The 72,089-nt window shown below is 48.2% G+C and overlaps 2 protein-coding genes across 2 annotated transcripts in view; both read right to left on the bottom strand.

Annotated features, from left to right (window-relative positions):
* The window catches only part of ppil2 (peptidylprolyl isomerase (cyclophilin)-like 2), a 38,428-nt gene extending 17,696 nt beyond the window's left edge, over nucleotides 1-20,732 (bottom strand). Inside the window, exons 1-12 of the mRNA XM_046351529.1 lie at nucleotides 20,592-20,732; nucleotides 14,322-14,371; nucleotides 14,128-14,173; nucleotides 13,916-13,978; nucleotides 13,535-13,586; nucleotides 9,322-9,373; nucleotides 8,817-8,908; nucleotides 7,663-7,752; nucleotides 7,442-7,517; nucleotides 5,193-5,353; nucleotides 532-607; nucleotides 1-63 (exon numbers count right to left, since the gene is read on the bottom strand). The exon at nucleotides 1-63 is cut by the window's left edge and continues 44 nt beyond it. Of these exons, the coding sequence (XP_046207485.1) occupies nucleotides 1-63; nucleotides 532-607; nucleotides 5,193-5,353; nucleotides 7,442-7,517; nucleotides 7,663-7,752; nucleotides 8,817-8,908; nucleotides 9,322-9,373; nucleotides 13,535-13,586; nucleotides 13,916-13,978; nucleotides 14,128-14,173; nucleotides 14,322-14,371; nucleotides 20,592-20,623 (853 nt within the window). The 5' untranslated portion in view covers nucleotides 20,624-20,732. The remainder of the gene's footprint in view (nucleotides 64-531; nucleotides 608-5,192; nucleotides 5,354-7,441; nucleotides 7,518-7,662; nucleotides 7,753-8,816; nucleotides 8,909-9,321; nucleotides 9,374-13,534; nucleotides 13,587-13,915; nucleotides 13,979-14,127; nucleotides 14,174-14,321; nucleotides 14,372-20,591) is intronic.
* Nucleotides 20,733-26,764: 6,032 nt separating this feature from the next.
* psat1 (phosphoserine aminotransferase 1) lies at nucleotides 26,765-68,850 on the bottom strand. Its single transcript, XM_046351528.1, has 9 exons — nucleotides 68,675-68,850; nucleotides 67,971-68,031; nucleotides 67,474-67,543; nucleotides 63,242-63,447; nucleotides 55,583-55,755; nucleotides 54,790-54,959; nucleotides 30,916-31,044; nucleotides 29,759-29,896; nucleotides 26,765-27,126 (listed from the first exon to the last, which is right to left on the bottom strand). The coding sequence occupies exons 1-9, from the start codon at nucleotides 68,729-68,731 to the stop codon at nucleotides 27,024-27,026; spliced, it is 1,107 nt and encodes a 368-aa protein (XP_046207484.1). The 5' UTR covers nucleotides 68,732-68,850; the 3' UTR covers nucleotides 26,765-27,023.
* Nucleotides 68,851-72,089: the final 3,239 nt, after the last annotated feature.

Raw genomic sequence — 72,089 nt, 5'->3', positions numbered from 1 at the left:
GGAGGCGAACATAGCCTTTCTTCTTCACATAGGAATAACGCACCGTGTCGTCTGAGATGGCATCTACAACAACCAGAGAAAACATCATGTTTTCAAACACAGACATGTTGCTGAGCTGTTCTCTGTGTGGAGAGACTACTAACCCGCAGTGTGTTGTCACCAGAGACTACTAACCCTCAGTGTGTTGTCACCAGAGACTACTAACCCGCAGTGTGTTGTCACCAGAGACTACTAACCCGCAGTGTGTTGTCACCAGAGACTACTAACCCGCAGTGTGTTGTCACCAGAGACTACTAACCCGCAGTGTGTTGTCACCAGAGACTACTAACCCGCAGTGTGTTGTCACCAGAGACTACTAACCCAGTGTGTTGTCACCAGAGACTACTAACCCGCAGTGTGTTGTCACCAGAGACTACTAACCCAGTGTGTTGTCACCAGAGACTACTAACCCAGTGTGTTGTCACCAGAGACTACTAACCCAGTGTGTTGTTACCAGAGACTACTAACCCAGTGTGTTACCAGACTACTAACCCGCAGTGTGTTCGGTAGCAGGGGTCATGGCTGTGGAGGTGAAGGAAGCAGACACTCTGCCAGTAGAGTAATGAGCCTAGGGGAGAGAGAGAAAACAGTTAGTATCCTACACACTAAACCCTTAGCCCCTAGATACTCTGCCTGTAAACCCAAGGGAGGGAGGTGAGTCATTGGTCCTGTCAATAACACCTTGCCTTCGACACTGAACAGCTAGGCTCTCCATCCCTACAGCTCTCCATCCCTACAGCTCTCCATCCCTACAGCTCTCCATCCCTACAGCTCTCCATCCCTACAGCTCTCCATCCCTACAGCTCTCCATCCCTACAGCTCTCCATCCCTACAGCTCTCCATCCCTACAGCTCTCCATCCCTACAGCTCTCCATCCCTACAGCTCTCCATCCCTACAGCTCTCCATCCCTACAGCTCTCCATCCCTACAGCTCTACAGCTCTCCATCCCTACAGCTCTACAGCTCTCCATCCCTACAGCTCTACAGCTCTCCATCCCTACAGCTCTACATCCCTACAGCTTTACAGCTCTCCATCCCTACAGCTTTACATCTCTACATCCCTACAGCTTTACATCTCTACATCCCTACAGCTTTACAGCTTTACAGCTCTACATCCCTACAGACATTTACATTTACATTTAAGTCATTTAGCAGACGCTCTTATCCAGAGCGACTTACAAATTGGTGCATTCACCTTATGACATCCAGTGGAACAGCCACTTTACAATAGTGCATCTAAATCTTTTAAGGGGGGGGGGTGAGAAGGATTACTTATCCTATCCTAGGTATTCCTTAAAGAGGTGGGGTTTCAGGTGTCTCCGGAAGGTGGTGATTGACTCCGCTGTCCTGGCGTCGTGAGGGAGTTTGTTCCACCATTGGGGGGCCATCCCTACAGCTCTACATCCCTACAGCTCTGCATCCCTACAGCTCTGCATCCCTACAGCTCTGCATCCCTACAGCTCTGCATCCCTACAGCTCTGCATCCCTACAGCTCTACAGCTCTGCATCCCTACAGCTCTACAGCTCTGCATCCCTACAGCTCTACAGCTCTGCATCCCTACAGCTCTACAGCTCTGCATCCCTACAGCTCTGCATCCCGACAGCTCTACAGCTCTGCATCCCGACAGCTCTACAGCTCTCCATCCCGACAGCTCTCCATCCCGACAGCTCTCCATCCCGACAGCTCTCCATCCCGACAGCTCGACATCCCTACAGCTCGACATCCCTACAGCTCGACATCCCTACAGCTCGACATCCCTACAGCTCGACATCCCTACAGCTCGACATCCCTACAGCTCGACATCCCTACAGCTCGACATCCCTACAGCTCTCCATCCCTACAGCTCTCCATCCCTATAGCTCTCCATCCCTACAGCTCTCCATCCCTACAGCTCTCCATCCCTACAGCTCTACAGCTCTCCATCCCTACAGCTCTCCATCCCTACAGCTCTCCATCCCTACAGCTCTCCATCCCTACAGCTCTACAGCTCTCCATCCCTACAGCTCTACAGCTCTCCATCCCTACAGCTCTCCAGCTCTCCATCCCTACAGCTCTCCATCCCTCCATCCCTACAGCTCTACATCCCTACAGCTTTACAGCTCTCCATCCCTACAGCTTTACATCTCTACATCCCTACAGCTTTACATCTCTACATCCCTACAGCTTTACATCTCTACATCCCTACAGCTTTACAGCTTTACAGCTCTACATCCCTACAGACATTTACATTTACATTTAAGTCATTTAGCAGACGCTCTTATCCAGAGCGACTTACAAATTGGTGCATTCACCTTATGACATCCAGTGGAACAGCCACTTTACAATAGTGCATCTAAATCTTTTAAGGGGGGGTGAGAAGGATTACTTATCCTATCCTAGGTATTCCTTAAAGAGGTGGGGTTTCAGGTGTCTCCGGAAGGTGGTGATTGACTCCGCTGTCCTGGCGTCGTGAGGGAGTTTGTTCCACCATTGGGGGGCCATCCCTACAGCTCTACATCCCTACAGCTCTGCATCCCTACAGCTCTACAGCTCTGCATCCCTACAGCTCTACAGCTCTGCATCCCTACAGCTCTACATCCCTACAGCTCTACAGCTCTGCATCCCTACAGCTCTGCATCCCTACAGCTCTGCATCCCTACAGCTCTACAGCTCTGCATCCCTACAGCTCTGCATCCCGACAGCTCGACATCCCGACAGCTCGACATCCCGACAGCTCGACATCCCTACAGCTCGACATCCCTACAGCTCGACATCCCTACAGCTCGACATCCCTACAGCTCGACATCCCTACAGCTCGACATCCCTACAGCTCGACATCCCTACAGCTCGACATCCCTACAGCTCGACATCCCTACAGCTCGACATCCCTACAGCTCGACATCCCTACAGCTCGACATCCCTACAGCTCGACATCCCTACAGCTCGACATCCCTACAGCTCGACATCCCTACAGCTCGACATCCCTACAGCTCGACATCCCTACAGCTCGACATCCCTACAGCTCGACATCCCTACAGCTCGACATCCCGACAGCTCGACATCCCGACAGCTCGACATCCCGACAGCTCGACATCCCTACAGCTCGACATCCCTACAGCTCGACATCCCTACAGCTCGACATCCCTACAGCTCGACATCCCTACAGCTCGACATCCCTACAGCTCGACATCCCTACAGCTCGACATCCCTACAGCTCGACAGCTCTCCATCCCTACAGCTCATGGCCAACAGTAGTGCACTGCTCCCACTACCCAACATTCCTGTTTCCCAGAAGTAGGAAACGTCAGAACAGTGGGAATGTGGGAACGTCGCCTGGGCCGAGCAGTGACCTCTTAGAACGTTAACAACACCCAGACAGACTGACGTTACCATGGTGACTCCCCTCACACCAACATCTTTCAGCCCAGCCACCAATGAGGAAAACACTGACTAGGTACAGACTAGTCACTGGGTTCAGACTAGTCACTGGGTACAGACTAGTCACTGGGTACAGACTAGTCACTAGTCTGTAGCTAGTCAGTACCTAGTGACTAGTCTGTAGCTAGTCAGTACCTAGTGACAGACTAGTCACTAGCTACAGACTAGTCACTAGGTCCCAACATTCCTGTTGGGCCACTAGGTACTGAATAGCTACAGACTAGTCACTCGCTACAGACTAGTCACTAGGTACAGACTCGCTACAGACTAGTCACTGGGTACTGACTCGCTACAGACTAGTCACTGGGTACTGACTCGCTACAGACTAGTCACTGGGTACTGACTCGCTACAGACTAGTCACTGGGTACTGACTCGCTACAGACTAGTCACTGGGTACTGACTCGCTACAGACTAGTCACTGGGTACTGACACGCTACAGACTAGTCACTAGGTACTGACTCGCTACAGACTAGTCACTAGGTACTGACTCGCTACAGACTAGTCACTGGCTCGCTACAGACTAGTCACTGGGTACTGACTCGCTACAGACTAGTCACTGGGTACTGACTCGCTACAGACTAGTCACTGGGTACTGACTAGGTACAGACTCAGAGAGGACAGTCTGGCTATAGAGACCGGTCGTCACAGACCAACCTGGCTGCCCAGAGAGGACAGTCTGGCTATAGAGACCGGTCATCACAGACAAACCTGGCTGCCCAGAGAGGAAAGTCTGGCTATAGAGACCGGTCGTCACAGAGCACAGTCTGGCTGCCCTCAGAGCACAGTCTGTTTCCACTACTACTATCATTGATACCTTATTAATGACAGATAGACAGACTAGAGAGGGTTCAACACCAACAGACAGGACACAGAGACAGACAGACAGACAGGACACAGAGACAGGACACACAGAGACAGACAGACAGGACACACAGAGACAGACAGACAGGACACACAGAGACAGACAGACAGGACACACAGAGACAGACAGACAGACAGACAGGACACAGAGACAGACAGACAGACAGACAGACAGACAGACAGGACACAGAGACAGACAGACAGACAGGACACAGAGACAGGACACAGAGACAGACAGACAGACAGGACACACAGAGACAGACAGACAGGACACACAGAGACAGACAGACAGGACACACAGAGACAGACAGACAGACAGACAGGACACAGAGACAGACAGACAGACAGACAGACAGGACACAGAGACAGACAGACAGACAGACAGACAGGACACAGAGACAGACAGACAGACAGGACACAGAGACAGACAGACAGACAGGACACAGAGACAGACAGACAGACAGGACACAGAGACAGACAGACAGACAGGACACAGAGACAGACAGACAGACAGGACACAGAGACAGACAGGACACAGAGACAGACAGACAGACAGGACACAGAGACAGACAGACAGACAGGACACAGAGACAGACAGACAGACAGGACACAGAGACAGACAGGACACAGAGACAGACAGACAGACAGGACACAGAGACAGACAGACAGACAGGACACAGAGACAGACAGACAGACAGGACACAGAGACAGACAGACAGACAGGACACAGAGACAGACAGACAGACAGACAGGACACAGAGACAGACAGACAGGACACAGAGACAGACAGACAGGACACAGAGACAGACAGACAGGACACAGAGACAGACAGACAGGACACAGAGACAGACAGACAGGGGTCTGTGTCATCACCGCATTAAGTTTGTCTGTCTTCTTGGCCTGTGGTTCCTTCATGGTGGAGGCCAGTAGAGCGTCTCCTTTATAATCCTTATAGAGCTCAGCCAGGGTCTCTCTGGTCTCCATGTTCGTACTGTTCAGGTGGTAACCAGGGTCCAGCTTAGCCTTCTCCTCATCTACACACAGCAAAAACATTGGAGTTTAGAAAAACAACTTCCTCCTCAACACCATCTCAAACAGGAACATCCAGAGAGGTCCTTCCATCAAACATCCCCTACCCCCTACATAGTGCACTACTTTAGACCAGAGCCCTATGGCCCCCTAGATAGTGCACTACTGTAGACCAGAGCCCTATGGCCCCCTACATAGTGCACTACTGTAGACCAGAGCCCTATGACCCCCTACATAGTGCACTACTGTAGACCAGAGCCCTATGGCCCCTTACATAGTGCACTACTGTAGACCAGAGCCCTATGGCCCCCTACATAGGGCACTACTTTAGACCAGAGCCCTATGGCCCCCTACCCCCTACATAGTGCACTACTTTAGACCAGAGCCCTATGGCCCCCTACATAGTGCACTACTTTAGACCAGAGCCCTATGGCCCCCTACATAGTGCAATACTTTAGACCGGAGCCCTATGGCCCCCCTACCCCCTATATAGTGCACTACTTTAGACCAGAGTCCTATGGCCCCCTTACCCCCTATATAGTGCACTACTTTAGACCAGAGCCCTGTTGCCCCCTACCCCCTATATAGTGCACTACTTTAGACCAGAGCCCTATGGCCCCCCTACCCCCTATATAGTGCACTACTTTAGACCAGAGCCCTATGGCCCCCTACTACCTATATAGTGCACTACTTTAGACCAGAGCCCTATGGCCCCCTACCCCCTACATAGTGCACTACTTTAGACCAGAGCCCTATGGCTCCCTACCCCCTACATAGTGCACTACTGTAGACCAGAGCCCTATGACCCCCTACATAGTGCACTACTTTAGACCAGAGCCCTATGGCCCCCTACCCCCTACATAGGGCACTACTGTAGACCAGAGCACTATGGCCCCTACATAGTGCACTACTTTAGACCAGAGCCCTATGACCCCCTACATAGTGCACTACTTTAGACCAGAGCCCTATGGCCCCCTACCCCCTACATAGTGCACTACTTTAGACCAGAGCCCTATGGCCCCCTACCCCGTATATAGTGCACTACTTTAGACCAGAGCCCTATGGCCCCCTACATAGTGCACTACTTTAGACCAGAGCCCTATGGCCCCCTACCCCCTACATAGTGCACTACTTTAGACCAGAGCCCTATGGCCCCCTACCCCTATATAGTGCACTACTTTAGACCAGAGTCCTATGGCCCCCTACCCCCTATATAGTGCACTACTTTAGACCAGAGCCCTGTGGCCCCCTACATAGTGCACTACTTTAGACCAGAGCCCTATGGCCCCCTACCCCCTACATAGTGCACTACTTTAGACCAGATTCCTATGGCCCCCTATATAGTGCACTACTTTAGACCAGAGCCCTATGGCCCCCCTACCCCCTATATAGTGCACTACTTTAGACCAGAGCCCTATGGACCCCTACATAGTGCACTACTTTAGACCAGAGCCCTATGGCCCCCTACATAGTGCACTACTTTAGACCAGAGCCCTATGGCCCCTATATAGTGCACTACTTTAGACCAGAGCCCCCTACCCCTACATAGTGCACTACTTTAGACCAGAGCCCTATGGCCCCCCACCCTCTATATAGTGCACTACTTTAGACCAGAGCCCTATGGCCCCCTACATAGTGCACTACTTTAGACCAGAGCCCTATGGCCCCCTACATAGTGCACTACTTTAGACCAGAGCCCTATGGCCCCCTACCCTCTATATAGTGCACTACTTTAGACCAGAGCCCTATGGCACCCTATATAGTGCACTACTTTAGACCAGAGTCCTATGGCACCCTATATAGTGCACTACTGTAGACCAGAGCCCTATGGCCCCCTACATAGTGCACTACTGTAGAACAGAGCCCTATGGCCCCCTACATAGTGCACTACTGTAGACCAGAGCCCTATGGCCCCCTACATAGTGCACTACTGTAGACCATAGCCCTATGGCCCCCTACCCTCTATATAGTGCACTACTTTAGACCAGAGCACTATGGCCCCCTACATAGTGCACTACTTTAGACCAGAACCATATGGTGCGATAGATAGGGAATAGTTGACCATTTGGGACTCAGCCCCAACAGTTACCCACCAGGGTCCAGTACTTTGAGGTTGTTCTTGACGTGGAAGAAGTCCGAGACGTTGAACTTATCCAGGTTGGTTGGATCCTGCCGTGTAGAAACAAACACCAGAAAAAGTTAAGGACTCAGGACTACATTTACAACCGGAATCCTACATTTCCCATGATGCTTATAGCAGGCTTCAGGCTCAGAACAGACACGATGTAGATCAGTAAACATCCATATTGAATACCTGCAGGGTGATGATGTCCTGTCTGGTGAAAGGTTCATCAGAGAGCAGGTCTCTGTAACTCTTCGTCTTGACGTTGAGCTGTTCCACAGCCTGAGGTAAAGACACTTCTTAGAAACGACGTGTGGGATCATCATCATAATCATCAGGTGTGTGCTAATTTAACCTTTAACTAGGCAAGTCAGTTAAGAACAAATTCTTATTTTCAATGACGGCCTAGGAACAGTGGGTTAACTGCCCTGTTCAGGGACAGAATGACAGATTCTAACCACTAGGCTACCTGCTGGTTATTAGTCCAACGCTCTAACCACTAGGCTACCTGCTGGTTACTGGTCTATCACTCTAACCACTAGGCTACCTGCTGGTTACTGGTCCAACGCTCTAACCACTAGGCTACCTGCTGGTTATTAGTCCAACGCTCTAACCACTAGGCTACCTGCTGGTTACTAGTCCAATGCTCTAACCACTAGGCTACCTTCTGGTTACTAGTCCAACTCTCTAACCACTAGGCTACCTGCTGGTTACTAGTCCAACGCTCTAACCACTAGGCTACCTGCTGGTTACTAGTCCAACACTAACCACTAGGCTACCTGCTGGTCACTAGTCCAACACTCTAACCACTAGGCTACCTGCTGGTAACTAGTCCAACACTCTAACCACTAGGCTACCTGCTGGTTACTGGTCCAACACTCTAACCACTAGGCTACCTGCTGGTTACTAGTCCAACACTCTAACCACTAGGCTACCTGCTGGTTACTAGTCCAACACTAACCACTAGGCTACCTGCTGGTTACTAGTCCAACACTCTAACCACTAGGCTACCTGCTGGTTACTAGTCCAACGCTCTAACCACTAGGCTACCTGCTGGTTACTAGTCCAACGCTCTAACCACTAGGCTACCTGCTGGTTACTGGTCCAACACTCTAACCACTAGGCTACCTGCTGGTTACTGGTCCAACGCTCTAACCACTAGGCTACCTGCTGGTTACTGGTCCAACGCTCTAACCACTAGGCTACCTGCTGGTTACTAGTCCAACGCTCTAACCACTAGGCTACCTGCTGGTTACTAGTCCAACACTAACCACTAGGCTACCTGCCGCCCTCATGTGTGTGTGTGTGTGTGTGTGTGTGTGTTAAAACCCCCCAGAATATCTTACCTCGTGAGAGAACACATTGCCAGTGAGCTTGTTGGTGACGATATGGGAGTTGTTTGTGAAGACTGTGTACAGGACGGGACAGTGGTATTTACCTGGCCAAATGAAAAAGCAGGGTAGTTACCATGACAGCCCCGTGGTCAGTTATCAGTCTGTCCTACCATGACAGCCCCGCGGTCAGTTATCAGTCTGTCCTACCATGACAGCCCCGCGGTCAGTTAGCAGTCTGTCCTACCATGACAGCCCCGCGGTCAGTTAGCAGTCTGTCCTACCATGACAGCCCCGCGGTCAGTTAGCAGTCTGTCCTACCATGACAGCCCCGCGGTCAGTTAGCAGTCTGTCCTACCATGACAGCCCCACGGTCAGTTATCAGTCTGTCCTACCATGACAGCCCCGCGGTCAGTTAGCAGTCTGTCCTACGATGACGATCCTGCAGTCAGTTAGACTTGAGACTAAAGTTGGGAACGAAGGTCGTTCGGAACGCTTTGAATATCACTGAAAAACCTACCATCGTTGTTCTTGGCGAAGTTCAGCTTGATGAGGGACTTCGCTTCCAATTTCTGAGGGAGAATAGAAGGAATGAGAACGTGCCTTTGAATGAAGAGATAAAAACGTCCAGTTTGAGTATTTGTTGCAGCTCGTTCCAGTCGCTAGCTGCAGTGAACTGAAAAGTGGAGCGACCCAGGGATGTGTTTGCTTTGGGGACCTTTAACAGAATATGACTGGGAGAATGGGTGTTGTATGTGGAGGATGAGGGCTGAAGTAGGTATCTCAGATAGAGGGGAGTGAGGCCTAAGAGGGTTTTATAAATAAGCATCAACCAGTGGGTCTTGCGACGGGTAAACAGAGATGACCAGTTCACAGGGGAGTATAGAATGCAGTGATGTGTCCTATTTTATTTATCCGTTATTTTACCAGGTAAGTTGACTGAGAACACATTCTCATTTGCAGCAACGACCAGGGGAATAGTTACAGGGGAGAGGAGGGGGATGAATGAGCCAATTGTAAACTATAAGGAGAATTGGTGGCAAATCTGATGGCCGGTTGGTAAAGAACATCTAATAATGTACTGGCTCAAATTGATGATTAATTATTTATAAAGGAGCCAATTGGTTTTCTGCCCTGAGTTGAAGAGGAAATGTTCTAATACATTTTAAAACACACAAGAGACCAGCAAAATGGACAGTGTGGAGCTGTACCAGGAACAGCGACCTCTAATGGTCAAATATGGGTACTTTATGGTAAATAATGCTGGCGACTAAAATTACTCATTTACTTTGAGTGGTTTTATATATATATATATATATATATATATATATATATATTTTAATTTTACCTTTATTTAACCAGGCAAGTCAGTTAAGAACATATTCTTATTTTCAATGACGGCCTGGGAACAGTGGGTTAACTGCCTTTTCAGGGGCAGAACGACAGATTTGTACCTTGTCAGCTCGGGGGTTTGAACTCGCAACCTTCCGGTTACTAGTCCAACCCTCTAGCCACTAGGCTACGCTGCCGCCCAATAGACGCAGGAGTGGCTTCGGGACAAGTTTCTGAACGTCCGTGTGTGGCCCAGCCAGAGCCCGGTCTTGAACCCGAGCGATCATATGTGGAGACCTGAGAATAGCTGTGCAGCGACACTCCCCATTCAACCTGACAGCTTGAGAGTATCAGCCGAGAAGAATGGGAGGAGCTTCCCAAATACAGATGTGCCAAGCTTGTAGCGTCAAACCCAAGAAGACTAGATGCTGTAATCACTGCCAATGGTGCTTCAACAAAGTACTGAGTCAAGGGTCTGAATACTTACAGTTGAAGTAGGAAGTTTACGTACACTTGTGTTCGAGTCATTAAAACTAGTTTTTCAACCACTCAATACATTTCTTGTTAACAAACTAGTTTTGGCAAGTTGGTTAGGACATCTACTTTGTGCACGACACAATTAATTTTTTCCCAACAATTGTTTACAGATAGATTATTTCCCTTATAATTCACTGTATCATAATCCCAGTGGGTCAGAAGTTCACATACACTAAGTTGACTGTGCCTTTAAACAGCTTGGAAAATTCCAGAAAATTATGTCTTTGCTTTAGAAGCTTCTGATAGGCTAATTGACATCATTTGAGTCAATTGGAGGTGTACCTGTGGATGTATTTCAAGGCCTACCTTCAAACTCAGTGCCTCTTTGCTTGACATTATGGGAAAATCAACAGAAATCAGCCAAGACCTCTCTGGTTCATCCTTGGGAATAAGTTGGAGACCTCCACAAGTCTGGTTCATCCTTGGGAGCAATTTCCAAACGCCTGAAGGTACCACGTTCATCTGTACAAACAATAGTACTCAAGTATAAACACCATGGGACCACACAGCCGTCACACCGCTCAGGAAGGAGACGCGTTCTGTCGCCTAGAGATGAATGTGCTTTGGTGCAAATCAATCCCAGGACAACAAAGGACCTTGTGACGATGCTGCGGGAAACAGGTACAAAAGTATCTATAGCCACAGTTAAACGAGTCCTATATCGACATAACCTGAAAGGCCGCTCAGCAAGGAAGAAGCCACTGCTCCAAAACCACCATAAAAAAGCCAGACTACGGTTTGCAACTGCACATGGGGACAAAGATCGTACTTTTTGGTCTGATGACCATCGTTATGTTTGGAGGAAAAAGAGGGAGGCTTGCAAGCCGAAGACCACCATCCAAACCGTGAAGTATGGGGGTGGCAGCATCATGTTGTGGGGGTGCTTTGCTTCAGGAGGGACTGGTGCACTTCTCAAAGTAGATGGCATCATGAGGTTGGAAAATGATGAGATGTTGCTTCAATATATCCACAAGACATCAGTCAGGAAGTTAAAGCTTGGTCGCAAATGGGTCTTCCAATGACCCCAAGCATACTTTCAGAGTTGTGGCAAAGTGGCTAAGGGACAACAAAGTCAAGGTATTGGAGTGGCCATCACAAAGCCCTGACCTCAATCCTATAGAAAATTTGTGGGCAGAACTGAAAAAGCATGCGCGAGAAAGGAGGCCTACAAACCTGACTCAGTTACACCAGCTCTGTCAGGAGGAAATGGGCCAAAATTCATCCAACTTACTGTGGAAGGCTAACCGAAACATCTGACCCAAGTTAAACAATTTAAAGGCAATGCTACCAAATACTAATTTAGTGTTTGTAAACTTCTGACCCACTGGGAATGTGATGAAAGAAAATATTATCTACTACTATTATGACATTTCACATTCTTAAAATAAAGTGGTGATCCTAAATGACCTAAGACAAGGAATTTTTACATTTCAGGAATTGTGAAAAATGTAGTTTAAATGTATTTGGCTAAGGTGTATGTAAACTTACATACAGTTGGGTCCATTTGATACAACTTACGCATTACAAGGAAGAAGTTTGGTCCAAATTGGATGTTGGATATAATATTGAATACTATCCAAATACTATAATTATTTTTTAAATGCCAATTTGGGTGCAAAACCTTAATTTATCAGAGATCACATGAAGATGTTTACAAAATAATGCTTCAGAAATGATAATCATCTGTTACTAACTACAGAAATGATTTCAGAACGGGCTCAGATGGTGGAAGCTGAAATCCTCTTTCTTGTGCTTTGAGGTGGAACGAAACCGGAGTTATTCCTTCACAAGTGGAGAGAGAGCAAGAGTCTAAGCAGGACTAGTCCAGACGTATCTAGAACAGGGATAGACAACCACAGCCTCAGCAGGACTAGTCCAGATATATCTAGAACAGGGATAGACAACCACAGGTACAGTAGGATTTGGTTCCAACTAGGCACCACACCTGACCAACTGAGCTAATTGATCAGTTCAATGATTGTCTTAATGAATTCAATACACCTGGTTTTCCAGGTCGGGTTTCAACCAAACATTTTCTGTACCTTCAGCACTCCAGGACCAGGGTCATTTACCTCCCTGGTCTAGAAACATCTCTCTGCAGCCAGACTAATCAACCCTGACAGCAGGATCCAGCTGGACGGACACACATTAAGTGTTGCTCTCTCTCACCCACACACTGACACATGTGCTCATATAATATATAACAATATATGCCATTTAGCAGACGCTTTTATCCAAAGCGACTTACAGTCATGTGTGCATACATTCTATGTATGGGTGGTCCCGGGGATTGAACCCACTACCCTGGCGTTACAAGCGCCATGCTCTACCAACTGAGCTACAGAGGACCACATATCAATCAGTGTGCACGTCTCATCTATCAGTTGGTGCACATGTAATTATTATTATTAGAAACCCGTCATGACGTGACCTGGACATGTGTTTTATCCACCAAGTTGAAACTCAGTTACTTTAATTGAGGAAAGAATGGTAGCTGGTGTGCTAGGGGGGGCTTCCCTGTAAAGTCCACATGGGAAGACATGCACTCAGCCAGAGAAGAAGAGGCCAAGCCAGAGGTTTCACTCTATAACCTAAATCTGTCCAAAATGAGCCCAATGCGCTACTATGGGATTATTTTGGACCGAAGCTTGTCGCCTTCCCGCCTTTGGGATAACGACTCCGATCGTTGGGACGGAGTCATGAGCATCTTGTCATTATATACAGATCTCTGACTCAGACGACCGTCTCAACATGCTGTGGAGGTTGACTCCCTCCAGTGGCTGGGAGAGGTACTGTCATGCTTAAAATATTCTATTTCTTAGACCTGCCAGGAACAATCCTGTTGTGGTTGGTTGACTACTTACCTCTCCAGAGATGGGATTGGTGCCAAACTTCTTTATCCAAGGAACGATGCTCCTAAAAGCACAGGACACAGAGGGGGTTGGTCAACACTACAGGCTGGTTTATACTTACTCTACGTATACAAAGCAAGAATGCTTAGCAAAATGGTGATCCTGCGTCGTGATAAATCGAGGGGCTGTTCACGCCTGCGTGGGTTTTGCTACTCAACGGCATTTATGCGTAGCTTCTTGTACTTCTGTCATACGTACATACGTTGGTTATAGACCAGGCTTCAAAATGACAGTACTATTACAGATTTCAGCTTCCCTTTTCCATCAGTAAACAACCTTCCAGACTAAAACAGCCAGGGTATATCATAGAACTACATATAGATCTCTACTCACAGCAGGTCAAAGACGATTCCCTCGGGAGTGCACATGGGATATTCAAACGGCTGCAGAGACAAGCTGAAATGGGACAGGGGTAAGATTATTGAGTACACACAATTAAAATGTAGCGTCACTGCAAAGACCTTACATTCAACACTAAGGTCGCTAAGCTCTTTTTGCCTCTTAAAACTGTACTTTAGCTCAGGACTGGTGAAATGATGTCTTACCTGCAATGGTCAAATGGAAGACGTCGAAAATTTGACTTTGGAATTTCTTAAAGATATATATTTTAAAAAAAGACAGAATGCATCAACATTGTTAGTGAAGAACTGTTCCTAATCATGAACATGATTCAGTATGTTTAGTAGTGAACAACTGGGTTCTACTCCGCCTCTTAAGGAACAATAGCAAAGAATCCTACCTGATCTTTTCCCTCCATAGAAATGGGTGTACTCAGCACATGTGATGTACCTGGAGACAAAACGAAAAGAAACAAACTGTGACACAGTCCTTGAACTTTAGAAGCAGGATAAAAAAGATGTTACTATCAAACTCAATTGGAAGACTTGGTTAGATGGCAACATGTTCAGAAAACAACATTAAGTCAATGATCCAGCATGGCTAGCATACACACAGGCTAAAGTTTCAAAACGCTGACGAAGTTCTCCCTATCACAAATTAAACCCTACCTAAAAGTTGATGACAGTCTGTCAACCGGATTTAAATTGAATAAAATTTGGGCAAATAACAAATAGTTAGCTAAAGTTAAGTTTAGCAAAAGCTAGGTAGTTACTAGCTAGCACCAATTATTATATTGCTAGCACCAATTATTATCTTGACATGTCCTCAACGATTGAAGGCAGGCGACATCGGGTGGGAACCATTCCAGCCAATTAATCCTTATTTTAATTAGCACTTAAAATTAGGGTGAAATTGGAATTAGGGTTCGAATGGAGTGGAAACCTGGAAATCTGGGGCCAACGTCACAACTGGTGCCAGCTCGACCAGAATTCAGTCTGGTGACAACATGAAGTTAAGGCCACCAAAAGTAGCCAAGCTCGACCAGAATTCAGTCTGGTGACAACATGAAGTTAAGGCCACCAAAAGTAGAGAAGACACGATGAGGAATAAAATTACAGATAGAAGTGAGTCTTGCAATTATAATATTGACAAAGTTCCAGTGAAACTTTCTGCTTTTCATCGGCAGGTTCTCTTGTCATGGTCCTTAATTTATAAACACAATTCTTCTCCGTACAGATATTATATATGGAATAATCGGGATATATTGTATAAAAATACCTCTGTTTTTAGAATATTGGTTCTGAAATAATATCCTATTGCCAACTGGTAAATGCAGAGGGTCTTTTACTCAGTTATAAAGAATTCTTATCACTTTACAAGGTCCCTGTAACACCTAAAGATTTTGCCATTGTTTTAGATGCCATTCCCTCAGGTGTTGCTATGTTATTCAGGAACGTGTCAAGACCTGACCCTCAGAGCCTACCTTCTATTGACCCTGTTGACTCATCAGTAGGAAAGACCTGACCCCCAGAGCCTACCTTCTACTGACCCTGTTGACTCATCAGTAGGAAAGACCTGACCCTCAGAGCCTACCTTCTATTGACCCTGTTGACTCATCAGTAGGAAAGACCTGACCCTCAGAGCCTACCTTCTATTGACCCTGTTGACTCATCAGTAGGAAAGACCTGACCCTCAGAGCCTACCTTCTATTGACCCTGTTGACTCATCAGTAGGAAAGACCTGACCCTCAGAGCCTACCTTCTATTGACCCTGTTGACTCATCAGTAGGAAAGACCTGACCCTCTAACTTGACCCTGTTGACTCATCAGTAGGAAAGACCTGACCCTCAGAGCCTACCTTCTATTAACCCTGTTGACTCATCAGTAGGAAAGACCTGACCCTCAGAGCCTAACTTCTATTGACCCTGTTGACTCATCAGTAGGAAAGACCTGACCCTCAGAGCCTACCTTCTATTGACCCTGTTGACTCATCAGTAGGAAAGACCTGACCCTCAGAGCCTAACTTCTATTGACCCTGTTGACTCATCAGTAGGAAAGACCTGACCCTCAGAGCCTACCTTCTATTGACCCTGTTGACTCATCAGTAGGAAAGACCTGACCCTCAGAGCCTAACTTCTATTGACCCTGTTGACTCATCAGTAGGAAAGACCTGACCCTCAGAGCCTAACTTCTATTGACCCTGTTGACTCATCAGTAGGAAAGACCTGACCCTCAGAGCCTACCTTCTATTGACCCTGTTGACTCATCAGTAGGAAAGACCTGACCCTCAGAGCCTACCTTCTATTGACCCTGTTGACTCATCAGTAGGAAAGACCTGACCCTCAGAGCCTAACTTCTATTGACCCTGTTGACTCATCAGTAGGAAAGACCTGACCCTCAGAGCCTACCTTCTATTAACCCTGTTGACTCATCAGTAGGAAAGACCTGACCCTCAGAGCCTAACTTCTATTGACCCTGTTGACTCATCAGTAGGAAAGATTTGTTTATCTTTTCATTCAACAACAGAGCGATACGATCCTTGTTTCAGCAGGATGTTGTATCTATACCTTATGTCCTGCCTTATTGGAATGGATTTATTGATAATATCTGTTGGGAAAAAGTTTGGATGTTGCCCCACACATACCTACTTGTTAACAAAATTAAGGAAGTTTCCTTTAAAATGATTCATAAATATTATCCTGCCAACCACTATATGAAGAAGTTTAAGGAAAACATCAACTCAAATTGCTCCTTTTGTAATGACCACCCAGAAACATTTGTGCATCTTTTTTGGCATTGTATGCATGTAAGAAAACTGTGGCAAGACACCAGTAGGTTTATAATTGAACACATTTATGAAGATTTTACACTATTGTGGAGAGATGTACTGTTTGGATTCTTTACATACAATAGAAATAAGCGTAATCATTTTTACGTAATTAATTTCATTATTCTTTTTGGCCAAATTTCATATACACAAATGTAAATTTACAAACAGAAAAACACATTTTCGTACCCTCCAAAAAGAAATGGAACTGTATTTTAACACGGTTAAATGCTCTACTAACAAAAAAAGCTGTTAGAACTGTAAGTATATGCATGTCCCTTAAGGTCCTTGTGTAATTAATTTACCGAGGTTAGCTAGCCAGCTGTCGTCCTTAACGTAGGAGACACTGCTAGCTAGCCAACAGCTAGCCAACGTCTACTGAATAGAACTTCCGCACTCAACAACCCGGTCGCATTCCGCTTCGCTCCACAGGTAGTATCACATTTTTCATTTCATTTCATTACAGCACAACGGTTTGATTTGTTTGTTCGTAGCTAGCTACATAGCTAGCTACATAGCAGTCTGTGTATCAAAGATAATTGTGTAGTCTAGAGCGATTTTCTAGGTTAGCTAGCCAGCTATTGTCGTTCTTTTAACGCAACGTAACGTAATCAACACTGCTAGCTAGCCCCCGAATAGCAGCACTGTAGAAACTATTACACTCAACGGAACGACTTGATTAGTGTAGTGTCAACAACTGCCAGCGCCTACAAAGTCCACTGCCAGCTAGCCTACTTCAGCAGTACTGTATCATTTTAATCATTTTAGTCAATAAGATTCTTGCTACGTAAGCTTAACTTTCTGAACATTCGAGACGTGTAGTCCACTTGTCATTCCAATCTCCTTGCATTAGCGTAGCCTCTTCTGTAGCCTGTCAACTATGTGTCTGTCTATCCCTGTTCTCTCCTCTCTGCACAGACCATACAAACGCTCCACACCGCGTGGCCGCTGCCACCCTAATCTGGTGGTCCCAGCGCGCACGACCCACGTGGGAGTTCCAGGTCTCCGGTAGCCTCTGGAACTGCCGATCTGCAGCCAACAAGGCAGAGTTCATCTCAGCCTATGCCTCCCTCCAGTCCCTCGACTTCTTGGCACTGACAGAAACATGGATCACCACAGATAACACTGCTACTCCTACTGCTCTCTCTTCGTCCGCCCACGTGTTCTCGCACACCCCGAGAGCTTCTGGTCAGCGGGGTGGTGGCATCGGGATCCTTATCTCTCCCAAATGGTCATTCTCTCTTTCTCCCCTTACCCATCTGTCTATCGCTTGGATTGCGTCCTACCTGACAGGTCGCTCCTACCAGGTGGCGTGGCGAGAATCTGTCTCCTCACCACTGGTGTCCCCCAGGGCTCTGTTCTAGGCCCTCTCCTATTCTCGCTATACACCAAGTCACTTGGCTCTGTCATAACCTCACATGGTCTCTCCTATCATTGCTATGCAGACGACACACAATTAATCTTCTCCTTTCCCCCTTCTGATGAGCAGGTGGCGAATCGCATCTCTGCATGTCTGGCAGACATATCAGTGTGGATGACGGATCACCACCTCAAGCTGAACTTCGGCAAGACGGAGCTGCTCTTCCTCCCGGGGAAGGACTGCCCGTTCCATGATCTCGCCATCACGGTTGACAACTCCATTGTGTCCTCCTCCCAGAGCGCTAAGAACCTTGGCGTGATCCTGGACAACATCCTGTCGTTCTCAACTAACATCAAGGCGTTGGCCCGTTCCTGTAGGTTCATGCTCTACAACATCCGCAGAGTACGACCATGTCTCACACAGGAAGCGGCGCAGGTCCTAATCCAGGCACTTGTCATCTCCCGTCTGGATTACTGCAACTCGCTGTTGGCTGGGCTCCCTGCCTGTGCCATTAAACCCCTACAACTCATCCAGAACGCCGCAGCCCGTCTAGTGTTCAACTTTCCCAAGTTCTCTCACGTCACCCCGCTCCTCCGCTCTCTCCACTGGCTTCCAGTTGAAGCTCGCATCCGCTACAAGACCATGGTGCTTGCCTACGGAGCTGTGAGGGGAACGGCACCTCAGTACCTCCAGGCTCTGATCAGGCCCTACACCCAAATAAGGGCACTGCATTCATCCACCTCTGGCCTGCTCGCCTCCCTACCACTGAGGAAGTACAGTTCCCGCTCAGCCCAGTCAAAACTGTTCGCTGCTCTGGCTCCCCAATGGTGGAACAAACTCCCTCACGACGCCAGGACAGCGGAGTCAATCACCACCTTCCGGAGACACCTGAAACCCCACCTCTTTAAGGAATATCTAGGATAGGATAAAGTAATCCTTCTCACCCCCCCCCCCCCTTAAACTATTTAGATGCACTATTGTAAAGTGGTTGTTCCACTGAATGTCATAAGGTGAATGCACCAATTTGTAAGTCGCTCTGGATAAGAGCGTCTGCTAAATGACTTAAATGTAAAATGTAAATGTAATGTGATATTGTACCCCCTAGCCCCGCCCCTAGCCCCGCCCCTAGCTCGGTTGTCTATTGTTTGTCATTTATGTATGCTTGTGTTCCCTCCTATGCTTTGTGTATTGATTCGTTATTATTCAAATTTTAAAAATACATCGGTCTGGTGACTCCGTTGCTATGCAACCACCAGCTAGCTGACGGCACCGTGTTTAGCTAGCTAGCTCGTCCGGACTGGTTGCCGTTAGCTAGCATATGGGGCGGCAGGGTAGCCTAGTGCGTTGGACTAGTAATCGGAAGGTTGCGAGTTCAAATCCCCGAGCTGACAAGGTACAAATCTGTCGTTCTGCCCCTGAACAGGCAGTTAACCCACTGTTCCTAGGCTGTCATTGAAAATAATAATATGTTCTTAACCGACTTGCCTGGTTAAATAAAGGTAAAATTAAAAATATGGACAAACAGTGCTACAGGAGTAAGACATGACACGAATTACCACCGAAAACTACATTAAACTTTTATGAGAACAGGTTGCCCTCGAATGTTATAGAGACCTACTAACGTCAGATAGCAAATCAGAGTTGAAACAAGCCAACTGGAATTTTAGCTGGCCGGCTCGTATTGAAAGCAACGTCATATCAAACCGTATCAAACATTAAACAGCCAATACATTGACGACGATGATAACCGTTCAGCAAGCTAAATACAAGGGTCTGAGTCTGTCTGGCACGACTACGGGGAAAACGTTGGATACAACTCGGCGAGAGGGTGAACATAATTCTTCAACATCTTACCAAGTGAGTTAGCGAAGCCAGCTGTAGTCACATATTGGCTACCTAGCCCCCGAAACCGGGTTGACTTCAAAGTGTCAAATACATCGTTTTTTTTTTTTCCCCCTCAGTTACCGGAATACCACGTGCGTCCACCTACATTTGTACATTTATAAAACAGCCTAAACATTAACTACGAAACGTATCACCGATCAAATAACCCTCACATAATAAAAAAATGGCAAAAAGGACACATATCTCGCTTCGTATCTTCCTCTCTGCTAGAGCAGATAGATAGCTAGTATATATATATATATATATATATATATAATATGACATTTGTAATGTCTTTACTGTTTTTAAACTTCTGTATGTGTAATGTTTACTGTTAATTTTTGTTTTTCACCTTATATATATATATATATATATATATATATATATATATATATATATATATTCACTTTGTATGTTGTCTACCTCACTTGCTTTGGCAATGTTAACACATGTTTCCCATGCCAATAAAGCCATTGAATTGAATAGCTAGCGGCTAAATCTGTTTCTTTGCCCTCTGTTAGTGTACTAACGTTATTTGGCTGGCTACTTTATCAAGCTTTTTGACGTTACATAATTGAAAATATTATATTCAGAACTTACATTTTATCCTTCTGATGTTGACGCTTCCCCATTTTGATTGAGGTGTTAATAAACTACTATTAAACTTATTTCATAAACTATGTCGCTAGCTAGACAAAATATCAAAATAGATTTCGTCGTTTGACTAAACCGGAAGTTTTGAATTGTATTCGAGTTAGCGGAAGTACCATAGATATAGAGAGGGAGAATCTATCACAGATAGAACAATGAGCCAGATATTTTACCGGATGTATAAATATGAAGCATCCACTTGGCGTTTCCACTCATTACCAAATATGGTAGTGAGAGGAAGCCCAATACCCGGCAGTTTGAGAGGATTATTTTGTTTATTTTTTGTTACAAACTGGCTTTTGGAAGAAATTATTCGATGAAGCATTAGACCTCAAAACAGTTTTCTGTTCCCAAAACTACAATATGTTATGAACAGAGTGTAGGTTTTGTAGAATTTTCCCTTTGCAAAAGTTTTTTATTTATTTAATTGCTTTGTTTTGGAGTGCAATGTCGAATATAAGTGTTCCCTAAAGGGAATAATATGCAGATGCTTGCTAGAACGCGCCAATAGGATCTCGCAAGCTCGTGCTTGGATCGACCCACCTCTTTGCTTTTTCTGTCCACAATGACTAATTTATTCCCATTAGAAATGACAGGCTGTGCTCTATCCTGGTTTAGTTATGAAAATATTTGACTCTAGTGCCCAAAAGCAAAGGGAAAGAGATGTCGAACTATATTGCCCAATTGCAGAAAGGAAAAGGCGAAGCAAGAGATTTTACACAGCCCAAAATCTTTCCAATAATTTTTGTATAGAGGCCAATGAGAGAGTGAGTTGCTAATTAGCTACATTAGGCTTATTTGATAGAATATAATTTTCGTAATGGCTAGGTTGATAAGAATGCACTGGTATAGAGCCCCACAATGGAGGTGTCATAATATCCATAAAACCTAGCAGTCAAACAGGAAAACGGTTCCAATCATTTTTCCCATAGAGGATTTGAAAAACACTTAAAATAAGGTCTGTGTTACATGTGTACATACCCTGGCGTGACATTTTGATAACCAATGCTCCTTATAAGACACATCGCTGCACTCTATACTCCTCTGTAAACTGGTCATCTCTGTTTACCCGTCGCAAGACCCACTGGTTGATGCTTATTTATAAAACCCTCTTAGGCCTCACTCCCCCCTATCTGAGATATCTACTGCAGCCCTCATCCTCCACATACAACACCCCTTCACTCCCCCCCTATCTGAGATATCTACTGCAGCCCTCATCCTCCACATACAACACCTGTTCACTCCCCCCTATCTGAAATACCTACTGCAGCCCTCATCCTCCACATACAACACCTGTTCACTCCCCCCTATCTGAGATATCTACTTCAGCCCTCATCCTCCACATACAACACCTGTTCACTCCCCCTATCTGAGATATCTACTGCAGCCCTCATCCTCCACATACAACACCTGTTCACTCCCCCCTATCTGAGATATCTACTGCAGCCCTCATCCTCCACATACAACACCTGTTCACTCCCCCCTATCTGAGATATCTACTGCAGCCCTCATCCTCCACATACAACACCTGTTCACTCACCCCTATCTGAGATATCTACTGCAGCCCTCATCCTCCACATACAACACCTGTTCACTCCCCCCTATCTGAGATATCTACTGCAGCCCTCATCCTCCACATACAACACCTGTTCACTCCCCCTATCTGAGATATCTACTGCAGCCCTCATCCTCCACATACAACACCTGTTCACTCCCCCCTATCTGAGATATCTACTGCATCCCTCATCCAACACCTGTCCTGCCAGTCACATTCTGTTGAAGGTCCCCAATGCAAACACATCCCTGGGTTGCTCGTCTTTTCAGTGAGCTGCAACTAGCGACTGGAACGAGCTGCAACAAACACTCAAACTGGACAGTTGTATCTCTTAATTCAAAGACTCAATCATGGACACTCTTACTGACAGTTGTGGCTGCTTTGTGTGATGTAGTGTTGGCTCTACCTTCTTGCCCTTTGTGCTGTTGTCTGTGGCCAATAATGTTTGCACCATGTTGTGTTGCTACCATGTTGTTGTCATGTTGTGTTTCTACCATGTTGTTGTCATGTTGGGTTGCTACCATGTTGTTGTCATGTGTTGCTGCCATGCTATGTTGTTGTTTTAGGTCTCTCTTTATGTAGTGTTGTGGTGTTTCTTTTGTCGTGATGTGTGTTTTGGCCTATATTTTATATATATATAATATATATATATATACAGTGGGGAGAACAAGTATTTGATACACTGCCGATTTTGCAGGTTTTCCTACTTACAAAGCATGTAGAGGTCTGTCATTTTTATCATAGGTACACTTCAACTGTGAGAGACGGAATCTAAAACAAAAATCCAGAAAATCACATTGTATGATATTTAAGTCATTCATTTGCATTTTATTGCTCACTAACTTGAGCACTTAGTATATCAGGACATTTGCATGTATAGGACTATAGGCTTAGGAGTCCAGTGAATGATATGAATATTTACAAAATAAATATACGAGGAAGAGAGAACCTGAGAGAGAGGCTGCATTCCAAACATGTTATTTTTACTCCCTCAGCGCTAGGCACTTTCCCCCGGGGGAATCCCGGTCGAAAACCGGATGCAGTTTGATTGCCATATTAAGTAGAGTTCCAATTGTCCCTCAATTTAGCTTGAGGGAGCAAGTGAACAACTTTGGTTGTGGGGTTGATATGCCCCACAATTCAATGCAAACTGTAGTCACATGTCAAACTCTGGTGGCTCGCAAAGTGTCGAATTGAATCAACAAGGCTGCATTTTCGGCATGTCAGAAAAAAGTATGAAGCTAGCTTGCAAAAAAAATCTATATATAGAAATTGATTGTAGTGTTGGCAAATTGGCTTAGTCTCATAGTGAGGAGCCTGTAAAATGTAGCTAGATTCATAAACAGATTTTGGGGAATTCTGAAACGTATTGTTATAAATGACCAAACTATAAAACTAGCTACTCAGCTATGGGTAACTGTAGCTAGCTACCTGACAGGAGTGCTAGCTAGATACGTTAGCTTACTAGATACATTAATAGCTTACGGTTGGTTGTTTTTAAGCTCAACTTCCAGATTTCCACCAAAGACGTTGCCTCTCCGATCATGGGCATACTTGCTTGGGCAAGGGACATTTAACTTATTATGGCTGCAGGGGCAGTATTGAGTAGCTTGGATGAAAGGTGCCCAGAGGTGACCAGAGTAAACGGCCTGCTCCTTAGTCCCAGATGCTAATATATGCATATTATTATTAGTATTGGATAGAAAACACTCTGTGACAATGTAAAATGTCATTCAAGGACTGAGTGTTTATGGCCGGGGGCTGTCTACTTTGAGATTGAAACACAGCCCCTCCCTCCTCAGCAGCAGTCACACTTGAGGGGAACAGCCGGAACCAGTTTCCCACTGAACAGAAGCTATACGTTTTATTGAGTTGTAACTGGCAGAAACAAATAACAAGCTTGCTCAGTTCTCATCACACTCACACATATTAACAGAGGTCATGTCCAATCGGGTCCAGTTGGAGTGGCCTGTTCAGTAACGTGTATTCATCCCTGTGTCAGTGTCTCCACCTAGTGGCCTGTTCAGTATCGTGGATTCATCCCTGTGTCAGTAACTCCACCTAGTGGCCTGTTCAGTATCGTGGATTCATCCCTGTGTCAGTGTCTCCACCTAGTGGCCTGTTCAGTATCGTGGATTCATCCCTGTGTCAGTAACTCCACCTAGTGGCCTGTTCAGTATCGTGGATTCATCCCCGTGTCAGTGTCTCCACCTAGTGGCCTGTTCAGTAACGTGGATTCATCCCTGTGTCAGTGTCTCCACCTAGTGGCCTGTTCAGTAACGTGTATTCATCCCTGTGTCAGTAACTCCACCTAGTGGCCTGTTCAGTATCGTGGATTCATCCCCGTGTCAGTAACTCCACCTAGTGGCCTGTTCAGTAACGTGGATTCATCCCTGTGTCAGTGTCTCCACCTAGTGGCCTGTTCAGTATCGTGGATTCATCCCCGTGTCAGTAACTCCACCTAGTGGCCTGTTCAGTATCGTGGATTCATCCCTGTGTCAGTAACTCCACCTAGTGGCCTGTTCAGTATCGTGGATTCATCCCCGTGTCAGTGTCTCCACCTAGTGGCCTGTTCAGTATCGTGGATTCATCCCTGTGTCAGTGTCTCCACCTAGTGGCCTGTACAGTATCGTGGATTCATCCCTGTGTCAGTAACTCCACCTAGTGGCCTGTTCAGTATCGTGGATTCATCCCTGTGTCAGTGTCTCCACCTAGTGGCCTGTTCAGTATCGTGGATTCATCCCTGTGTCAGTGTCTCGTACAATACAAGAAGACAGGAATAACGTTACAAGTTACAGAGTTAGTCTTTAATGGAATGGCAATAACACTTCAGACAGTAAAACAGATTCAACATGTATCTATGTAAATCAATGCCCTGATCGTCTGCAGTAAATCCACTGACGTGACACAGCTGGAGCTAACGAGCGACAGAGAGACAATATCAAAGTGGTTAATTAAGGAGATGTGACATTGCCTTTCCAACACTCTGGTAAAAAGTGCACCCTACCAGAGCTATATATATATATATATATCCACTATGGTGTCTGACCCACATGGCACCCCGAACTCATGGGTTCTACTACTAGTAAGTAACACAGAGAGTTAAACCGTCTGGAGAGATTGGAGATATCTACGACTGACTGGCCAGTAGTTCAAATGAAGTGAGTTGAGCTGGTCTGGGGTCAGTGTGTTGAGTTGGTCTGGGTTGAGTTGGTCTGGGGTCAGTGAGTTGAGCTGGTCTGGGGTCAGTGTGTTGAGCTGGTCTGGGTTGAGCTGGTCTGGGGTCAGTGAGTTGAGCTGGTCTGGGGTCAGTGTGTGGAGCTGGTCTGGGTTGAGCTGGTCTGGGGTCAGTGAGTTGAGCTGGTCTGGGTTGAGCTGGTCTGGGGTCAGTGTGTTAAGCTGGTCTGGGTTGAGTTGGTCTGGGGTCAGTGAGTTGATACAACATGTGGTCAGGGGTCAGTGTGTTGAGCTGGTCTGGGGTCAGTGAGTTGAGCTGATCTGGGGTCAGTGTGTTGAGCTGGTCAGGGGTCAGTGAGTTGAGCTGGTCTGGGTTGAGCTGGTCTGGGGTCAGTGAGTTGAGCTGGTCTGGGGTCAGTGTGTTGAGCTGATCTGGGGTCAGTGTGTTGAGCTGGTCTGGGTTGAGCTGGTCTGGGGTCAGTGAGTTGAGCTGGTCTGGGTTGAGCTGGTCTGGGGTCAGTGAGTTGAGCTGGTCTGGGGTCAGTGTGTTGAGCTGATCTGGGGTCAGTGTGTTGAGCTGGTCTGGGTTGAGCTGGTCTGGGGTCAGTGAGTTGAGCTGGTCTGGGTTGAGCTGGTCTGGGGTCAGTGAGTTGAGCTGGTCTGGGGTCAGTGAGTTGAGCTGGTCTGGGTTGAGCTGGTCTGGGGTCAGTGTGTTAAGCTGGTCTGGGTTGAGTTGGTCTGGGGTCAGTGAGTTGATACAACATGTGGTCAGGGGTCAGTGTGTTGAGCTGGTCTGGGGTCAGTGAGTTGAGCTGGTCTGGGGTCAGTGTGTTGAGCTGGTCTGGGGTCAGTGTGTTGAGTTGGTCTGGGTTGAGCTGGTCTGGGGTCAGTGAGTTGAGCTGATCTGGGGTCAGTGTGTTGAGCTGGTCTGGGTTGAGCTGGTCTGGGGTCAGTGAGTTGAGCTGATCTGGGGTCAGTGTGTTGAGCTGGTCTGGGTTGAGCTGGTCTGGGGTCAGTGAGTTGAGTTGGTCTGGGTTGAGCTGGTCTGGGGTCAGTGAGTTGATACAACATGTGGTCAGGGGTCAGTGTGTTGAGCTGGTCTGGGGTCAGTGAGTTGAGCTGATCTGGGGTCAGTGTGTTGAGCTGGTCAGGGGTCAGTGAGTTGAGCTGGTCTGGGTTGAGCTGGTCTGGGGTCAGTGAGTTGATACAACATGTGGTCAGTCAGATATAAATGTATCCTATACATCACACTCTCTGCTCCCTTTAATTACTTGTTAGTATTATCTATTATAATAATAATAATAATATAATAATAATAATATAATAATAATAATATTATCTATTATTCTTATCCATATTTTTTAAACTGCACTGTTGGTTAGTGGCTCGTAAGTAAGCATTTCACTGTTAAGGCTACACCTGTTGTATTCAGCGCATGTAACTAATATCATTTAATTTGATTGGCTGTCAGGTACAATATGATTGGCTGTCAGGTGCAATATGATTGGCTGTCAGGTGCAATATGATTGGCTCTATTCAGTACATCTCCATCTGTAACGTTGTGAATGTTTCACCTAACTGAACCCTGGTCCCACAGATCCAGCAGCATAGCCTGCTCTGATTGGTCCAGCATGCTGTATGGCCTTCTCCTATTGGTGCGCCTTGAGGAACTCCTTCATGTAATTGGCCAGAGCCTGAGCGTCTTCCACTGTCACAGCGTTGTAGAGAGACGCACGTATTCCTCCCACTGACCTGTAGGGGGAGACACAAACACCATGAGCAAGTAGAGACAGATCGACAGAGGCAGACAGACAGACAGAAATGGTTAGGGTTAAACAGACAGACAGGGTTAGACAGACTGGGTTAGGGTTAAACAGACAGACAGGGTTAGGGTTAGACAGACAGACAGGGTTAGACAGACAGGGTTAGGGTTAGACAGACAGACAGGGTTAGACAGACAGGGTTAGGGTTAAACAGACAGACAGACAGGGTTAGACAGACAGGGTTAAACAGACAGACAGACAGGGTTAGACAGACTGGGTTAGGGTTAAACAGACAGACAGGGTTAGACAGACAGGGTTAGGGTTAGACAGACAGACAGGGTTAGACAGACAGGGTTAGGGTTAAACAGACAGACAGGGTTAGGGTTAAACAGACAGACAGACAGGGTTAGACAGACAGTGTTAGGGTTAAACAGACAGACAAGACAGACAGGGTTAGACAGACTGGGTTAGGGTTAAACAGACAGACGGGGTTAGGGTTAGACAGACTGGGTTAGGGTTAAACAGACAGACAGGGTTAGGGTTAGACAGACTGGGTTAGGGTTAAACAGACAGACGGGGTTAGGGTTAGACAGACAGACAGGGTTAGACAGACAGACAGGGTTACATTTACATTTACATTTAAGTCATTTAGCAGACAGAGCGACTTACAAATTGGTTAGACAGACAGACAGGGTCTAAAAGGGGAGGTCACCATTCTGTTAGTAATTGTTGACAGGGTTAGTGTTAAACAGACAGGGTCTAAAAGGGGAGGTCACCATTCTGTTAGTTGTTGTTGACAGGGTTAGTGTTAGACAGACAGGGTCTAAAAGGGGAGGTCACCATTCTGTTAGTTGTTGTTGACAGGGTTAGTGTTAGACAGACAGGGTCTAAAAGGGGAGGTCACCATTCTGTTAGTTGTTGTTGACAGGGTTAGTGTTAGACAGACAGGGTCTAAAAGGGGAGATCACCATTCTGTTAGACAGACAGGGTCTAAAAGGGGAGGTCACCATTCTGTTAGTACTTGTTGACAGGGTTAGTGTTAGACAGACAGGGTCTAAAAGGGGAGGTCACCATTCTGTAAGTACTTGTTGACAGGGTTAGTGTTAGACAGACAGGGTCTAAAAGGGGAGGTCACCATTCTGTTAGTACTTGTTGACAGGGTTAGTGTTAGACAGACAGGGTCTAAAAGGGGAGATCACCATTCTGTAAGTACTTGTTGACAGGTTTAGTGTTAGACAGACAGGGTCTAAAAGGGGAGGTCACCATTCTGTTAGACAGACAGGGTCTAAAAGGGGAGGTCACCATTCTGTTAGTACTTGTTGACATGGATCTGTTTCTTACTAAAAACCTATTTGAAACAAGCCATTACACTTCATAATTATAATCACATTTCTTCTTCTTATTATTATTATTCAGGTTATTACTTATAAATATGAATAAAACATTAAGAAATGCCAGGTTGGAGAGGATCTGTCACATTTTCGTATGGACAACATTGACCGAGTCAACATGAAGATCTGCCTTCGTTGTCTGTTGGCTTTTATGCAGACTCCCTAAACAGAGAACATCCCTGCAAAACACTTATTACAGATCACATTTCAAAGGCGGTGGGGTTTTCTAACACTTTTCCCGAAATAGTCACGTAAACATCAACAAACCCTGCTACGGTCATTCGACCGTTCTTTAAAAGGGATGCCGCCGTAATGAGATGTAATGCAATGGAAGTGAAAACAGGCCCCTTTACAAGATGACATCACGTCAAGAGCGTTTTGTATTTATGACTAAAGAGAGTCCAGTCTACTTGAGGAAACTTTGCGAACGGACATTTAAAGAAAATCAGACAACTCCCCTTTAAAAAGGACCCGCCAATCAAAGCCAACAGCAGCGTCTAATGGGTCTAAGGCACTGCATCGCAGTGTTGAGGCGTCACTACGGTTCGATCCCAGCCGTGACAGGGAGTTCCATAGGGCGGCGCACAACTGTTGTTGGAGCGTGACCCTGGCTATCCGTCATTTTCATGGTGTCGTCTGGTTTGTTTCATATAAGGAAATGGTTTACACTTTTACTTTTGAGTATATGTTAGCGATTACATTTACTTTTGATACTGAAGTAGATTTAAAACCAAATACTTTTGGACTTTTACTCAAGTAGTATTTTACTGGTTGACTTTCACTTTTACTTCAGTCATTTTCTATTAAGGCATCTTTACTCTAGTAGGACATTTGGGTACCTTGTCCACCACTGTTTACATGGTTATTAAATGACACAAACACACCTTGAGCAGAGACACAGACGGAAGGCCCCTTTACCCACCAGTCACACATGTACACTGTGTGTGTGTGTGTGTGTGTGTGTGTGTGTGTGTGTGTGTGTGTGTGTGTGTGTGTGTGTGTGTGTGTGTGTGTGTGTGTGTGTGTACCTGTGTGTGTGTGTGTGTGTGTGTGTGTGTGTGTGTGTGTGTGTGTGTGTGTGTGTGTGTGTGTGTGTGTGTGTGTGTGTGTGTGTGTGTGTGTGTGTGTGTGTGTGTGTACCTGTGTGTGTGTGTGTGTGTGTGTGTGTGTGTGTGTGTGTGTGTGTGTGTGTGTGTGTGTGTGTGTGTGTGTGTGTGTGTGTGTGTGTACCTGTGCCCTTTCAGTGAGATCATCCCCAGTTTGGAGGCTCCATCCAGGAACTCCTTCTCCAGAGTTTCGTCACCCTGTTTCTTCCCCACGCGGAACGGAACGTTCATACGACTACGACACGCCACGTCCACCGGACACCTGACCACGTAACACACACCAGTTACGATGGAGACAGGCACGCTCACAGCATGTTACACAGGTATACACTTTACAAACTCCATCTCGTATACCGAACACCTTGTAACACTTCCCAATACACGGCAGTTACCATGGAGACAGGTTTGAGCCTACTCCTACTGAATGTTATTTTCTGTTCAGAATTTCTCTCGCTCACCCCCTCCCTCTCCACTTTATCCCTCCCTCCCTCTCCCCTCTCTCCCCCTCCTCCCTCTCCCCCCTCCCTCTCCACTTTATCCCTCCCTCTCGCTCCCTCCCTCTCCACTCCCTCCCTCTCCACTTTATCCCTCCCTCTCCACTTTATCCCTCCCTCTCCACTTTATCCCTCCCTCTAGCTCCCTCCCTCTCCACTTTATCCCTCCCTCCCTCTCTCCACTCTCCCCCTCCTCTCCACTCTCCCCCTCCTCTCCACTCTCTCCCCACTCTCTCCCCCTCCTCTCCACTCTCTCCCCCTCCCCTCCCTCTCCACTCTCCCCCTCCTCCACCCTCTCCCTCCCCCCCTCTCCACTCTCTCCCCCCTCCCTCTCCCCTCTCTCCCCCTCTCCCCCCCTCCCTCCACTCTCTCCCCCCTCCCTCTCCACCTCCCTCTCCACTCTCTCCCCCCTCCCTCTCCACCTCCTCTCCACTCTCTTCCACCCTCTCCCCCTCCCTCTCCCCCTCCCTCTCCACCCTCTCCCCCCCTCCACCCTCTCCCCCTCCACTCTCTCCCCCCCTCCCTCTCCCCCTCCACCCTCTCCCCCTCCCTCTCCCCCTCCACCCTCTCCCCCGCCTCGCCCTCCCTCTCCTCTCCCTCCTCCCTCCTCCCCCTCCTCCTCCCTCCCTCGCTCCCCCCTCCTTCCTCCCTCGCTCCTCCCCTCCTTCCTCCCTCGCTCCCCCCTCCTTCCTCCCTCGCTCCTCCCCTCCTTCCTCCCCCTCCTCCCCCCTTCCTCCCTCCCTTGCTCCTCTCCCTCTCTCTCCCCTCCCTCTGAAAGGATACTCACGTGTAGAAGTGGTTGGAGGAGTTGATGATATCATAGATCATACTGGACTTCTTCTTGTTGAGCGTTTCCATGGCGTCAACACCTCCGTTGTTCTTTATCCACTCCAGAACCAGACTCATGATGTAGATACTAGAGAGAAGAGAGAGAGAGAGATGATGTAGATACTAGAGAGAAGAGAGAGAGAGAGATGATGTAGATACTAGAGAGAAGAGAGAGAGAGAGATGATGTAGATACTAGAGAGAAGAGAGAGAGAGATGATGTAGATACTAGAGAGAAGAGAGAGAGAGAGATGATGTAGATACTAGAGAGAAGAGAGAGAGAGAGATGATGTAGATACTAGAGAGAAGAGAGAGAGATGATGTAGATACTAGAGAGAAGAGAGAGAGAGAGATGATGTAGATACTAGAGAGAAGAGAGAGAGAGAGATGATGTAGATACTAGAGAGAAGAGAGAGAGAGAGATGATGTAGATACTAGAGAGAAGAGAGAGAGAGATGATGTAGATACTAGAGAGAAGAGAGAGAGATGATGTAGATACTAGAGAGAAGAGAGAGAGATGATGTAGATACTAGAGAGAAGAGAGAGATGATGTAGATACTAGAGAGAAGAGAGAGAGATGATGTAGATACTAGAGAGAAGAGAGAGAGATGATGTAGATACTAGAGAGAAGAGAGAGAGATGATGTAGATACTAGAGAGAAGAGAGAGAGAGAGAGATGATGTAGATACTAGAGAGAAGAGAGAGAGATGATGTAGATACTGGAGAGAAGAGAGAGAGATGATGTAGATACTGGAGAGAAGAGAGAGAGATGATGTAGATACTAGAGAGAAGAGAGAGAGAGATGATGTAGATACTAGAGAGAAGAGAGAGAGATGATGTAGATACTAGAGAGAAGAGAGAGAGATGATGTAGATACTAGAGAGAAGAGAGAGAGATGATGTAGATACTAGAGAGAAGAGAGAGAGATGATGTAGATACTAGAGAGAAGAGAGAGAGATGATGTAGATACTAGAGAGAAGAGAGAGAGATGATGTAGATACTAGAGAGAAGAGAGAGAGATGATGTAGATACTAGAGAGAAGAGAGAGAGATGATGTAGATACTAGAGAGAAGAGAGAGAGAGATGTAGATACTAGAGAGAAGAGAGAGAGAGATGTAGATACTAGAGAGAAGAGAGAGAGAGATGATGTAGATACTAGAGAGAAGAGAGAGAGAGATGATGTAGATACTAGAGAGAAGAGAGGGAGAGAGATGATGTAGATACTAGAGAGAAGAGAGAGATGATGATGTAGATACTAGAGAGAAGAGAGAGAGAGATGATGTAGATACTAGAGAGAAGAGAGAGAGATGATGTAGATACTAGAGAGAAGAGAGAGAGAGATGATGTAGATACTAGAGAGAAGAGAGAGATGATGTAGATACTAGAGAGAAGAGAGAGAGAGATGATGTAGATACTAGAGAGAAGAGAGGGAGAGAGATGATGTAGATACTAGAGAGAAGAGAGAGATGATGTAGATACTAGAGAGAAGAGAGAGAGAGAGAGATGATGTAGATACTAGAGAGAAGAGAGAGATGATGTAGATACTAGAGAGAAGAGAGAGATGATGTAGATACTAGAGAGAGAGATACACTGAGTGTACAAAACATTAGGAACACCTTCCTAATATTGAGTTTCACCCTATCATTTTGCCCCCAGCACAGCCTCAATTCGTCGGGGCATGAACTCTACAAGGTGTCTAAAGCGTTCCACAGGGATGCTGGCCCATGTTGACTCTACAAGGTGTTGAAAGCGTTCCACAGGGATGCTGGCCCATGTTGACTCTACAAGGTGTTGAAAGCGTTTCACAGGGATGCTGGCCCATGTTGACTCTACAAGGTGTCTAAAGCGTTCCACAGGGATGCTGGTCCATGTTGATTCTACAAGGTGTCTATAGCGTTCCAGAGGGATGCTGGTCCATGTTGACTCTACAAGGTGTCTATAGCGTTCCACAGGGATACTGGCCCATGTTGACTCCAATGCTTCCCACAGTTGTCAAGTTGGCTGGATGTCCTATGGGTAGTGGACCGTTCTAGATACACACGGGAAACTAAAAAAGACCCAGCAGCGCTGCAGTTCTTGACACAAATCCATGTCCACATACACAATCCATGTCTCAAGGCTTAAAAGTCCTTCTTCAACCTGTCTCCTCCTCTTCATCTACACTGATTGAAGTGGATTTAACAGGTGACATCAATAAGGGATCATATCTTTCACCTGGATTCACCTGGTCAGTCTGTCATGGAGAGAACAGGTGTCCCTAATATGTTGTATTATGTATGTATGGCAGTGAAGGGTGAGGTCCACTATATGGGTCCACTATATGTCAGTGAAGGTGGGGTCCACTATATGGCAGTGAAGGGTGGGGTCCACTATATGGCAGTGAAGGGTGGGGTCCACTATATGGCAGTGAAGGGTGGGGTCCACTATATGGGTCCACTATATGGCGGTGAAGGGTGGGGTCCACTATATGGGTCCACTATATGGCGGTGAAGGGTGGGGTCCACTATATGGCAGTGAAGGGTGAGGTCCACTATATGGGTCCACTATATGGCGGTGAAGGGTGGGGTCCACTATATGGGTCCACTATATGTCAGTGAAGGGTGGGGTCCACTATATGGCAGTGAAGGGTGAGGTCCACTATATGGCAGTGAAGGGTGGGGTCCACTATATGGCAGTGAAGGGTGGGGTCCACTATATGACAGTGAAGGGTGGGGTCCACTATATGACAGTGAAGGGTGGGGTCCACTATATGGGTCCACTATATGGCAGTGAAGGGTGGGGTCCACTATATGACAGTGAAGGGTGGGGTCCACTATATGGCAGTGAAGTGTGGGGTCCACTATATGGGTCCACTATATGGCAGTGAAGTGTGGGGTCCACTATATGGGTCCACTATATGGCAGTGAAGGGTGGGGTCCACTATATGGGTCCACTATATGGGTCCACTATATGGCAGTGAAGTGTGGGGTCCACTATATGGCAGTGAAGGGTGGGGTCCACTATATGGAAGTGAAGGTTGGGGTCCACTATATGGGTCCACTATATGGCAGTGAAGGGTGGGGTCCACTATATGGGTCCACTATATGGCGGTGAAGGGTGGGGTCCACTATATGGGTCCACTATGTCAGTGAAGGGTGGGGTCCACTATATGGCAGTGAAGGGTGAGGTCCACTATATGGCAGTGAAGGGTGGGGTCCACTATATGGCAGTGAAGGGTGGGGTCCACTATATGACAGTGAAGGGTGGGGTCCACTATATGACAGTGAAGGGTGGGGTCCACTATATGGGTCCACTATATGGCAGTGAAGGGTGGGGTCCACTATATGACAGTGAAGGGTGGGGTCCACTATATGGCAGTGAAGTGTGGGGTCCACTATATGGGTCCACTATATGGCAGTGAAGTGTGGGGTCCACTATATGGGTCCACTATATGGCAGTGAAGGGTGGGGTCCACTATATGGGTCCACTATATGGGTCCACTATATGGCAGTGAAGTGTGGGGTCCACTATATGGCAGTGAAGGGTGGGGTCCACTATATGGAAGTGAAGGTTGGGGTCCACTATATGGGTCCACTATATGGCAGTGAAGGGTGGGGTCCACTATATGGCAGTGAAGGGTGGGGTCCACTATATGGGTCCACTATATGGCAGTGAAGGGTGGGGTCCACTATATGACAGTGAAGGGTGGGGTCCACTATATGGCAGTGAAGTGTGGGGTCCACTATATGGCAGTGAAGTGTGGGGTCCACTATATGGGTCCACTATATGGCAGTGAAGGGTGGGGTCCACTATATGGGTCCACTATATGGGTCCACTATATGGCAGTGAAGGGTGGGGTCCACTATATGGCAGTGAAGGGTGGGGTCCACTATATGGCAGTGAAGGGTGGGGTCCACTATATGGGTCCACTATATGGCAGTGAAGGGTGGGGTCCACTATATGGCAGTGAAGGGTGGGGTCCACTATATGGGTCCACTATATGGCAGTGAAGGGTGGGGTCCACTATATGGCAGTGAAGGGTGGGGTCCACTATATGGCAGTGAAGGGTGGGGTCCACTATATGGCAGTGAAGGGTGGGGTCCACTATATGGGTCCACTATATGGGTCCACTATATGGCAGTGAAGGGTGGGGTCCACTATATGGCAGTGAAGGGTGGGGTCCACTATATGGCAGTGAAGGGTGGGGTCCACTATATGGGTCCACTATATGGCAGTGAAGGGTGGGGTCCACTATATGGCAGTGAAGGGTGGGGTCCACTATATGGCAGTGAAGGGTGGGGTCCACTATATGGCAGTGAAGGGTGGGGTCCACTATATGGCAGTGAAGGGTGGGGTCCACTATATGGCAGTGAAGGGTGGGGTCCACTATATGGCAGTGAAGGGTGGGGTCCACTATATGGCAGTGAAGGGTGGGGTCCACTATATGGCAGTGAAGGGTGGGGTCCACTATATGGCAGTGAAGGGTGGGGTCCACTATATGGCAGTGAAGGGTGGGGTCCACTATATGACAGTGAAGGGTGGGGTCCACTATATGGCAGTGAAGGGTGGGGTCCACTATATGGGTCCACTATATGGGTCCACTATATGGCAGTGAAGGGTGGGGTCCACTATATGGCAGTGAAGGGTGGGGTCCACTATATGGGTCCACTATATGGCAGTGAAGGGTGGGGTCCACTATATGGGTCCACTATATGGCAGTGAAGGGTGGGGTCCACTATATGGCAGTGAAGGGTGGGGTCCACTATATGGGTCCACTATATGGGTCCACTATATGGCAGTGAAGGGTGGGGTCCACTATATGGCAGTGAAGGGTGGGGTCCACTATATGGCAGTGAAGGGTGGGGTCCACTATATGGGTCCACTATATGGCAGTGAAGGGTGGGGTCCACTATATGGGTCCACTATATGGGTCCACTATATGGCAGTGAAGGGTGGGGTCCACTATATGGGTCCACTCTATGGGTCCACTATATGGCAGTGAAGGGTGGGGTCCACTATATGGGTCCACTATATGGGTCCACTATATGGCAGTGAAGGGTGGGGTCCACTATATGGGTCCACTCTATGGGTCCACTATATGGCAGTGAAGGGTGGGGTCCACTATATGGCAGTGAAGGGTGGGGTCCACTATATGGGTCCACTATATGGGTCCACTATATGGCAGTGAAGGGTGGGGTCCACTATATGGCAGTGAAGGGTGGGGTCCACTATATGAAAGTGAAGGGTGGGTTCCACTATATGACAGTGAAGGGTGGGGTCCACTATATGGCAGTGAAGGGTGGGGTCCACTATATGGGTCCACTCTATGGGTCCACTATATGGCAGTGAAGGGTGGGGTCCACTATATGGCAGTGAAGGGTGGGGTCCACTATATGGGTCCACTATATGGGTCCACTATATGGCAGTGAAGGGTGGGGTCCACTATATGGCAGTGAAGGGTGGGGTCCACTATATGAAAGTGAAGGGTGGGTTCCACTATATGACAGTGAAGGGTGGGGTCCACTATATGGCAGTGAAGGGTGGGGTCCACTATATGGGTCCACTATATGGCAGTGAAGTGTGGGGTCCACTATATGGCAGTGAAGGGTGGGGTCCACTATATGGAAGTGAAGGTTGGGGTCCACTATATGGGTCCACTATATGGCAGTGAAGTGTGGGGTCCACTATATGGGTCCACTATATGGCAGTGAAGGGTGGGGTCCACTATATGGGTCCACTATATGGGTCCACTATATGGGTCCACTATATGGGTCCACTATATGGCAGTGAAGGGTGGGGTCCACTATATGGGTCCACTATATGGGTCCACTATATGGCAGTGAAGGGTGGGGTCCACTATATGGGTCCACTATATGGCAGTGAAGGGTGGGGTCCACTATATGGGTCAGTGAAGGGTGGGTCCACTATATGGCAGTGAAGGGTGGGGTCCACTATATGGCAGTGAAGGGTGGGGTCCACTATATGGGTCCACTATATGGCAGTGAAGGGTGGGGTCCACTATATGGGAACACTATATGGGTCCACTATATGGGTCCACTATATGGCAGTGAAGTGTGGGGTCCACTATATGGGTGAAGGGTGGGTCCACTATGGGGTCCACTATATGGGTCCATGGGTCCACTATATGGGTCCACTATATGGCAGTGAAGTGTGGGGTCCACTATATGGGTCCACTATATGGCAGTGAAGGGTGGGGTCCACTATATGGGTCCACTATATGGGTCCAGTATATGGGTCCACTATATGGCAGTGAAGGGTGGGGTCCACTATATGGGTCCACTATATGGCAGTGAAGAGTGGGGTCCACTAGATGGCAGTGAAGGGCAGGGTCCACTATATGGCAGTGAAGGGTGGGGTCCACTATATGGGTCCACTATATGGCAGTGAAGGGTGAGTTCCACTATATGGCAGTGAAGGGTGGGGTCCACTATATGGCAGTGAAGGGTGGGGTCCACTATATGGCAGTGAAGGATGGGGTCCACTATATGGGTCCACTATATGGCAGTGAAGGGTGGGGTCCACTAGATGGCAGTGAAGGGTGGGGTCCACTATATGGCAGTGAAGGGCGGGGTCCACTATATGGCAGTGAAGGGTGGGGTCCACTATATGGGTCCACTATATGGATCCACTATATGGCAGTGAAGGGTGGGGTCCACTATATGGCAGTGAAGGGTGGGGTCCACTATATGGCAGTGAAGGGTGGGGTCCACTATATGGGTCCACTATATGGCAGTGAAGGGTGGGGTCCACTATATGGCAGTGAAGGGTGGGGTCCACTATATGGCAGTGAAGGGTGGGGTCCACTATATGGGTCCACTATATGGCAGTGAAGGGTGGGGTCCACTATATGGGGTCCACTATATGGCAGTGAAGGGTGGGGTCCACTATATGGGTCCACTATATGGCAGTGAAGGGCGGGGTCCACTATATGGGGTCCACTATATGGCAGTGAAGGGTGGGGTCCACTATATGGGGTCCACTATATGGCAGTGAAGGGTGGGGTCCACTATATGGGTCCACTATATGGCAGTGAAGGGTGGGGTCCACTGTATGGCAGTGAAGGGTGGGGTCCACTATATGGGTCCACTATATGGGTCCACTATATGGCAGTGAAGGGTGGGGTCCACTATATGGGTCCACTATATGGCAGTGAAGGGTGGGGTCCACTATATGGGTCCACTATATGGCAGTGAAGGGTGGGGTCCACTATATGGCAGTGAAGGGTGGGTCCACTATATGGGTCCACTATATGGCAGTGAAGGGTGGGGTCCACTATATGGGCCCACTATATGGCAGTGAAGGGTGGGGTCCACTATATGGCAGTGAAGGGTGGGGTCCACTATATGGGTCCACTATATGGGTCCACTATATGGCAGTGAAGGGTGGGGTCCACTATATGGCAGTGAAGGGTGGGGTCCACTATATGGGTCCACTATATGGGTCCACTATATGGCAGTGAAGGGTGGGGTCCACTATATGGGTCCACTATATGGCAGTGAACTATATGGCAGTGGGGTCCACTATATGGCAGTGAAGGGTGGGGTCCACTATATGGGTCCACTATATGGCAGTGAAGGGTGGGGTCCACTATGAAGGGTGGGTCCACTATATGGGTCCACTATATGGCAGTGAAGGGTGGGGTCCACTATATGGGTCCACTATATGGCAGTGAAGGGTGGGGTCCACTATATGGCAGTGAAGGGTGGGGTCCACTATATGGCAGTGAAGGGTGGGGTCCACTATATGGCAGTGAAGGGTGGGGTCCACTATATGGGTCCACTATATGGCAGTGAAGGGTGGGGTCCACTATATGGGTCCACTATATGGGTCCACTATATGGCAGTGAAGGGTGGGGTCCACTATATGGGTCCACTCTATATGGGTCCACTATATGGCAGTGAAGGGTGGGGTCCACTATATGGCAGTGAAGGGTGGGGTCCACTATATGGGTCCACTATATGGCAGTGAAGGGTGGGGTCCACTATATGGCAGTGAAGGGTGGGGTCCACTATATGGCAGTGAAGGGTGGGATCCACTATATGAAAGTGAAGGGTGGGGTCCACTATATGACAGTGAAGGGTGGGGTCCACTATATGGCAGTGAAGGGTGGGGTCCACTATATGGGTCCACTATATGGGTCCACTATATGGGTCCACTATATGGCAGTGAAGTGTGGGGTCCACTATATGGCAGTGAAGGGTGGGGTCCACTATATGGAAGTGAAGGTTGGGGTCCACTATATGGCAGTGAAGTGTGGGGTCCACTATATGGGTCCACTATATGGCAGTGAAGGGTGGGGTCCACTATATGGCAGTGAAGGGTGGGGTCCACTATATGGCAGTGAAGGGTGGGGTCCACTATATGGGTCCACTATATGGCAGTGAAGGGTGGGGTCCACTATATGGCAGTGAAGGGTGGGGTCCACTATATGGCAGTGAAGGGTGGGGTCCACTATATGGGTCCACTATATGGGTCCACTATATGGGTCCACTATATGGCAGTGAAGGGTGGGGTCCACTATATGGCAGTGAAGGGTGGGGTCCACTATATGGCAGTGAAGGGTGGGGTCCACTATATGGCAGTGAAGGGTGGGGTCCACTATATGGGTCCACTATATGGCAGTGAAGGGTGGGGTCCACTATATGGCAGTGAAGGGTGGGGTCCACTATATGGCAGTGAAGGGTGGGGTCCACTATATGGCAGTGAAGGGTGGGGTCCACTATATGGCAGTGGGGTCCACTATATGGGTCCACTATATGGCAGTGAAGGGTGGGGTCCACTATATGGCAGTGAAGGGTGGGGTCCACTATATGGGGTGGGGTCCACTATATGGCAGTGAAGGGTATATGGGTCCACTATATGGCAGTGAAGGGTGGGGTCCACTATATGGGTCCACTATATGGGTCCACTATATGGCAGTGAAGGGTGGGGTCCACTATATGGCAGTGAAGGGTGGGGTCCACTATATGGCAGTGAAGGGTGGGGTCCACTATATGGCAGTGAAGGGTGGGGTCCACTATATGGCAGTGAAGGGTGGGGTCCACTATATGGCAGTGAAGGGTGGGGTCCACTATATGGCAGTGAAGGGTGGGGTCCACTATATGGCAGTGAAGGGTGGGGTCCACTATATGGCAGTGAAGGGTGGGGTCCACTATATGGGTCCACTATATGGGTCCACTATATGGCAGTGAAGGGTGGGGTCCACTATATGGGTCCACTATATGGCAGTGAAGGGTGGGGTCCACTATATGGCAGTGAAGGGTGGGGTCCACTATATGGCAGTGAAGTGGGGTCCACTATATGGGTCCACTATATGGGTCCACTATATGGCAGTGAAGGGTGGGGTCCACTATATGGGTCCACTATATGGGTCCACTATATGGGTCCACTATATGGCAGTGAAGGGTGGGGTCCACTATATGGGTCCACTATATGGCAGTGAAGGGTGGGGTCCACTATATGGCAGTGAAGGGTGGGGTCCACTATATGGCAGTGAAGGGTGGGGTCCACTATATGGGTCCACTATATGGGTCCACTATATGGCAGTGAAGGGTGGGGTCCACTATATGGGTCCACTATATGGCAGTGAAGGGTGGGGTCCACTATATGGGTCCACTATATGGGTCCACTATATGGCAGTGAAGGGTGGGGTCCACTATATGGGTCCACTATATGGCAGTGAAGGGTGGGGTCCACTATATGGCAGTGTGGGGTCCACTATATGGGTCCACTATATGGCAGTGAAGGGTGGGGTCCACTATATGGGTCCACTATATGGCAGTGAAGGGTGACTATATGGGTCCACTGATGAAGGGTGGGTCCACTATATGGCAGTGAAGGGTGGGGTCCACTATATGGCAGTGAAGGGTGGGGTTCACTATATGGCAGTGAAGGGTGGGGTCCACTATATGGGTCCACTATATGGGTCCACTATATGGCAGTGAAGGGTGGGGTCCACTATATGGCAGTGAAGGGTGGGGTCCACTATATGGGTCCACTATATGGGTCCACTATATGGCAGGGGTCCACTATATGGCAGTGAAGGGTGGGGTCCACTATATGGGTTCCACTATATGGGTCCACTATATGGCAGTGAAGGGTGGGGTCCACTATATGGGTCCACTATATGGCAGTGAAGGGTGGGGTCCACTATATGGCAGTGTGGGGTCCACTATATGGGTCCACTATATGGCAGTGAAGGGTGGGGTCCACTATATGGGTCCACTATATGGCAGTGAAGGGTCCACTATATGGGTCCACTATATGGCAGTGAAGGGTGGGGTCCACTATATGGCAGTGAAGGGTGGGGTCCACTATATGGCAGTGAAGGGTGGGGTCCACTATATGGCAGTGAAGGGTGGGGTCCACTATATGGCAGTGAAGGGTGGGGTCCACTGGGGTGAAGGGTGGGGTCCACTATATGGCAGTGAAGGGTGGGGTCCACTATATGGCAGTGAAGGGTGGGGTCCACTATATGGCAGTGAAGGGTGGGGTCCACTATATGGGTCCACTATATGGCAGTGAAGGGTGGGGTCCACTATATGGGTCCACTATATGGCAGTGAAGGGTGGGGTCCACTATATGGGTCCACTATATGGCAGTGAAGGGTGGGGTCCACTATATGGGTCCACTATATGGGTCCACTATATGGCAGTGAAGGGTGGGGTCCACTATATGGGTCCACTATATGGGTCCACTATATGGCAGTGAAGGGTGGGGTCCACTATATGGGTCCACTATATGGCAGTGAAGGGTGGGGTCCACTATATGGGTCCACTATATGGGTCCACTATATGGGTCCACTATATGGCAGTGAAGGGTGGGGTCCACTATATGGGTCCACTATATGGCAGTGAAGGGTGGGGTCCACTATATGGCAGTGAAGGGTGGGGTCCACTATATGGCAGTGAAGGGTGGGGTCCACTATATGGCAGTGAAGGGTGGGGTCCACTATATGGGTCCACTATATGGGTCCACTATATGGGTCCACTATATGGCAGTGAAGGGTGGGGTCCACTATATGGCAGTGAAGGGCGGGGTCCACTATATGGCAGTGAAGGGTGGGGTCCACTATATGGGTCCACTATATGGCAGTGAAGGGTGAGTTCCACTATATGGCAGTGAAGGGTGGGGTCCACTATATGGCAGTGAAGGGTGGGGGCCACTATATGGGGTCCACTATATGGCAGTGAAGGGTGGGGTCCACTATATGGCAGTGAAGGGTGGGGTCCACTATATGGGTCCACTATATGGCAGTGAAGGGTGGGGTCCACTATATGGCAGTGAAGGGTGGGGTCCACTATATGGCAGTGAAGGGTGGGGTCACTATATGTGAAGGGTGGGGTCCACTATATGGCAGTGAAGGGTGGGGTCCACTATATGGGTCCACTATATGGGTCCACTATATGGCAGTGAAGGGTGGGGTCCACTATATGGCAGTGAAGGGTGGGGTCCACTATATGGGTCCACTATATGGCAGTGAAGGGTGGGGTCCACTATATGGCAGTGAAGGGTGGGGTCCACTATATGGCAGTGTGGGGTCCACTATATGGGTGGGTGAAGGGTGGGGTCCACTATATGGCAGTGAAGGTCCACTATATGGCAGTGAAGGGTGGGGTCCACTATATGGGTCCACTATATGGGGTCAGTGAAGGGTGGGGTCCACTATATGGGTCCACTAGGGTGGGGTCCACTATATGGCAGTGAAGGGTGGGGTCCACTATATGGCAGTGAAGGGTGGGGTCCACTATATGGCAGTGAAGGCAGTGGGGTCCACTATATGGGTCCACTATATGGCAGTGAAGGGTGGGGTCCACTATATGGCAGTGAAGGGTGGGGTCCACTATATGGCAGTGAAGGGTGGGGTCCACTATATGGCAGTGAAGGGTGGGGTCCACTATATGGGTCCACTATATGGCAGTGAAGGGTGGGGTCCACTATATGGGTCCACTATATGGCAGTGAAGGGTGGGGTCCACTATATGGCAGTGAAGGGTGGGGGCAGTCCACTATATGGCAGTGAAGGGTGGGGTCTATATGGGTCCACTATATGGCAGTGAAGGGTCCACTATATGGGGGGTCCACTATATGGGTCCACTATATGGCAGTGAAGGGTGGGGTCCACTATATGGGTCCACTAGTGAAGGGTGGGGTCCACTGGGTCCACTATATGGGTCCACTATATGGGTCCACTATATGGCAGTGAAGGGTGGGGTCCACTATATGGGTCCACTATATGGCAGTGAAGGGTGGGGTCCACTATATGGGTCCACTATGGGTCCACTATATGGCAGTGAAGGGTGGGGTCCACTATATGGCAGTGGCAGTGAAGGGTGGGGTCCACTATATGGCAGTGAAGGGTGGGGGGGTCCACTATATGGCAGTGAAGGGTGGGGTCCACTATATGGCAGTGAAGGGTGGGGTCCACTATATGGCAGTGAAGGGTGGGGTCCACTATATGGCAGTGAAGGGTGGGGTCCACTATATGGCAGTGAAGGGTGGGGTCCACTATATGGGTCCACTATATGGCAGTGAAGGGTATGGGTCAGTGAAGGGTGGGTCCACTATATGGGTCCACTATATGGCAGTGAAGGGTGGGGTCCACTATATGGCAGTGAAGGGTGGGGTCCACTATATGGGTCCAGTGGGGTCCACTATATGGCAGTGAAGGGTCCACTATATGGGTCCACTATATGGCAGTGAAGGGTGGGGTCCACTATACTATATGGCAGTGAAGGGTGGGGTCCACTATACTGGGGTCCACTATATGGCAGTGAAGGGTGGGGTCCACTCCATATGGCAGTGAAGGGGGGGTCCACTATATGGGTCCACTATATGGGTCCACTGAAGGGTGGGGTCCACTATATGGGGGGGTCCACTATACTGGCAGTGAAGGGTGGGGTCCACTATATGGGTCAGTGAAGGGTGGGGTCCACTATATGGCAGTGAAGGGTGGGGTCCACTATATGGCAGTGAAGGGTGGGGTCCACTATATGGGTCCACTATATGGCAGTGAAGGGTGGGGTCCACTATATGGGTCCACTATATGGCAGTGAAGGGTGGGGGCAGTGAAGGGGGGTCCACTACTATATGGGTCCACTATATGGCAGTGAAGGGTGGGGTCCACTATATGGGTCCACTATATGGCAGTCCACTATATGGCAGTGAAGGGTGAACTATATGGTCCACTATATGGGTCCACTATATGGCAGTGAAGGCAGTGGGGTGGGGGTCCACTATATGGCAGTGAAGGGTGGGGTCCACTATATGGCAGTGAAGGGTGGGGTCCACTATATGGGTCCACTATATGGCAGTGAAGGGTGGGGTCCACTATGGCAGTGGGTCCACTATATGGCAGTGAAGGGTGGGGTCCACTATATGGGTCCACTATATGGCAGTGAAGGGTGGGGTCCACTATGTGGGGTCCACTATATGGCAGTGAAGGGTGGGGTCCACTATATGGGTCCACTATATGGGTCACTATATGTGAAGGGTGGGGTCCACTATATGGGTCCACTATCCACTGGCAGTGAAGGGTGGGGTCCACTATATGGGTCACTATATGGCAGTGAAGGGTGGGGTCCACTATATGGGTGAAGGGTGGGGTCCACTATATGGGTCAGTGAAGGGTGGGGTCCACTATATGGCAGTGAAGGGTGGGTCCACTATATGGGTCCACTATATGGCAGTGAAGGGTGGGGTCCACTATAGTGAAGGGTGAGGTCCACTATATGGCAGTGAAGGGTGGGGTCCACTATATGGCAGTGAAGGGTGGGTCCACTATATGTGGGGTGGGGTCACTATATGGCAGTGAAGGGTGGGTGGGGTCCACTATATGGGTCCACTATATGGGTCCACTATATGGCAGTGAAGGGTGGGGTCCACTATATGGCAGTGAAGGGTGGGGTCCACTATATGGGTCCACTATATGGCAGTGAAGGGTGGGGTCCACTATATGGCAGTGAAGGGTGGGGTCCACTATATGGCAGTGAAGGGTGGGGTCCACTATATGGCAGTGAAGGGTGGGGTCCACTATATGGCAGTGAAGGGTGGGGTCCACTATATGGCAGTGAAGGGTGGGGTCCACTATATGGCAGTGAAGGGTGGGGTCCACTATATGGGTCCACTATATGGCAGTGAAGGGTCCACTATATGGGTCCACTATATGGGTGAAGGGTGGGGTCCACTATATGGGTCCACTATATGGGTCCACTCCACTATATGGGTCCACTATATGGCAGTGAAGGGTGGGGTCCACTATATGGCAGTGAAGGGTGGGGTCCACTATATGGCAGTGAAGGGTGGGGTCCACTATATGGCAGTGAAGGGTGGGGTCCACTATATGGCAGTGAAGGGTGGGGTCCACTATATGGGTCCACTATATGGCAGTGAAGGGTGGGGTCCACTATATGGGTCCACTATATGGGTCCACTATATGGCAGTGAAGGGTGGGGTCCACTATATGGGTCCACTATATGGCAGTGAAGGGTGGGGTCCACTATATGGCAGTGAAGGGTGGGGTCCACTATATGGCAGTGAAGGGTGGGGTCCACTATATGGCAGTGAAGGGTGGGGTCCACTATATGGGTCCACTATATGGGTCCACTATATGGCAGTGAAGGGTGGGGTCCACTATATGGCAGTGAAGTCCACTATATGGCAGTGAAGGTCCACTATATGGCAGTGAAGGGTGGGAAGGGTGGGGTCCACTATATGGCAGTATATGGCAGTGAAGGGTCCACTATATGGCAGTGAAGGGTGGGGTCCACTATATGGCAGTGAAGGGTGGGGTCCACTATATGGCAGTGAAGGGTGGGGTCCACTATATCCACTATATGGCAGTGAAGGGTGGGGTCCACTATATGGGTCCACTATATGGCAGTGAAGGGTCCACTATATGGCAGTGAAGGGTGGGGTCCACTATATGGGTCCACTATATGGCAGTGAAGGGTGGGGTCCACTATATGGGTCCACTACTATATGGCAGTGAAGGGTGGGGTCCACTATATGGGTCCACTATATGGCAGTGAAGGGTGGGTCCACTATATGGCAGTCCACTATATGGGTCCACTATATGGGTCAGTGAAGGGTGGGGGTCCACTATATGGGTCCACTATATGGCAGTGAAGGGTGGGGTCCACTATATGGGTCCACTATATGGGTCCACTATATGGCAGTGAAGGGTGGGGTCCACTATATGGGTCAGTGAAGGGTCCACTATATGGGTCCACTATATGGCAGTGAAGGGGTCCACTATATGGGTCCACTATGATGGGTCCACTATACTGGCAGTGAAGGGTGGGGTCCACTATATGGCACTATATGGCAGTGAAGGGTGGGGTCCACTATATGGGTCCACTATATGGCAGTGAAGGGTGGGGGGGTCCACTATATGGGTGAAGGGTGGGGTCCACTATATGGGTCCACTATATGGCAGTGAAGGGTGGGGTCCACTATATGGGTCCACTATATGGGTCCACTATATGGCAGTGAAGGGTGGGGTCCACTATATGGGTCCACTATATGGCAGTGAAGGGTGGGGTCCACTATATGGGTCCACTATATGGGTCCACTATATGGCAGTGAAGGGTGGGGTCCACTATATGGGTCAGTGAAGGCAGTGTGGGGTCCACTATATGGCAGTGAAGGGTGGGGTCCACTACTGGCATGAAGGGTGGGGTCCACTATATGGCAGTGAAGGGTGGGGTCCACTATATGGGTCCACTATATGGCAGTGAAGGGTGGGGTCCACTATATGGCAGTGAAGGGTGGGGTCACTATATGCAGTGCAGGGTGGGGTCCAGGGTGGGGTCCACTATATGGGTCCACTATATGGCAGTGAAGGGTGGGGTCCACTATATGGGTCCACTATATGGCAGTGAAGGGTGGGGTCCACTATATGGCAGTGAAGGGTGGGGTCCACTATATGGCAGTGAAGGGTGGGGTCCACTATATGGCAGTGAAGGGTGGGGTCCACTATATGGGTCCACTGGGTCCACTATATGGCAGTGAAGGGTGGGGTCCACTATATGGCAGTGAAGGGTGGGGTCCACTATATGGCCACTATATGGCAGTGAAGGGTGGGGTCCACTATATCCACTATATGGCAGTGAAGGGTGGGGTCCACTATATGGCAGTGAAGGGTGGGGTCCACTATATGGCAGTGAAGGGTGGGGTCCACTATATGGGTCCACTATATGGGTCCACTATATGGCAGTGAAGGGTGGGGTCCACTATATGGGTCCACTATATGGCAGTGAAGGGTGGGGTCCACTATATGGGTCCACTATATGGGTCCACTATATGGCAGTGAAGGGTGGGGTCCACTATATGGGTCCACTATATGGGTGGCAGTGAAGGGTGGGGTCCACTATAGTGGGTCCACTATATGGGTGAAGGGTGGGGTCCACTATATGGGTCCACTATATGGCAGTGAAGGGTGGGGTCCACTATATGGGTCCACTATGAAAGGGTGGGGTCCACTATATGGCAGTGAAGGGTGGGGTCCACTATATGGCAGTGAAGGGTGGGGTCACTATATGGCAGTGAAGGGTGGGGTCCACTATATGGGTCAGTGAAGGGTGGGGTCCACTATATGGGTCCACTATATGGCAGTGAAGGGTGGGGTCCACTATATGGGTCCACTATATGGCAGTGAAGGGTGGGGTCCACTATATGGGTCCACTATATGGGTCCACTATATGGCAGTGAAGGGTGGGGTCCACTATATGGCAGTGAAGGGTGGGGTCCACTATATGGCAGTGAAGGGTGGGGTCCACTATGAAGGGTGGGTCCACTATATGGGTCAGTGAAGGGTGGGCAGGGGGTCCACTATATGGCAGTGAAGGGTGGGGTCCACTATATGGCAGTGAAGGGTGGGGTCCACTATATGGCAGTGAAGGGTGGGGTCCACTATATGGCAGTGGGTCCACTATATGGCAGTGAAGGGTGGGGTCCACTATATGGGTGAAGGGTGGGGTCCACTATATGGCAGTGAAGGGTGGGGTCCACTATATGGGTCCACTATATGGCAGTGAAGGGTGGGGTCCACTATATGGGTCCACTATATGGCAGTGAAGGGTGGGGTCCACTATATGGGAAGGGTCCACTATATGGCAGTCCACTATATGGCAGTGAAGGGTGGGGTCCACTATATGGCAGTGAGTGAAGGGTGGGGTCCACTATATGGGTCCACTATATGGCAGTGAAGGGTGGGGTCCACTATATGGCAGTGAAGGGTGGGTCCACTATATGGCAGTGTCCACTATATGGCAGGCAGTGAAGGGTGGGGTCCACTATATGGGTCCACTGGCAAAGGGTGGGTGGGTCCACTATATGGCAGTGAAGGGTGGGGTCCACTATATGGGTCCACTATATGGCAGTGAAGGGTGGGGTCCACTATATGGGTCCACTATATGGCAGTGAAGGGTGGGGTCCACTATATGGCAGTGAAGGGTGGGGGGTCCACTATATGGCCACTATATGGCAGTGAAGGGTGGGGTCCACTATATGGCAGTGAAGGGTGGGTCCACTATATGGCAGTGAAGGGTGGGGTCCACTATATGGCAGTGAAGGGTGGGGTCCACTATATGGCAGTGAAGGGTGGGGTCCACTATATGGCAGTGAAGGGTGGGGTCCACTATATGGCAGTGAAGGGTGGGGTCCACTATAGTGGGTCCACTATATGGGTCAGTGAAGGGTGGGGTCCACTATATGGCAGTGAAGGGGCAGTGAAGGGTGGGGTCCACTATATGGCAGTGAAGGGTGGGGTCCACTATATGGCAGTGAAGGGTGGGGTCCACTATATGGCAGTGAAGGCAGTGGGGTCCACTATATGGGTGAAGGGTGGGGTCCACTCCACTATATGGCAGTGAAGGGTGGGGTCCACTATATGGGGTCCACTATATGGCAGTGAAGGGTGGGGTCCACTATATGGGTCCACTATATGGGTCCACTATATGGCAGTGGCAGTGAAGGGTGGGGTCCACTATATGGGGGGTCCACTATATGGCAGTGAAGGGTGGGGTCCACTATATGGGTGAAGGGTCCACTATATGGCAGTGAAGGGTCCACTATATGGGGTCCACTATATGGCAGTGAAGGGTGGGGTCCACTATATGGCAGTGAAGGGTGGGGTCCACTATATGGCAGTGAAGGGTGGGGTCCACAGTGAAGGGTGGGTCCACTATATGGGTCCACTATATGGCAGTGAAGGGTGGGGGTCCACTATATGGGTGAAGGGTGGGGTCCACTATATGGGTCCACTATATGGCAGTGAAGGGTGGGGTCCACTATATGGGTCCACTATATGGCAGTGAAGGGTGGGGTCCACTATATGGCAGTGAAGGGTGGGGTCCACTATATGGCAGTGAAGGGTGGGGTCCACTATATGGCAGTGAAGGGTGGGGTCCACTATATGGCAGTGAAGGGTGGGGTCCACTATATGGCAGTGAAGGGTGGGGTCCACTATATGGCAGTGAAGGGTGGGGTCCACTATATGGCAGTGAAGGGTGGGGTCCACTATATGGCAGTGAAGGGTGGGGTCCACTATATGGGTCCACTATATGGGTCCACTATATGGGTCCACTATATGGGTCCACTATATGGCAGTGAAGGGTGGGGTCCACTATATGGCAGTGAAGGGTGGGGTCCACTATATGGCAGTGAAGGGTGGGGTCCACTATATGGCAGTGAAGGGTGGGGTCCACTATATGGCAGTGAAGGGTGGGGTCCACTATATGGGTCCACTATATGGCAGTGAAGGGTGGGGTCCACTATATGGGGTCCACTATATGGCAGTGAAGGGTGGGGTCCACTATATGGGTCCACTATATGGGTCCACTATATGGCAGTGAAGGGCGGGGTCCACTATATGGGGTCCACTATATGGCAGTGAAGGGTGGGGTCCACTATATGGGGTCCACTATATGGCAGTGAAGGGTGGGGTCCACTATATGGCAGTGAAGGGTGGGGTCCACTATATGGCAGTGAAGGGTGGGGTCCACTATATGGGTCCACTATATGGCAGTGAAGGGTGGGGTCCACTATATGGCAGTGAAGGGTGGGGTCCACTATATGGGTCCACTATATGGCAGTGAAGGGTGGGGTCCACTATATGGGTCCACTATATGGCAGTGAAGGGTGGGGTCCACTATATGGGTCCACTATATGGCAGTGAAGTGTGGGGTCCACTATATGGGTCCACTATATGGGTCCACTATATGGGTCCACTGAAGGGTGGGGTCCACTATATGGCAGTGAAGGGTGGGGTCCACTATATGGCAGTGAAGTGGCAGTGGGTTCCACTATATGGGTCCACTATATGGGTCCACTATATGGCAGTGAAGTGGGGGGGTCCACTATATGGCAGTGAAGGGTGGGGTCCACTATATGGCAGTGAAGGGTGGGGTCCACTATATGGGTCCACTATATGGCAGTGAAGGGTGGGGTCCACTATATGGGTCCACTATATGGGTCCACTATATGGCAGTGAAGGGTGGGGTCCACTATATGGCAGTGAAGGGTGGGGTCCACTATATGGGTCCACTATATGGCAGTGAAGGGTGAGGTCCACTATATGGGTCCACTATATGGCAGTGAAGGGCGGGATCCACTATGTGGCAGTGAAGGGTGAGGTCCACTATATGGCAGTGAAGGGTGGGGTTCACTATATGGCAGTGAATGGTGGGGTCCACTATATGGGTCCACTATATGGGTCTACTATATGGCAGTGAAGGGTGGGGTCCACTATATGGCAGTGAAGGGTGGGGTCCACTATAGTGGGTGGGGTCCACTATAGTGGGTCCACTATATGGCAGTGAAGGGTGGGGTCCACTATATGGCAGTGTGAAGGGTGGGGTCCACTATATGGCAGTGAAGGGTGGGGTCCACTATATGGCAGTGAAGGGTGGGGTCCACTATATGGCAGTGAAGGGTGGGGTCCACTATATGGCAGTGAAGGGTGGGGTCCACTATATGGGTCCACTATATGGCAGTGAAGGGTGGGGTCCACTATATGGGTCCACTATATGGGTCCACTATATGGCAGTGAAGGGTGGGGTCCACTATATGGGTCCACTATATGGGTCCACTATATGGCAGTGAAGGGTGGGGTCCACTATATGGCAGTGAAGGGTGGGGTCCACTATATGGCAGTGAAGGGTGGGGTCCACTATATGGCAGTGAAGGGTGGGGTCCACTATATGGCAGTGAAGGGTGGGGTCCACTATATGGCAGTGAAGGGTGGGGTCCACTATATGGCAGTGAAGGGTGGGGTCCACTATATGGGGTCCACTATATGGCAGTGAAGGGTGGGGTCCACTATATGGGTCCACTATATGGCAGTGAAGGGTGGGGTCCACTATATGGGTCCACTATATGGGTCCACTATATGGCAGTGAAGGGTGGGGTCCACTATATGGGTCCACTATATGGCAGTGAAGGGCGGGATCCACTATGTGGCAGTGAAGGGTGAGGTCCACTATATGGCAGTGAAGGGTGGGGTTCACTATATGGCAGTGAATGGTGGGGTCCACTATATGGGTCCACTATATGGGTCTACTATATGGCAGTGAAGGGTGGGGTCCACTATATGGCAGTGAAGGGTGGGGTCCACTATATGGGTCCACTATATGGCAGTGAAGGGTGGGGTCCACTATATGGGTCCACTATATGGCAGTGAAGGGTGGGGTCCACTATATGGCAGTGTGGGTGGGGTCCACTATATGGCAGTGAAGGGTGGGGTCCACTATATGGCAGTGAAGGGTGGGGTCCACTATATGGCAGTGAAGGGTGGGGTCCACTATATGGCAGTGAAGGGTGGGGTCCACTATATGGCAGTGAAGGGTGGGGTCCACTATATGGGTCCACTATATGGCAGTGAAGGGTGGGGTCCACTATATGGGTCCACTATATGGCAGTGAAGGGTGGGGTCCACTATATGGCATTGTGGGGTCCACTATATGGGTCCACTATATGGCAGTGAAGGGTGGGGTCCACTATATGGGTCCACTATATGGGTCCACTATATGGGTCCACTATATGGGTCCACTATAAGGCAGTGAAGGGTGGGGTCCACTGTATGGGTCCACTATATGGGTCCACTATATGGCAGTGAAGGGTGGGGTCCACTATATGGGTCCACTATATGGCAGTGAAGGGTGGGGTCCACTATATGGGTCCACTATATGGCAGTGAAGGGTGGGGTCCACTATATGGGTCCACTATATGGGTCCACTATATGGCAGTGAAGGGTGGGGTCCACTATATGGGTCCACTATATGGCAGTGAAGAGTAGGGTCCACTATATGGGTCCACTATATGGCAGTGAAGTGTGGGGTCCACTATATGGCAGTGAAGTGTGGGGTCCACTATATGGGTCCACTATATGGCAGTGAAGTGTGGGGTCCACTATATGGGTCCACTATATGGGTCCACTATATGGCAGTGAAGGGTGGGGTCCACTATATGGCAGTGAAGTGTGGGGTCCACTATATGGGTCCACTATATGGGTCCACTATATGGCAGTGAAGTATGGGGTCCACTATATGGCAGTGAAGTGTGGGGTCCACTATATGGCAGTGAAGGGTGGGGTCCACTATATGGGTCCACTATATGGCAGTGAAGGGTGGGGTCCACTATATGGGTCCACTATATGGGTCCACTATATGGCAGTGAAGGGTGGGGTCCACTATATGGCAGTGAAGGGTGGGGTCCACTATATGGGTCCACTATATGGCAGTGAAGGGTGAGGTCCACTATATGGGTCCACTATATGGCAGTGAAGGGCGGGATCCACTATGTGGCAGTGAAGGGTGAGGTCCACTATATGGCAGTGAAGGGTGGGGTTCACTATATGGCAGTGAATGGTGGGGTCCACTATATGGGTCCACTATATGGGTCTACTATATGGCAGTGAAGGGTGGGGTCCACTATACGGCAGTGAAGGGTGGGGTCCACTATATGGGTCCACTATATGGCAGTGAAGGGTGGGGTCCACTATATGGGTCCACTATATGGCAGTGAAGGGTGGGGTCCACTATATGGCAGTGTGGGGTGGGGTCCACTATATGGCAGTGAAGGGTGGGGTCCACTATATGGCAGTGAAGGGTGGGGTCCACTATATGGCAGTGAAGGGTGGGGTCCACTATATGGGTCCACTATATGGCAGTGAAGGGTGGGGTCCACTATATGGGTCCACTATATGGCAGTGAAGGGTGGGGTCCACTATATGGGTCCACTATATGGGTCCACTATATGGCAGTGAAGGGTGGGGTCCACTATATGGGTCCACTATATGGGTCCACTATATGGGTCCACTATATGGCAGTGAAGGGTGGGGTCCACTATATGGCAGTGAAGGGTGGGGTCCACTATATGGCAGTGAAGGGTGGGGTCCACTATATGGCAGTGAAGGGTGGGGTCCACTATATGGCAGTGAAGGGTGGGGTCCACTATATGGGTCCACTATATGGCAGTGAAGGGTGGGGTCCACTATATGGGGTCCACTATATGGCAGTGAAGGGTGGGGTCCACTATATGGGTCCACTATATGGCAGTGAAGGGTGGGGTCCACTATATGGGTCCACTATATGGGTCCACTATATGGCAGTGAAGGGTGGGGTCCACTATATGGCAGTGAAGGGTGGGGTCCACTATATGGGTCCACTATATGGCAGTGAAGGGTGAGGTCCACTATATGGGTCCACTATATGGCAGTGAAGGGCGGGATCCACTATGTGGCAGTGAAGGGTGAGGTCCACTATATGGCAGTGAAGGGTGGGGTTCACTATATGGCAGTGAAGGGTGGGGTCCACTATATGGGTCCACTATATGGGTCCACTATATGGCAGTGAAGGGTGGGGTCCACTATATGGGTCCACTATATGGCAGTGAAGGGTAGGGTCCACTATATGGGTCCACTATATGGCAGTGAAGTGTGGGGTCCACTATATGGGTCCACTATATGGCAGTGAAGTGTGGGGTCCACTATATGGGTCCACTATATGGGTCCACTATATGGCAGTGAAGTGTGGGGTCCACTATATGGCAGTGAAGTGTGGGGTCCACTATATGGCAGTGAAGTGTGGGGTCCACTATATGGGTCCACTATATGGGTCCACTATATGGGTCCACTATATGGCAGTGAAGTATGGGGTCCACTATATGGCAGTGAAGTGTGGGGTCCACTATATGGCAGTGAAGGGTGGGGTCCACTATATGGGTCCACTATATGGCAGTGAAGGGTGGGGTCCACTATATGGGTCCACTATATGGCAGTGAAGTGTGGGGTCCACTATATGGCAGTGAAGGGTGGGGTCCACTATATGGCAGTGAAGGGTGGGGTCCACTATATGGGTCCACTATATGGGTCCACTATATGGCAGTGAAGGGTGGGGTCCACTATACGGGTCCACTATATGGCAGTGAAGGGTGGGGTCCACTATATGGGTCCACTATATGGCAGTGAAGGGTGGGGTCCAGAAGCCTGCACACCCATACCTGCTGCAAACCTGCAGTAATTGAAGCCTGACGCAGGCTGGTGTGTGTGTTACCTGAAGCAAGGCACTGTGTGTGTGTTACCTGAAGCAGGCTGGTGTGTGTGTGTTACCTGAAGCAAAGCACTGTGTGTGTGTTACCTGAAGCAAGGCACTGTGTGTGTGTCACCTGAAGCAGGCTGGTGTGTGTGTGTGTTACCTGAAGCAAGGCACTGTGTGTGTGTTACCTGAAGCAAGGCACTGTGTGTGTGTTACCTGAAGCAAGGCACTGTGTGTGTGTTACCTGAAGCAGGCTGGTGTGTGTGTGTGTTACCTGAAGCAAGGCACTGTGTGTGTGTTACCTGAAGCAGGCTGGTGTGTTGTACAGGGAGTTGTTCTGAGCCTGCACTTGGTAGTTAAGGACAATGGGACACTCCGTCAGGGCGTGGTCAATGAGATCCTCTCTCACGATCACCACAGCAACACCAGCACAGCCCACGTTCTTCTGAGCCCCAGCGAAGATCAGCCCAAACTATTAATAACACATTGAATAAACACCAACACACAGGAAGTTATTAATGGGTTATTTCCCTTTACATGTTTTAGGTCATTTCTGTATGGTAAAATAACATGCAGTAGTTGGCAAGCTTTCCTTTACCATACATTATGCTGCATAACCATAACCTCAAATCAGCACCTCAAATCTCATTTCCATGCATTTTAATGATGTAAAAATGTCGTTCTGCCCCTGAACAAAGCAGTTAACCCACTGTTCCTAGACCAGTTAACCCACTGTTCCCCTGAACAAGGCAGTTAACCCCCTGAACAAGGCAGTTAACCCACTGTTCCTAGACCAGTTAACCCACTGTTCCCCTGAACAAGGCAGTTAACCCACTGTTCCTAGGCCAGTTAACCCACTGTTCCTAGGCCAGTTAACCCACTGTTCCTAGGCCAGTTAACCCACTGTTCCTAGGCCAGTTAACCCACTGTTCCTAGGCCAGTTAACCCACTGTTCCTAGGCCGTCATTGTAAAGAATAATATGTTCTTAAAGGGACTTGCCTAGTTAAATAAATGTAAAAAATGTAATGACGTAGCCGATTTTGACTTTGCAGCGTGGTTGTGTCGTGGGAACCAAGTGAAATGCTCAACCTTACCTTGGAAACGTCGACGGGTCGGGACAGGAAGTTAGATGACATGTCAGAGACCAGGACGGCTCCGTGGGTTTCGGGGATGAAGTTGTACTCCACGCCGTGCACTGTCTCGTTGCAGCAGTAATACACGTAGGACGATCCAGGGGTCAACGACCAACTGCTGGGGTCAGGGATCTCTGGAGGACCACACAGTCAGAATCATTAGACCACACACGGTCAGAATCATTTGTCAATGACTGACCACGAGAATCTAAATAGGTCAGATCAGGTGAATAACTTCAATCAGACCCTCGCAGGGTGGGGGGGCGAACTAGTGGTGATTAACAACTCACGTCCTGTCGTAAATCAAGAGGGGGGGGGGGATGTCAGGTCTTCGTCTCCAATATTCACCTAAGGAATGTACTTTGTTTCCAAGATACTTTTTCCCGACGAAACTCTAACACGCTCAAAAGCAACTACTGGAACAATATTTGTAACGTAGACCATAAGAAATGGTCAGAGGCGATCTATAGAACACTAATGTCATTTTATTATTTTGTGATGTCATTAAAAAATATAACAAAGGAAATACTGTAACTTGGAAAGTATACCCACTACATGTACCAGTTTCCATATGTTGTACATGTAATATGAAAAATTATGGAAGTGTTTTTGTTAACCACTTGCTCCTACCTGGCACGCAGGCGTCCCATCTAGAGCTCTGGAAATGCAAATGCACTACGCTAAATGCTAATAGTATTAGTTAAAACTCAAACGTTCATTAAAATACACATGCAGGGTATTGAATTAAAGCTACACTCGTTGTGAATCCAGGCAACAAGTCAGATTTTTAAAATGCTTTTCGGCGAAGCATGAGAAGCTATTATCTGATAGCATGTAACACCCCAAAAGACCCGCAGGGGACGTAAACAAAATAATTAGCATATTCGGCGCTACACAAACCGCACAATAAAATATAAAACATTCATTACCTTTGACCATCTTCTTTGTTGGCACTCCTAGATGTCCCATAATCACTATTGGGTCTTTTTTTCCGATTAAATCGGTCCATATATAGCCTAGATATCGTTCTATGTAGACTGTATGATAAACGGAAAAAAAGAGCGTTTCATAACGTAACGTCATTTTTTAAAATTCAAAAAGTCGACGATAAACTTTCACAAAACACTTCGAAATACTTTTGTAATGCAACTTTAGGTATTAGTACACGTTAATAAGCGATAAAATTCATCAGGAGGCGACGTAACTTCTATAGGTGTCGTCTGGAAAAAAACATGGCCGAGAGAGCTCGACCAAAACATCCGGTCGGAGAACGGAGGGAAGGAGTTCCCTTGAACCGGTTAGACCAAGAATCAATTGCGAATCAAATGACAAGACTCTAGACAACGTGTGGTAGCTGTAGGCGCTGAAACCTCGGTCTCATGTAATTCGGTTCACTTTGAACAATTCCTGGAAGTAAGTGCAAGGATATTTATTTCCATTTTCAGTGATCAGGTTTTCCTGCTAACCAGTTTTAGAAACGCCAGAGTGTTTGCTATCCACACATACGAATCATATGCATATACTATATTCCTGGCATGAGTAGCAGGGCGCTGAAATGTTGCGCGATTTTTAACAGAATGTTCGAAAAAGTAGAGGGTCGACTTAAGAGGTTAAGAGAAGGATTTGATTTGAGAAACAATAAGATAATTGTTTTACATAACTTTGTACAAGTGACAAGTCACGACTCCGAGTGAGGTCAGGGAGCGTGTCAGCCTGACGGAACTGCTCCTTTCAAACAAACTGTATAAATGATGAATTAAGAAATGAACATAGCAGACCAGAAAAGCATGAAGCTGCAGCTGCACATTTAAAGTGGTTTTAATTTTGAATCTCAACACGAGGTAGAGACGATAAACTCACCTCCCGGACAATCACTGGTACGGCTGATTAGCTGTCCTCAGTAAAGTACCTGGAAAGCGAAATTAAGTGGGACCATCATATTACACTGCTCTCATCACCCCACTGGGAACCACCATCACCCCACTGGGAACCACCATCACCCCACTGGGAACCATCATCACCCCACTGGGAACCATCATCACCCCACTGGGAACCACCGTCACCCCACTGGGAACCATCATCACCCCACTGGGAACCATCATCACCCCACTGGGAACCATCATCACCCCACTGGGAACCATCGTCACCCCACTGGGAACCATCGTCACCCCACTGGGAACCATCGTCACCCCACTGGGAACCACCGTCACCCCACTGGGAACCACCGTCACCCCACTGGGAACCATCGTCACCCCACTGGGAACCATCGTCACCCCACTGGGAACCATCGTCACCCCACTGGGAACCATCGTCACCCCACTGGGAACCATCGTCACCCCACTGGGAACCACCGTCACCCCACTGGGAACCATCGTCACCCCACTGGGAACCATCGTCACCCCACTGGGAACCACCGTCACCCCACTGGGAACCACCGTCACCCTACTGGGAACCATCGTCACCCCACTGGGAACCATCGTCACCCCACTGGGAACCATCGTCACCCCACTGGGAACCATAATCACCCCACTGGGAACCATCGTCACCCCACTGGGAACCATCGTCACCCCACTGGGAACCATCGTCACCCCACTGGGAACCATCGTCACCCCACTGGGAACCATCGTCACCCCACTGGGAACCATCGTCACCCCACTGGGAACCATCGTCACCCCACTGGGAACCATCGTCACCCCACTGAGAACCATCGTCACCCCACTGGGAACCATCGTCACCCCACTGGGAACCATCGTCACCCCACTGGGAACCATCGTCACCCCACTGGGAACCACCGTCACCCCACTGGGAACCACCGTCACCCCACTGGGAACCACCGTCACCCCACTGGGAACCACCGTCACCCCACTGGGAACCATCATCACCCCACTGGGAACCACCATCACCCCACTGGGAACCACCATCACCCCACTGGGAACCACCATCACCCCACTGGGAACCACCATCACCCCACTGGGAACCACCATCACCCCACTGGGAACCACCATCACCCCACTGAGAACCACCATCACCCCACTGGGAACCATCATCACCCCACTGGGAACCATCATCACCCCACTGGGAACCATCATCACCCCACTGAGAACCATCATCACCCTACTGAGAACCATCATCACCCTACTGGGAACCATCATCACCCCACTGGGAACCATCATCACCCCACTGGGAACCATCATCACCCCACTGGGAACCATCATCACCCCACTGAGAACCATCATCACCCTACTGGGAACCATCATCACCCTACTGGGAACCATCATCACCCTACTGGGAACCATCATCACCCCACTGGGAACCACCATCACCCCACTGGGAACCACCATCACCCCACTGGGAACCACCATCACCCCACTGGGAACCACCATCACCCCACTGGGAACCACCATCACCCCACTGGGAACCACCATCACCCCACTGGGAACCATCATCACCCCCCCACTGGGAACCACCATCACCCCACTGGGAACCACCATCACCCCACTGGGAACCACCATCACCCCACTGGGAACCACCATCACCCCACTGGGAACCACCATCACCCTACTGGGAACCATCATCACCCCACTGGGAACCATCATCACCCCACTGGGAACCACCATCACCCCACTGGGAACCATCATCACCCCACTGAGAACCACCATCACCCCACTGGGAACCACCATCACCCCACTGGGAACCACCATCACCCCACTGGGAACCACCATCACCCTACTGGGAACCATCATCACCCCACTGGGAACCATCATCACCCCACTGAGAACCACCATCACCCCACTGGGAACCATCATCACCCCACTGAGAACCACCATCACCCCACTGGGAACCACCATCACCCCACTGGGAACCACCATCACCCCACTGGGAACCACCATCACCCCACTGGGAACCACCATCACCCCACTGGGAACCACCATCACCCCACTGGGAACCACCATCACCCTACTGGGAACCACCATCACCCCACTGGGAACCACCATCACCCCACTGGGAACCACCATCACCCCACTGCGAACCACCATCACCCCACTGCGAACCACCATCACCCCACTGGGAACCACCATCACCCTACTGGGAACCATCATCACCCTACTGGGAACCACCATCACCCCACTGGGAACCACCATCACCCCACTGGGAACCATCATCACCCCACTGGGAACCATCATCACCCTACTGGGAACCACCATCACCCCACTGGGAACCACCATCACCCCACTGGGAACCACCATCACCCCACTGGGAACCATCATCACCCCACTGGGAACCACCATCACCCCACTGGGAACCATCATCACCCCACTGGGAACCACACGGCTGACTAGCCCATCTTCAAAGAAGCATCTTCCAGAGTGAATGGAAGGAAAATCAACTCTGCAGTTCTGTTCAGGACGGCACGACAAGGCACCGGATGGATGACTGCAGAGAAAAACAGTAGAAGTCTTGTTGGAACCCTTTTGGATAATCAGAGCCTTACAAGCCACAACAAGGCACCGGATGGATGACTGCAGAGAAAAACAGTAGAAGTCTTGTTGGAACCCTTTTGGCCAATCAGAGCCTTACAAGCCACAACAAGGCCTAAACCGTCATGAACCAATACTGTATAACAAGCATTCCACCTGAAAGATCCCAGTTAAATCCGTTATCCCTGGTTAGTTACTATTGGCTTAACCACACATGAAATGAACAGCAGCAGTATAGGCCGGCACATTCCTTCATTGATTCATTTCCTTTCTGACCCAAAAAATATATTCTGATGTGATTTATTTGACATGGACTCAGAATATCCAATTTAATCTATGAACAATTGTAATTGAGTACAAAACTGACAATTTGGGAAAATATAAAATACAGCTTGCTACATGTTACATTTTTCATGCTAGAAAAGGTAGGAGACCCATGCTATATGGCTATAGGTTTTTGAGGTATTTTTAGTATATTTACAACGTCACTTATTTGATTTCTTTACTATGTTACTTTAATTACTAAACTACATGGCCAAAAGTATGTGGACATTCCTTCAAAATAGTAAATTCGGCTATTTCAGCCACATCCGTTGCCGACAGGTGTATAAAACTTAGCAGAGCCACGCAATCTCCATAGATAAACATTGGCAGTAGAATGGCTTTACTGAAGAGCTCAGTGACTTTCAACCTGGCACCGTCATAGGAAATGTCCAGGAGCAACAACGGCGCAGCCGCGAAGTGGTAGGCCACACAAGCTCACAGAACGGGAGCCCCGAGAGCTGAAGAACTTTTAAAAAATTGTCTGTCCTCAGTTGCAACACTCACAATAGAGTTCTAAACTGTCTCTGGAAGCAACGTGAGCACAATAACTGTTCTCTGGGAGCTTCATGAAATTGATTTCTATGGCCGAACAGCCGCACACAAACCTAAGATCACCATGCGCAATGTCAAGCGTCAGCTGGAGTGGTGTAAAGCTCACCGCCATTGGGATCTGGAGCAGTGGAAACACATTCTCTGGAGTAATGCATCACGCTTCACCATCTGGCAGTCTGATGGACAAATCTGTGTTTGGCGGATTCCAAGAGAATGCTACCTGGCCGAATGCATAGTTCCAACTGTAAAGTTTGGTGGAGGATGAATAATGGTCTGGGGCTGTTTTTCATGGTTCAGGCGCCTTAATTCCAGTGAAGGGAAATCTTAACGCTACAGCATACAATTAAATTCTAGACAATTCTGTGCTTCCAACTTGGTGGCAAAAGTTTGGAGAAGGCACTTTCCTGTTTCAGCACGACAATGCGCCCATGCACAAAGCGAGGTCCATACAGAAATGGTTTGTCAAGATCGGTGTGAATTGTTTTTAAAAAGGGCAGGCGCTCGACCACTCTGGAAGGATGCCGGCCTCCCGAGTGCTCATTGCTAACTGGGCTAGTCTGAGTGATCAGGATAAGGTTTTGGATTTTTAAATTTATTTTTTATTTCACCTTTATTTAACCAGGTAGGCTAGTTGAGAATAAGTTCTCATTTGCAACTGCGACCTGGCCAAGATAAAGCATAGCAGTGTGAACAGACAACACAGAGTTACACATGGAGTAAACCATTAACAAGTCAATAACACAGTAGAAAAAAAGGGGAGTCTATTTACAATGTGTGCAAAAGGCATGAGGTAGGCGAATAATTACAATTTTGCAGATTAACACTGGAGTGATAAATGATCAGATGATCATGTACAGGTAGAGATATTGGTGTGCAAAAGAGCAGAAAAGTAAATAAATAAAAACAGTATGGGGATGAGGTAGGTGAAAATGGGTGGGCTATTTATCAATAGATTATGTACAGCTGCAGCGATCGGTTAGCTGCTCAGATAGCAGATGTTTGAAGTTGGTGAGGGAGATAAAAGTCTTCAACTTCAGCAATTTTTGCAATTCGTTCCAGTCACAGGCAGCAGAGAACCTGAACGAAAGGCGGCCAAATGAGGTGTTGGCTTTAGGGATGATCAGTGAGATACACCTGCTGGAGGGCGTGCTACGGATGGGTGTTGCCATCGTGACCAGTGAACTGAGATAAGGCGGAGCTTTACCTAGCATGGACTTGTAGATGACCTGGAGCCAGTGGGTCTGGCGACGAATATGTAGTGAGGGCCAGCGGACTAGAGCGTACAAGTCGCAGTGGTGGGTGGTATAAGGTGCTTTAGTGACAAAACGGATGGCACTGTAATAAAACTGCATCCAGTTTGCTGAGTATGAGGACACAGGGGCTACCTAGTCTGAGACTAACCGGGATAAAGTCTAGCTATGTATGAGGACATTGTCAAAACCTGCTCATTCTACACTGACGAGTGTGAAGATAACAATGCAGACAACTATGCAGTCCAAACACATAGCCTGCCCAACCACGTAGTAACATAGCCTGCCCAACCACGTAGAAACATAGCCTGCCCAACCACGTAGAAACATAGCCTGCCCTGAACTGATGCCCAACCATGTAGAAACATAGCCTGCCCAACCACGTAGAAACATAGCATGCCCAACCACGTAGAAACATAGCCTGCATGCCAGACAGTCTCTCAGAGAATGACGAGCTCCATTGTATTTGGTGTAACGCTCTAGAACAGCCAGGTGAGTATCAGATTGAGTTTTATAGCTTGGACACCATGCATTAGTGTAATTATCCACTGCACCAGAGAACTTTCTAAAATACTGTAGAAAACCCTTTCAGTTGCTCTTGGAACACTTTCTCTCAAACACAAATGTTGCTTTACGACTAATTACATTGTGTTGTTTAAGTGTTCCCTTTATTGTTTTGAGCAGTATATATATATATATTTTTTTTTATATATATTTTGTAAAAAAATTTTTTTATTGATTATTATTTTTAAAAAGACTCACTCGACTCACTTTTCTAAAAGAAAAGTGAATCAATTTTGTCAGGCCTTAGTGTGGGAATCAGTCACATGTTAGTGTGGTTCTCAGTCACATGTTGTTAGTGTGGGTTAATGGTGTGAGGCAGATAGATAGTGTCAACAGGAGACATGAGGAGTCATTCTGCTACGTTAAACTGTTAACACGGAACACTGTGTCTCCTGTTATCACTCATGGGCAACAACTGGCTCCACACACACACACCCCCAACCCCCCCTTACTGGTGTAGGTGTCCAGTTTGGGGTGAACCACGTTGACCTTGCCGTATTTCTCAGCTTCCTTGGCAGCATTGGACGACCAGGTGCCCGTCACTAGGTAATCAGCACACCTGTCCTCCTTTAGACCAATCAGATTGAGGGGGACGGCACTAAACTGGCCCGTCCCGCCCCCCTGGAAGAACATGACTTTGTAGTTGTCTGGGATACTCCTGGAGAGAGAGAGAGAGAGAGAGAGAGAGAGAGAGAGAGAGAGAGAGAGAGAGAGAGAGAGAAAGAAAGAAAGGGAGAGAGAGAGAGAGAGAAAGAGAGAGAGAGAGAGAGAGAGAGAGGGAGAGAGAGAATCTCATTTTTTTTTAAATCAACTAGATAGCCTAAGAATGCAAATCCCTAAAAAAGGATTTGAGGAATCTGTCCAACCAAAAACACAGAGACCCAGAAAACCTGAGCCCTCACTATGGTGACTCACTAAAACAATACAGACATACACTATCGGGATAAGAAGGAACAGCACATCAGAAATCAGCTCAATGCATTTGAAGAATACAGAGAATGTAATCACTTCAACAACAAAAAAACTGGAACACACTAAACAAACAAAGATGTATCTATTCAAACACAACGATGTGTGGAAAAACCCTCCAACCTAGAATGATACCACTGCTGGCTCGGCAACAATGTGGAGTGTTCTAGAACAGGTATTCTCAAACTGGGGGACCCACATCAAAATATGATTCATATTTTTGTCTTCATGTTCAAACAGTCCATTTATATTGTCCAAAGGGACTAAACATTTGGTCAAGTTTTTTTTCTCTCGTTTCAGGAGCCTCGTTTCACTGCCAAAAATAAAAACGACACTATCTAGTGTTCAGCGAAAAAACAACACAATGTCAAATACAGGAAGCCCAGTCAAATAATTAACATCCAATCACATTAACCGTTACTCATCCAATCACATTCACCGTTACTCATCCAATCACATTAACCGTTACTCATCCAATCACATTAACCGTTACTCATCCAATCACATTAACCGTTACTCATCCAATCACATTAACCGTTACTCATCCAATCACAAACCACATCCAATCACATTCACGTTACTCATCCAATCACATTAACCGTTACTCATCCAATCACATTAACCGTTACTCATCCAATCACATTAACCGTTACTCATCCAATCACATTAACCGTTACTCATCCAATCACATTAACCGTTACTCTCTCGTAGTCAAACGTAGGGAGACCTAGTGGAGTGGTAACGCATGTGCAAGCAGTTGCTCCCAACGCCACTTGGGTACACTGTAGTATCCACCGAGAGGCTCTTCCTGCCAAGGGAATGCCTGACAGTTTGAAAGATGTTTTTCACTTGTCTGACCGTTTGCATGATGATGAGTTTCTCACACGACTGGTCTGTCTGGGTGATGTTTTTTTCTCGCCTGAATGATCTGAATCTAGGATTACAGGGACTCTCCGCAACTATATTCAATGTGCGGGACAAAATTGAGGCTATGATTTAGAAGTTGGAGCTCTTCTCTGTCTGCATTAACAAGGACAACACACAGGTCTTTCCATCATAGTATGATTTTTTGTGTGCAAATGAACTCAAGCTTAACGGACAATGTCAAATGTGATATAGGGAAGCACCTGAGTGAGCTGGGTGTGCAATTACGCAGGTACTTTCCTGAAACGAACGACACAAACAACTGGATTCATTTGACCTTTCATGCCCTGCCTCCAGTCCACTTACCGATATCTGAACCAGAGAGACTCATCCAAATTGCAACAAGCAGTTCTGTGAAAATGTAATTTAATCAGAATCCACTGCCAGATGTCTGGATTGGGCTGCGCTCAGAGTATCCTGCCTTGGCAAATCACACTGTTAAGACACTGATGCCATTTGCAACCACGTACCTATGTGAGAGTGGATTCTCGGCCCTCACTAGCATGAAAACTAAATACAGGCACAGACTGTGTGTGGAAAATGATTTAAGACTGAGACTCTCTCCAATACAACTCAACATTGCAGAGTTTATGTGCATCCTTTCAAGCACAGCCTTCTCATTAACCTGTGGTGAGTTATTCACCATTTTCTATGACAAATCATGTTTTATATGTAAGATGGTTAAATAAAGAGAAAAAGCATTGATTATTATTATATTATTATTTGTGCCCTGGTCCTATAAGAGCTCTTTGTCACTTCCCATGAGCCGGGTTATGACAAACTCACACTCATTCTTTTGTTTAATACATTTATTGTATAGTGTGTGTGGCAGGCTTATAATGATGGCAAAAAAACAACATTTGAGAGTGTGCTGACCCTGGTGCTAGAGGGGGTACAGCTGGAGCTTGAATGTTTGAAGGGATACGGGACTTTAAAAAGTTTGGGAACCACTGTTCTAGAATGATACACCGTTGCCTAGCCAAGGATGTGGGGTGTTCTAGAATGATACACTGTTGCCTAGCCAAGGATGTGGGGTGTTCTAGAATGATACACTGTTGCCTAGCCAACGATGTGGGGTGTTCTAGAATGATACACCGTTGCCTAGCCAAGGATGTGGGGTGTTCTAGAATGATACACTGTTGCCATAGCCAAGGATGTATGTTCTAGAATGACTGTAAGCCTAGCCAAGGATGTGGGGTCTTCTAAATGATACACTGTTGCCTATTATTATTATGTTCTAGAATGATACACTGTTGCCTAGCCAACGATGTGGGGTGTTCTAGAATGCACAACTAGTCTGAAAGGCAGTCAGGGTAAAATGTCACGAGTTCAATCAAAAGAAAGATGAAACACTTTCTCCCAGACACCAACACGTTCTCCCAGACACCAACACGTTCTCCCAGACACCAACACGTTCTCCCAGACACCAACACGTTCTCCCAGACAGTTGAAAACACATGCAGACTCCAACACGTTCTCCCAGACACCAACACGTTCTCCCAACACGTTCTCCCAGACACCAACACGTTCTCCCAACACGTTCTCCCAGACACCAACACGTTCTCCCAGACACCAACACGTTCTCCCAGACACCAACACGTTCTCCCAGACACCAACACGTTCTCCCAGACACCAACACGTTCTCCCAACACGTTCTCCCAGACACCAACACGTTCTCCCAACACGTTCTCCCAGACACCAACACGTTCTCCCAGACACCAACACGTTCTCCCAACACGTTCTCCCAGACACCAACACGTTCTCCCAGACATCAACACGTTCTCCCAGACACCAACACGTTCTCCCAACACGTTCTCCCAGACACCAACACGTTCTCCCAACACGTTCTCCCAGACACCAACACGTTCTCCCAGACACCAACACGGTCTCCCAGACACCAACACGGTCTCCCAGACACCAACACGGTCTCCCAGACACCAACACATTCTCCCAGACACCAACACGGTCTCCCAGACACCAACACGTTCTCCCAGACACCAACACGGTCTTCCAGACACCAACACGTTCTCCCAGACACCAACACGTTCTCCCAGACAGTTGAAAACACATGCAGACACCAACACGTTCTCCCAACACGTTCTCCCAGACACCAACACGTTCTCCCAACACGTTCTCCCAGACACCAACACGTTCTCCCAACACGTTCTCCCAGACACCAACACGTTCTCCCAACACGTTCTCCCAGACACCAACACGTTCTCCCAGACACCAACACGGTCTCCCAGACACCAACACGGTCTCCCAGACACCAACACGTTCTCCCAGACAGTTGAAAACACATGCAGACACCAACACGTTCTCCCAACACGTTCTCCCAGACACCAACACGTTCTCCCAGACACCAACACGGTCTCCCAGACACCAACACGGTCTCCCAGACACCAACACGGTCTCCCAGACACCAACACGTTCTCCCAGACACCAACACGTTCTCCCAGACAGTTGAAAACACATGCAGACACCAACACGTTCTCCCAACACGTTCTCCCAGACAGTTGAAAACACATGCAGACACCAACACGTTCTCCCAACACGTTCTCCCAGACACCAACACGGTCTCCCAGACACCAACACGTTCTCCCAGACGGTTGTTTCTGATTTAAACAGAAATCAGGAGCAGAGCCAGAACATAATGAGGGAGAGAAGCTCATAGATAGAGGGAGAGAAGCTCATAGATAGAGGGAGAGAAGCTCATAGATAGAGGGAGAGAAGCTCATAGATAGAGGGAGAGAAGCTCATGACCAGTAGGATGGTGTGTGTTTATACTCACAGTAGCTCCCGCAACAGGTTTTCTGTGGTGTTCATGATCTTGGTGAAGTCCGACGACCGATGGCTCATCTCTGCAAGGACAGAATCAAATACAATAAATAGCTATTAAGACACCCTGAGGGAGGCACACCTGTTAATTGAAATGCATTCCAGGTGACTACCTCATGAAGCTGGTTGAGAGAATGCCAAGACTGTGCAAAGCTGTCATCAAGGCAAAGGATGGCCACTTTGAAGAATCTCAAAACATATATTTTAATTTGTTTAACACTTGTTTGGTTACTACATGATTCTATATGTGTTATTTCATAGTTTTGATGTCTTCACTATTATTCTACAATGTAGAAAATAGTACAAATAAAATAAAACCCCTTGAATTAATAGGTGTGTTCAAACTTTTGACTGGTGCTGTATGTGTGATATATATATATATAATAAATAGGTGGAAACAACGTTGATTCAACCAGTGTGCGCCTCGCTGTCTGAGAGAGACACACTCACCCAGGACACTGACTCCGCTACCATTATAGTCGAGCAGTTCTTTCTGCGCCTGTAACAGCACCTGAAAACACAGCACATTCACTTCAATGAAAACCCCTTACAAGTCCTTGAATATAATTATTTCAGTTTGAATACAGGTCATTCTAAAAATAAAAGTAAAAAAGATCGGGGAACTGAATGAATAGGTCTATAAAAAAAACAGAACAGACCGGTGGCACCGGGATAAATCAACAACTTTTGGATAAGCCCGACCGATTTGACAGTGGTTCTAGCGCCGTCTAGAGGTGTTCTAGTGTCGCTTGGCACCGGAGAAGACACCGGAACATTTCCCGCATGGATGTTTACCCGGCTGATGCAACTACCTCGTTTCACCAAAGGCCTGCCAGTCTACTCTTCTTCCGTGATAAAATATATTTCGTCATGTTTTAACACGCCGTTTCTGTTCACATTCATCAAATGGTCAGTTTACAAAAGATAAAATGTATCATGATGTTTCAACGACGAAAGAGATGCAACCGCTTGCCTGCTCTCATCAAATAAAACGCTTGATTTTGTATCAAATATTTTGTATTAAACTTTGCACTTTTGCAAATTGCATGACGGAAAAAGTAGCATCCATACAATTCATTTCGGTTTATCTTCATGTTACAGGCTACAATCATTACATTTTCGGGTTTCAATGCACAGTAAAAAGTCAGACTTACAGACTGTGGTAGTTTTGCAGGTCCAGCGCCGAAGTTAATGGTCTGTTTTTTGTCCATGTTTAAAGTGATTGAGTTCCTTCTGTAAAGTGTCTGTTGCGTCCTGCTCCGTCCAAATCAGATCCTCAGTGATGCGAATTACACAACTGCGCCTCTAGCTCCTCTCTCTGTTCATCATGTAGCAGGACCGCATCCAAACCCACAGTCAGCGTTTCCTATTGGGCAATATCACATGCCAAGGGAGGAATGTTCAGGCAGTCATTGGTTGATATCATTTTTTTTTGTTGCGATTGTGATTGGTTTATCTATCACGCCACCAAAACGTGTCCAGCACACACGCACGCAAGTACCCCGCCAGCAGGTCACAGAACATCACATCAATTTCTGAGAACCATGTTTCTTAAAGCTTGGTTGTCCTATGGTTATTGTTTTGTATAAAACCTTCCGAAAACTTCACGGGAATGCTGCAGGATGTATTTGCTATTCTCAGCACATTTAAGGAACGTAACAAACATGTATTTGTGTTGCTATTTATTTCATTACTTTAACAGAATTTTCCTAAAAGATCAAACATGGCTACATTTAATTAAATTTTCTAATTTTCTGTAATGTTCTAGGAATGTTGTCCAGCTGGTTTGATATTGGGAATGTTCTCCAATAGTTCAGAGAACGATAAGAATATATGCCATTTAGCAGACGCTTTTATCCAAAGCGACTTACAGTCATGTGTGCATACATTCTACGTATGGGTGGTCCCGGGGATCGAACCCACTACCCTGGCGTTACAAGCGCCATGCTCTACCAACTGAGCTGTGAGAAGTTCCGATGTGGTTGTATTTAATACATTATTTTAGTACATTCTGTTCTCAGAACGTTCATATAATGTATGGTTCTCTTTTATATCAGTTCTTGGCAATATTCTGGGAATGTAAAAATATATATATATATTCTATACATTAACATCAATTAGCTTTCAATTCTGTTCTCAAAACATGAAACATTTCCATAAAAATCACAAGAAAACATAAGTAACATTCAGAAAACATTGTAAGAATGTTATTTAAAAACATAAACAGTATATTCCGTTCTCAGGGTCAACAACACTCTCATCTCTTGTTAAAGTGTCTTCAGGTGTGTTGGCTGCGCCCACTAATTGGTCACAGTTGATCTTAATGTGGTCCTATGTGTCTCAGTAGGTAGAGCATAGCACGTGCAACGCCAAGGGCGTTAAATGTATGCACTTCTCTACAAAAAGGATAATATTATCAGTGAGCGCTTGTTTTCTTTGAAATGGGGTCTGTTTGAATAGACTTAAAAGGAACAGTTTTGTTTGTGTAAAATCCATGGCATGCTAACTCCATCCGGGTGGCACAGTGGACTCATTTCCAGGGCTCGAGAAATATCAATGATGCCATCTCACAATAAAACATTTTTGATGACAAATGTGCTCATTTTCCCACCAGAGATGTTTCAATTCAATGGACTGGTGGCAGACAAAAGACTGTTCGTGATGACATAACGCACATAAAACTATATTTTGCGGGTGCATTCCCATATACAGACAAAATAAATACAAGTTAAATGGGTTTCGATGCATTTAACTCAACTGATTTTTTTCTCACACAAAAAGTTGCATTATCAGTTGTTACCAAAAGAAGATCAGTCTTTACATGGCTAAAAGAAAAGGAATATAACATATACTGTTTGCAGGAAATTCACTCTACATCCTACAGTCGAGGCCAAAAGTTTTGAGAATGACACAAATATTAATTTTCACAAAGTCTGCTGCCTCAGTTTGTATGATGGCAATTTGCATATACTCCAGAATGTTATGAAGAGTGATCCGATGAATTGCAATTAATTGCAAAGTCCCTCTTTGCCATGCAAATGAACTGAATCCCCCAAAAACATTTCCACTGCATTTCAGCCCTGCCACAAAAATGATCTTGTTAACACAGGTGTGTGTATTGACGAGGACAAGGCTGGAGTTTACTCTGTCATGCTGATTGAGTTCGAATAACAGACTAGAAGCTTCAAAAGGAGGGTGGTGCTTGGAATCATTGTTCTTCCTCTGTCACCCATGGTTACCTGCAAGGAAACCGGTTCCGTCATCATTGCTTTGCACAAAAAGGGCTTCACAAGCAAGGATATTGCTGCCAGTAAGATTGCAAGAACTTCAAGGAGAGTGGTTCCATTGTTGTGAAGAAGGCTTCAGGGCGTGACTTATTTAGACATGATGGTTATTAGATCAAACATTTATTACATTTTACAGACACAAAAAGTTGTCCCCTTGTCTAGTATATTTTGTTTTGTTGACATTTGGAAAGTTTACCAAAAATAATTCTGTTTCCATCAGGCCTGTCACGAAAATGTATTTTATCTGACATGTACTTTACTCAAATAAAAAAGTTGAACATAAACCTGTGCATAAATAAATATATACATTTATTTATATACATAAGCCTATACAGTGAAAGTATTCAGACCCCTGGACTTGATCCACATTTTTTGTTAGATCACAGCCTTATTCTAAAATGGATTCAAATTGGGTTTTTTCCCTCATCAATCTACACACAATACCCCATAATGACATCACAATACCCCATAATGACATCACAATACCCCATAATGACATCACAATACCCCATAATGACAAGAAAAAACAGGCTTAGAACTTTTGGTAATTTATTAACATTTTTTAAATATCACATTTACATAAGTATTCAGACTCTTTACTCAGTAGTTTGTTGAATCACCTTTGGCAGCGATTACAGCCGTGTGTCTTCTTGGGTGTGACATGACAAGCTTGGCACACCTGTATTTGGGGAGTTTCTCCCATTCTTCTCTGCAGATCCTCTCAAGCTCTGTCAGGTTGGCGTTGCTGCACAGCTATTTTCAGGTCTCTCCAGAGATGTTCGATCTGGTTCAGGTCTGTGCTCCGGCTGGGCCACTCACGGTCACTGAGACTTGTCCAGAAGCCACTCCTGCGTTGTCTTGGCTGTGTGCTTAGGGTCGTTGTCCTGTTGGAAGGTGAACCGGTGCCCCAGTCTGAGGTCCTGAGTGCTCTGGAGCAGGTTTTCATCAAAGATCTCTGTACTTTTCTCCATTCAGCTTTTCCTTGATCCTGACTAGTCTCTCAGTCGCTGGCGCTGAAAAGCATCCCCACAGCATGATGCTGCCACCACCATGCTTCACCATAGGGATTGTGCCAGGTTTCCTCCAGACGTGACGCTTGGCATTCAGTCCAAAGAGATCAATCTTGGCTTCACCAGACCAGAGAATCTTGTTTCTCATGGTCTGAGAGTCCTTAAGGTACCCATTGGCAAACTCCAAGGAGGCTGTCACGTGCCTTTTACTGAGGAGTGGCTTCTGTTTGGCCACTTTACCATAAAGGCCTGATTTGTGGGGTGATGCAGAG

This window comes from Oncorhynchus gorbuscha, linkage group LG05 (genome assembly GCF_021184085.1).
Source record: "Oncorhynchus gorbuscha isolate QuinsamMale2020 ecotype Even-year linkage group LG05, OgorEven_v1.0, whole genome shotgun sequence".
Lineage (NCBI taxonomy): Eukaryota > Metazoa > Chordata > Actinopteri > Salmoniformes > Salmonidae > Oncorhynchus > Oncorhynchus gorbuscha.
Note: the sequence above shows the minus strand (reverse complement) of the source record. Positions and strands in the feature narration are given on the sequence as shown.

Coding starts and splice junctions, on each gene's coding strand:
- psat1 (XM_046351528.1), bottom strand. CDS start 68,731: ATGGACAAAAAACAGACCATTAACTTCGGCGCTGGACCTGCAAAACTA. Junction 63,448..67,473: donor AACCTGTTGCGGGAGCTACT/GTGAGTATAAAC, acceptor CTCTCTCTCCAG/GAGTATCCCAGACAACTACA. Junction 54,960..55,582: donor GACCCGTCGACGTTTCCAAG/GTAAGGTTGAGC, acceptor TGTTATTAATAG/TTTGGGCTGATCTTCGCTGG.